This window comes from Mercenaria mercenaria, chromosome 2 (assembly GCF_021730395.1).
Source record: "Mercenaria mercenaria strain notata chromosome 2, MADL_Memer_1, whole genome shotgun sequence".
NCBI classification, from domain to species: domain Eukaryota; kingdom Metazoa; phylum Mollusca; class Bivalvia; order Venerida; family Veneridae; genus Mercenaria; species Mercenaria mercenaria.
This window is the reverse complement of record NC_069362.1, coordinates 113549698-113621786: the sequence shown is the minus strand read 5'-3', so window position 1 is coordinate 113621786 and position 72089 is coordinate 113549698. Positions and strand designations below refer to the sequence as shown.

Here is a 72089-nt window from a genome sequence, read left to right as displayed (position 1 = left end):
TTGATTCAGTAGGTTCAATGTGGACCGCGGCATGAACATATCTGCGTATGATTCTGAATTGTATTAAGCACTTTTTGGAACATGTGTGAATGTTGAGTTGCTCAACCTGGGCCTAGAGGGCACGGGCACGGGCAGTAGCTTGCATAATGAAACTGGGTTAATCAAACCGGGTCTTAACATTTTTATATATGTCGTACTGGGCAATCAGTGATTTTACACTTTCTCATGTAGTAAACTGGACCTACTGGAAAATAGGCGTCGGAGCAAGGCTGGTTGGTGCAAAAAACTGACTCTTCTTATTAATAACGGTAGGAAATGGAAAAAAAGCCACTTTCTGATGCGATATATTTTCAGTAAGGGTGAAAGAACGGTTTCTTTAGCCAGTTTGGAAGACGTGTTCATTTTTGATACATGTAAATGAAAAGGGTTTTCATCTCAGTGTTGTTATATTTTCTGGTCCTTCGGGATCATTGATTTCAACTCATTTAGATTTGAAGATTGAATACTGCTTAAGCCGGTGCTAGGGGGCGTGGGCAGTGTTGAATTTTCCATTACTGCTCATGAACAGACTCAAGCAAACCGAGTTTGCAATTTTCACTGTTTGCATTGTTCTCGGTGCTTCCGAGGGATCTACTTTCCAGATTTTATTTAATAGTTTTGGTACAGGGTCACTCAAAATACATGTCGAAGTAAACATCCTCAACCAAGGAACATTTCTGTGAAATAGTATTTTTACAAATCAGAATATCACTCTCGAGTAAGTATTAACACGCTTCCGATAAAAAGAGTTTTAATGTTTCTGCTTTATACATACAGGAAAATGTGTCTTCACCCTCTGATGGCCTCGTTTTCACAACTAGTCCGACTAATTTGAGCACCGGGATCATCTGAGTGATATTGTTTTTAAAAAGTTGTATGTATTTGATACTTTAAACATTAACAGTTGTAGGCAGTTTACCAGTGTTTCTTGATTCTTTACCAATACTAGCCTGTTCTACCCAAGTAACCCGCTTCTACACATAAATTTGTGCAGACAAACTGAATTCAGAAACATTGTTTTTATTATCGTTATGGGGAATATACCTCTTGTCCGGGATCGAACTCATGCATTTTCTCTACTGAGATGATTTACTCTAAAGAAAAGTGACTACCACTCCTGGCGGCCATAGGTTTTGACAAATCTGAATGTAATCAATCTTGAAAGAAAGTCAGAAAAGGAGCATTCCTTCGAAATTATTTTGAAATCAGTTTATTTTTTTTCTATTTAAGCTCTGGCAGCCATGTTTCATTAATTTGATTACTATCTTACCAGGCGTGACTAATGTGGAGAGGTTGGCAACTGGTTATTACTGGTACAGAATCCAGTTAACGTTCCTTAAACCAAAACAAAGGCATATAAGTGGCCTCCGTGGCCGAGTGGTTAAGGTCGCTGACTTCAAATTACTTGCCCCTCATCGATGTGGATTAAAGCTGGAAAGTCGCCATATGACTTGTCATGTGTCGGTGCGACGTTAAATCCAAAAAAAAACAAAAAAACAAAAAAAAAACGTTCTTTTTGACGGATCGGGGTAAGCTGAACAGGCTTGGCAGAGTCACGCAAAGGATTTGTGTTAAAATTGTTTTGAAAATAGAAAAGTGTAAAACCACTGGTCGCCCAACACGACATAAATGTACATGTCGCATGAGTGAGTGAGTTGGATTTTACGGCGAATCATACATCGCCAAGAAGAAATTGTATTGAGAACTTGTAAAACATCTCGCGAAATATACATGTAAACACATGTAAATGGTTAGAAATATCAGTGGCAAACAATAATATTGCAAAATAAGTGACTCAAATATTTAGTGTTCAGAGTTTGTGATAAATGCATATCTGCCAATTGAAACTTTTTCAGACAACTCTTTCAAAGCTTTCACGTCATAGTATGTACTGCGCAGTGAAGCAAAGTCAGTAAGCGGTGTTTAACATTGTGTGGTTGTTAGCAAAAATGTTAGGAATAAAATGCTTCAAAGCATTTAAGAGCTAAGAAATAAAATAGAACAAGTGGAAAACCTCAGGTCGCCCAACACGACATAAACGAAAATGTCGCAGGCTCGATATGAGCAAACTACTTTTGCTTAAATTTTAATAGTGACATTGACCTACAAGCATAGATCATGTACGCGACACGGAAACGTTTGTGTACAGCGCTTAAGATAATCCATCAATGCATATAAAAGTTATGGAGCGGAGACAATTTTACTTGATCTTCAATAGTGAGCTTGGCCTATGACATACAAGTATAAGTCACGTACGTGTATAATCTACATATTACCCTCTATTCAAATGCCAAGTTTAATTAACCTAGCTTGAACGCTTTTGAGAAATTGCAGGACGCACAGGCGGAGGACATTCCTATAACCCCCAAAACATCGAAATATAACAGTATATCTTGGTAGAGAGTCCACCAAAGCTCATTTAAACGAAATTATTTCAAAATCTGACAAGAGGTCTTTTGACAGTGATTTCGCCCTCTGGCAGCGTGGTTTATGATGAATCGTAATAACTTGAAGCTTTTTAGTAGAGATCCAAGACAGGAACAGTTCTTGATTTATTTTTAACTTTGCAGAGCACTATCCAATGGGCCAACTTCGACTATATTTTGATTGCCCAGACAGAACGAGATTTTGAGCGACTGTGTATTATAGAAAACTAAGAGATGTTAAGAAAATCAATTATGATTGCGAACTAATGTCACATAGTGTAAATAGATGCAAACAAGACGCATATTTATTGTACTTCTGTTTCTTTTTTAATGCATCGAATAAAAGTTTTAATCATGGTGCTGGCCTCATGGATCTTTTACTATCAACCAGTGAGCTTTGGATAATCCACATTTCATCTTATGCCTTGACTGAGTCCTCCAATACCACTCTATGCGCTCTACTGATGAACATCCTCTCTCAAAGCATGCTTAGCCGAGAGGAATTATCAATGTTGAGATTTGTGAACCTGTCCTAGTATTGGGAGAAGACCAATTTAAGCAGGTGAGATGGCTTTAGCATTTGGTGGTTCTTACTAAAACAAACCTTAAAGTATAGTAACTGATCTAGAACAAATGCAGAATTGCATCAAATAGAGGCCAGTACATGGCTGTATTGGTTTGTCAGTAATTTGACTTGCGGTTCTTCAAGGGAACCCCTATCCTCTGGCCAGTGGCTGAGGTCAAATTCAAGACTCAAGAGCCAAACCTGTTACGATGTACTGATTACAGGACTCGGATATGGACTATTTTAGAAACTTGTTTTCGTCTGTCTGATGATTCACTTGGAAATGTCATTGAAGCTATCGTCAGAACGAAATGTCATCAAGAAGTTTTTTAATGTTTATCAAGGCCTTTGTCGTATTGCAGTAAGAAACAAAAAAGCTGGTTCAGTGGTACCTTTGGCTTTGTTGTGCATGACCCTGTTTTTTCTTTCTTTCTAAAATGCAAGACTAGCATTAGACACGACATTATATAATGTCATGCATGAAATACACACTTCTATTTCTCCATTTTTTGTTAAGATTCCTTTCCCTTCCGGCCATTTCCATGATTTCCCGAGTTTGTTGCTGCATGATTTTTTCATATGTATATGCAGAAGTTGGAATTTCTTCAAGAAGGCACCTAGAGCTCGCTGATTATGAGGAAACTATCTTAATACCTGTAATAGTGTGTTTTTCATGATTCTCTTACTTTAATGTTTTTATTTACATTGTCCTATGACTGGTATATGGTAGGGGCAAGAGTGCGGTAAGGAGAGGACCACAAATTCGTTTAATATCCCCTTTGCTGGTTTTGCCACTGACCCTTCCAAGGCGCTGTCTCATTGGGTTCCTTCATTTATTTATTCGTTGAAATTGCCCTTGTGTTTGCTTTGTCTTTGTCTGTACGTGTGTTTGTCTATGTGTGCTAGTCTTGTGCATGACCCTGTCTACTTTTTAAACCCACCTAACCTTTAACATCTATTGTTTCTGTACATATCAAGAAATCTCATTCTCGGTCATTCATTTAAGAATTCAAACAATAATAAAATAAACATATCATAACAAATGTAACAATTCAAACAAACAGATTGCATAAAAGATCAGCTGATGCACTGACCTAATAAAAGAACTGCAATAAACTGTTTAAAACTGGCGCAAACAAATAACAGCAGGTAGTGAAATATAAAAAAAATCTAATTCATTAATAAAAACAAAACGATGAATTCACATTTGACTTTCACCTGCAGAATGTATATCAGAGCCATGTCGCACCTTAATGTATGTACCATTTTGTCAACTAGACTTAAAATTAAAAGTTAAAACAAGGAACAGTAACATCTCAAACACGTCGGCAAATTTTGCTTTGATCAATGTTAAAAGTGAACTGTTATATTCAACAGCCTACTTTAAGAGCTTGTGTCTTAACTTAGATTTCGGTCCAACATTTATGCATTCTTAAGATCTTAAATTTGCTTTCCCAGTTTGATACATACGTTACCATAAACAATGTAATTTGTCTTGCAATAAAAAATAATCGGCCAAGTTTTTTATTCAAAAGGAATGATTAATGATTTTGAGTGACATACTGAAAACAAAAGGACAAAAACACCACGAGAGAATTTAATAAAATTAAATACCTAATTTCATGAAAACTTCTGGTGAAAATATGATAAATTATCTTGTGTTCCCACATGGTTCCTTAAATAACAATGCTTGTCAGTTCGATTCGAATGTAATGTTAGACATGTTATTTTCCTGACTAGGTGTAAATTGGAGTATGCTGGTGGGGGTGGGGGTAACTGTTTCGGCAGTAATAATTCCCATTCAACATACAACTAGTGATGATAAATACAAATAAACGTGATAAGTCTTTTTTTGCGTATATATATATATATATATTTGTCTTGCCGTACATTCAATCAGGGCTTAAATATTTCGAGCTTCTCAGATCGTTCAGCACGACTTTTATGTTGTGTTATTGGTACTGTTTAGTTTGTCAGCTTGAACATTTCGGCCTGGGTGGTTCCAATGCTCCCACTTTCATAGCTTTATAGCATAGATATTATATAATCCCCGCTAGGATATTATTAGCTGAATTCATAATAGCTAGAACCTTAATATTTAGATAAACCTAACTCTTTACTTATATTATTACGTTATAGAAAAACACACGTAAAGCCTTTTTACACAGGTGAGCGCTTAAGGGTCAACCCTCTTGTATAGGTTTAAAATTTCACTGTTTACTCATACATACATCTCGCCTTGTTCCAGAAATATTTTGTGGTGGCACCAATTTCGAACGAAGATGTCACCGGCGAGGCACATAGCGCCGAGTGGTGTAGGTATCGTAGTGGTCCTTCCTCTCGTGTTAGGGAGGGTCAGGAGGTCTCCCACGGAAATATTTGAAATATAGGTATGAAATGGTGGCCTCTGGGGCATCTTTTGCTCTAAATTGTAAAGTACAATGGGTTGTCAGGAGGATCTTTCCCTGGAAATTTTTGAAATATAGTTATGAAATGGTGACCTCTGGTGCACTTTTGGGTCTAAATTTTGAGAAAATATTATTTCTTTGCCAAAATAATTGGGTGCCACTTTGATGAGTATAGGCCACTTCTCAGCCAACTGGGCGAGGGAGAGGGGTGGGGAGAGATCCGGAACAGGCCCTGTACATTGATGTAGAGTTTTGTTTTGAGAAGCTGCATTCTTACAACGTAGCTATTTGTATTTGAACTTGTCCGATTTCATGGATTAGCACTTTGAGCTTTATTTATCTGCATACGTTAAAGATGGAATCAATATTTCATGATACTTGCTAGTCGGAATAATTTTGATGGCTTTAATTATTTCTAATTACAACACCATTTTTTTTTTGTTTCATTGAAGACAAAGATCATTGCCCGATAATGTGACGAAATAATTACGTGTGTTAGAGACCAGATCAGTCAAGTTCAGGAAACTAATTAGGTAAAATACAATTAGCATGTCTGCACGTATCAGTAAAATCTTCGAAAAGCTACAAAAATGGATGTTATTATTCTAGGTCGAGGTCACAAACATATACCAATGGCTTCTGCAGACGTGAATCCACAAAATAAACGTATATTAACGCTATTCTTGCATAAAAAACATGACACGAAGACTAAATGACTTGTATTGTTTCCATATCGATGGTTGAGCGCAATACTGTCGTAACTCCTTCTTTATTTAATAGGAGTTACGGCAGTCTAGCGCTCAACCCTCGACATGTGATTCCAGTACAATTTTTATTTCCCATTCTGTTGTTCTTGGAAACGGTTAAAGTGTATTAGATATCCATAACCGGGTCCACAAATCAACAAAACAACCAAAAGCATGTATTTGGATTTTTTAAACGATCTCGATATCACAAACATAACATTATCCATAATTTTGCAGATTACTTAAATCTTCGGTAAATAGGAACATAACTTCAAGAATTTCTAATTTCATATTCGAGTTATTTTGAGTACGAACACTTATTTAGAGTACGGATTGATACGACAAACTGTAAAGATTTACATGAATTCTGTGAGAAATTAATTTAAAACATACCGATTGGTACTTCCTTAAAGCATTGCTATGATTCCTATAAACAAGCAATCGCACAAGTTACACGCTATTATTCACGGTTATCGAAAATAATTGAACCGACGTTCAGTTCAAATTGGAATATACAAAAGGAGACGCTGGTAAGCACACTGTTGACTCTGCAGGGGAGAGGTTAGTAACTAGTACAGCAAAACATACCATGAATTAGACTGTATCTTTCATGTTATCAAAAGGTTATTATGGAAGAAATATGACGCATATACACAAATGTACCAGATGTCAATTCGTCATGGTCTAAGCAGTAATACATATACGTCCCTGGCAAAGTATTTCAGAAATAATACACATGTATTAACAGCACGTGAATTTCCTTGTTTGTACACGATTTTCTCCCATTGCTTCATTGGCGGATCCAGTGACCAAAAAATATTTCATGCAAAAATGCATAGTTGCTGTATAATACTGGCAGACAGGGTACAATTACCTTAGTTAGAAAACACAGCGAAAGAAATAAAATGTCCAGATACTATAGTTGGAGAAGTGGTAAACGCGCAGTTAACTGTTTAAGGTTAGCATCTGACCATTCAAAGGAGGTACCTTTGTTCCTTTGTTTTTCCATGTCTCTTAGTTCATGAGTGCAAGCGTATGCGCACATTTGTGGATTGCAGTTTGAAGAGGCTGCACTTTTCCTGTTGGATATTCATCCCTGATTCTGTTTTCCTTGTCCTAATCAGTCTTCCATTCGGAATGGTTGACCATTGAAAGGGGCTTCGTTCATCTGTCCAACATCGTGTCCGGTCCATACGTCTGCCATCAATTAAGGGATTTTTCAGTTACATGGCACCAGTGTTCCATACAATGGGGTGATGTGTCGCATGAATGACCCCGGCCCCTATCCGAAACTGTCAAGGCACACTTAAAAGAGGTCATTGATAATAGGTCAATTTTTGCCCGGTCAGTAAATACTTTTCATAAATATTCAAGGGGCTTGGCACAGGCAGCTGCCGTCATGTGTCGCATGGGGAACGAAGATTGATACTATTAATGCTATTAACAACTGTATATTTCTGGAATGCAAACTCTGGCATAAGTTATTATTTATTGTTTATATAGTTAAATGTAGCATTATTAAGAGTCTAATTCGCAGTCCAGCTATACGCACCAGCCTACACTTGTATTAACTTTCACTAACGTGTGATTTAAAGAAATCGTTAGTACAGTATAAATGTTTTCCCCCATCCCTAAGTCATGAAATTCAATTGTATATTAATAACTTTCTATTAATATGATAGATATGTCATCACATTTTTCCAGCTTCTTACCAGTTTTAAAATTAAATGGCATACATATATACTAAGCAAAACTTCCAACTAGAAACTTGAAGAATATAGATATCTTTATTTTTTTATTTTAAAAGGTAAGCTAATGATTTTTAAACATTGTTTTTTTTTTACATTAATGCCTACCCAAATATAGATTAAATAATATTTACTTCTGCGAAAATGCCGTGCTTGGCTGTGCACGTGCAAATCGTGACAATGCTTACCTGACGTCGTGACATTAGCTGAAATTGAGAAAATTGACAACTTCTCTGCTTAGTATGTAGATAATTTTCAGTGTCAGAAGTAATTTGCTGCGACTCACCTTTGTGATAGTTTGTCACTCTTGTTTAAGTTAAGCTAACATATTACATTTGTAATCATACTTCTTTTCTAATAACTAAATAATCGCATTGTTTTAGTTAGGAAATAACATGGCGAAGTGTTGATAGCTAAAAGATAAATCGAATTAGCAGTGCCTGAAGTAGACAGAAAAGTCAGTCGTCTATCATTTAAGGCAGAAGTAAAGTAATCATAGCGCACACCTTGACAAAAAAGATGCGACTAGTAGTATAAAGTAGATCTTCATTGAGGTTAAGGATGTACGAGCGTTTTTTTTTTCGGGATAATCGCCATTTTGAAAAATGTTTCTTCGAATATTGCTTTCCTATAAAAGTGTTGCCGAAAAATAATGATACATAATTAAAATGTGGTTAAAAATGTACCATTTGACCAAATAGATTCTACTTTTTGCGAAAACAAAATGTTCACCCTTATTTTTGGCTGGCATTTGCCTAAAACTGACGTAAGATTTACAATGGGGTAGAGGTAGGTGATTTCAAATATCTATTAAAGTAGATCAGGTCTGGTTTTGATATTTTTCTGACTGATACATATAATAATAAGCTACAATTGAGAAAAAGGTTTTCAAGATAGCACTTTTTATTATCTAGAAAATATAAATTAAAACAAAAAGAACAAAAAATATCGAAATTCACCAGTTTTTAACGGTTTTTTCTTAATAAGTCTCTTAGATGCACGGTGATCCCAACTTTTTTTCTTTCCAATATGAAGCAATTTTGTGTGTCATTAAAGCTGCAAAATATTTTGAAAATCTTAGCTTCAGAATTTTCTTTTTTGTAGATCTAAAAACGTTCTGTTCCATTGAAAATAAAGTGGGTGGAGAAATTATGTCAACATGTAAAAATGAAAGAGATTTATTAGTGACATTTTTGCTTATATAATACTGATATCACCTTGTTTTCATATTAACCTGTAAGACCCGAAATCCCTATAACATTAAGTGGGATATTATATGTTTTATAAAGTACCACCATTTTTTCAGTTTTACAATATCTCAGAAATGCTTAAACAGTGGGTGAAGGAAATGCCCTATAAAATTAGAACGAGTTCCGTGACCTATGTTTTTTCTTCTCTGTTTGACTTGGAAACTTACGTTCTTCAAGCTCACAGAGTATGAAACAATTCTTAACGTGAGAAAAAAAAGTTCGCACCTACATCCTTAGATGAGGCTCCAAGAGGTCCATTAAGCCAGCAAAGAGGGTGATATGAGAAGCCTCAGCACGACTTTTTTTATTATATAACAGAGGACGATATTCGACTTATTCACAATTACAAAATTGCTTCTTTACAGTTACAAAACGGCTAATTTCGTTCCTATTTCCACATACCGGATTTCAGGTTTTATCCTCTGACTTCCTTGACTCGTCCAAAAATGCTTATTCTACTATACAGCAAAGAAGAAGAAATGATACCGGGCCGATGCCGTAATATTCTGTACCGCACCAAAGTACCACACGGCTAAGATAGTAGTATCGGTACCACTTTTTGTTTTGTATAGAATAATTTCTACTCGTCTCGAGGTTACCCTTTTTATTTTGAGGGACAGTAAGTCAAAGGTCAAAGTCTCTGACTTTTAGACTGAAAATGGTTTCTAATCAATAGCTGGAGAATACTTAGGTCCAAGACTAAACAATGTTATAGTTTGATTTTATCTGCGATCAGAGATAGACCAAGGTCACAGTGATCGTAAAACTTAAAATGGCTTCCGACCCAGAACTCTTAACGTGAAAACAGGATGTCATTTCCGTGTAAGAGTTTTCCATATAACACAATATATTACTGTAACACTTTCTACTCTGTCGGTGGTTAAAGGCTCATTGTTTTCCCACTCTTCGCCCGTCAGTATTTCGCGATTTATTTCGAATGAAAAATTGACTTGAATCTTGGTACATAGGTAGAGGATGAAATATGCGCTCCTTTTATTTTGTCACTGCATGAAAAACTATTAGCGGTATTAAATTGTGACAAAAATTATCCCGTTTCTTCCTGCGAACTTACTAAACATTTGATTTTCTTCTTTTAACTGAACGCATCATCTGGTTTGAGACCGCAGCTATCCACTCATGGGCATTGTGGCACATAACTTAATTTACTCAAGCGGGGCTGGAAAACACAAAAACAATAAACCTTTCGGGCGCGGCGCCCAGGGTATTTGCAATATTATTTTACTGTGTATATTAACTACTGCTTTAAATAAGACAAAAGCTACATTAAAAGAAACTCGTACATTTTTAATTTCAAATAAACGCATGTTGTTAGTGTCATAAAAACATTCTCCCTGTTAAGTCTTCATCAGCTGTTACATTAATAAGTCATTGGATAAAACACACTTCAGCCGCGATTTCAGGGTTTTGTTTCAGTTAACGTAATAATTTATCATCAAATATATATGTAGTCATTGCTACTTTCAAGTTCAGATAAACATGTTTTATGTTTAATCATTATCGTATGGCGCATAAAACCCTTATCGCCTACTCACTATAAAAATGTTTGTAATTGTTTAGGCGTGAAGACCTTTGTACTTAGTGCATCGCGTGATTATCACATGGTCGTGACCGGGTTTACTATTTGTTTCCTTGTCAAAACTATTTTTTCGTCACATCTTTTTATTTAGTCTTGCGAGAAAGGGCATGGAATATATCTAATCAAACAGACCTTTCAATAGGCAGAAAAATTTAACTTCTGTTCACATACTTTAAAGGTGGTTAATCAGACTTTGGTCAACTTTCAGATTTTTTTAAAACTTTACCAACTGATAATTTACACTTATTTGTGTTTATCAAGTTCTTAATACACATCAGATTTTCACTGGAAGAATTTTTAAACTATGATTTTCCTATCCTGGATGCCCAACCAAGATAGCGTTATTTTAGCATAAGTATAAATTTAATAAACATACATTGCCTAAGGAATGTTACGAATATAAGCACTACTGTATTAGAGTTGTAAAAGATTCGCATTGACAAGAGCATATTTTGCCAAATTCATTAGAAATGCAAGTTTATAAAATTATTATTACCTCCCTTTGTCTATCTTGGTTGCGCAACCCAGATAGATTTAAAATAAATCAATTCCAAAGCTATACTTTGTTTTAAAACCTGCCTTTTGTTTCAGGTAGTTGTAATATTCCAATATATATCAAATGCAAATGTAAAACTAGAAATTATATTGAAATTAAAAGAAATAATCCACTTTTTAAACACGTTTGTATTAAAGGGAGATAGTTACAAAATTTCTTAAGAAGTAATAAATCATTTATTTCCAATAGGTATCTAACTTTATGTAATGGGTCTTTTTGTTCCTTAAATAAATCTCTAACAGAATATATAAATACTGAAACATGTCAGAAAATGTTCCTCAAATGTGATTGATCACCTTTAACCGGATGTAGTGGAAAGAAATTGGTTAGCCAGAACACAAGTCTTTATTCACAATTTGAACATTTCTTAATGATATACACAATGTATATTCCGGAAGAAATATTCATTCCAAGGACAAACAAAGTCAGATTTAGTTTTTTAAACAAATGAACTACTCATTGAAATTAGTGTACACACCACAAGCAGGAAATATATACTCAATGGTTTTAGAAACGCCTCATCCTTAACATGGCAATTATTTCATTTAACTTTGACCCTAAATGATAGTTTCCTTTGTAATAACTGAGGCGTGGCCGTTGTCACCTGTGCACATGTAGCTCGAGCTATTATTCAAGTCATTCTAAATTCACAACACACACTTACAAAAAATAATTGTTATTTCATGTTACGTCATGTAGTCATTTGACGTCATAACTGACGTCAGAACGCTCTCAAACCAGTTTGCGAGTCAACCGTTGTTTATCGCAGAATATACAGAGCTTGACTATTGGCAGTCATATCGAGCCATGTTAAAATTATCTTTTAAAGTTGGAACGTTTTAAACGGATTTTCGATATTTTATTCAGACGACGACAAAATCTCTATAATATCCGTCTAAAACTCCTTCGAATATGAGTTTCGTGAGTGGCAGTAAAGCACATTAATAACCTTACTTGTTATTCATATTTCATACGAAAATCTTTTCAGATCAAATTTTCCAAAAGCAAAGGTGGACGTTTTTAAAGTCCTGGAGTGTATTAACGAAACCAGGTTCAGCGTCCAAGTATGTCATAGCATGTTCTAAATTAAGTACAACTTTATCGTCAACAATTGGAAAATAAACATGTATAGTACAAGTGACCCATTGTTTATAAACTGGTATAAAATAACCTTGCTTATAGTTTCAAATATCAGTATAATCATAAGTGCTTAAACGCTGATAAGTATTGAGGCGAACTGCTTTGATCCCGCTATATGTTTAAGACATGAAATTTGTTACGTGCATTTCGATATTTCTGATTCTATTACCATGTTTAGGTGGCTCATGTTTGTTAAACCCGTGGAAACGGAAGGTATCAGATGATCCGGAGATACACATGAACACAGTAAGTTAATTATGTCATGATTTCTTATTGTTGTTGTTGTGTGTGTGTGTGTGTGTGTGTGTTTCAGATACATGTGTATAATGTAAACTTTTCCTTTAATTTTAATCGTTTTTTTTTTCGTTATTAATTCAAAACATTTATTGCACATCTTCGCGGATGTAAGTGCTACAACGGAGGAACAGCTGAAGAAAAACTATTTTACACACTAAATCTATAATTGCATATGTTTAGTAACTGATTTAAAGGTAGATGACCTCATAGTAGAGTCTTTGTTACCCTACAACAGTACAGAATGTTTCATTTAATTCATCGTTGGATAGAACAGGTTGTCTTACTTGGGGGAAGTTCGAATGCCTAACAAAAACTTCCTGAAAAAAAAAATAGGTTAACCTCCGATTTTCTCGTCCCTTCTAGGAAAAACTAGCTCTGTAATTGTTTGTAAATTCATTCTCAACGCTTAGCCTTACGTTTGGAGAAAGGAATATCAAACAACACCAAATCATAGAAAGAAAGAGTTGCTTCACATGAAAATTGAACAGCTTGTAAAACATGTACAAATGTATATTACTCTACGAAACAAGTGCCAGTATACTGATATAAACATTGAATTCCGGAAAAGAATTGCCTAAAGGGGCCCCACTTTTGGACAATTAAACGCCTTTAAAAACTCACCATATTCAAAGAACTGTTACACATGTTCGTTTTGATGCATTTGCAATAGCATACGAGTGTTGAAATTTCACATAACTAGGTGGAACACAGTTTTCAGCAATTGTTTAGTTTTATTTCTTTACAAATGGCATTCATTTTCAAGGGGGACTACTTTTTCAAAATATTTAAAGTATCCGTCATACGGAACAGTACGGCAGAATAGGTAATGGTCAGGTAAAATATTGGTAAAAATGTTGTTCGTTTATCGAATATATTTCTACATGTGTTTTGATGACATACTCTTAAACCTTAAGGTACTTCTGCACGTTTGGATCGACATTTTTTCTACAACGTAGAACTTGATTAAACACTGACTTTTTCAAAACTTCAAAATATATTTAGAAAATTCAGCACATAAAACAGATAGGATCGTATGTTTAATTTTTTGCTAGACTGATTTGAAAAATTTTGACCTCACACAATTTTTCATAATGGGAGTTTATGGGAAAATCACAACTTTCATAACATTTTCGCAAATAGATTTTTTTCTACTATGTAGATTTTAATGAAACTTCTCACAGTCGTATTTTTTAGCTATTTTACCATGATTAAATGATTAAAGCGAACCACACATTTCAAGCTTATTTTAAGACATTATTTTGAATTATTAACATGTCAGATGTTTTAATATCGTATTTTTTATTAAGAAAGATAGTAACAGTGTCTTTGTAATAAATTTGCTCACGGGTTGCCATTAATTCATAAAATGATTTTCATTTCCGTACGCCGAATCCAGACTTTATTCTACATTTTCCGGTTAAATGACGTTACGCCATCACTTCCGGTTCATCAGACTTGCAGAACTACCTTAATTTGATAAAATTATAATTGTCTTGACCTTTTAGTTAGCTACGGTTACTAACAAAATAGAAACTCATGGGGTCGCCTAACACAATAAAAATGAAAATAATGCAGGTTTGGTTTGATTGAGCTAGTCCATGGAAATGCATGCTACCATCCATGTTCTTTAGCGGAATAATACTGTGCTCCGCGCAATATTTCCGCTACAGAACTCGAGGAAAGATAATAACCTGTAAGTATATATGATCACAATATCATAAATGGTCAAAATTGCGTCGTTTAAATTATCATGATTATAAGTGTCACTTGCTAATTTTGGATCATCCCTTTTATCTGAGTCAGTATCTAGCTCAATGTTGACAGTACATATAAATCTTTGTTTAGATCAAAAACAATATCAAAAGGCAGTCAAACAGGGAAGTACTCTTATGTAGATAGAGATAAACGAGCGGTTTAACAATGCATCACTGATATTACAGTTACCGGTTAGTGAGATAAAATTGGCGTGTAGATAACCTCGCCGCATTCAATCCCTTAAATTTAAGTTTGCCTTCAATCAGAATTATTCAAACCTTACAAATATTGAAAATGTTATCAAAATCGGTGAGTGTTTAATGTATTTACAATGACACTGGAAGATTTGTTTACAAAATATTGCTGTCAAAATGATTGGGAAATTCCGTTTCCGGTGCACATGCGCAACCGGATGTCTTGTGAGGCGCAGTAAATATGAGATCAGTGTATATAAAAGTTTCTAAATAAGATTTTATATGTACTGTTGCATAAAAAAAAACTACTTTTTTCATTAGATCCGCCCATGTATTAACGGGAAAATCGTGTGCAAACAAGGCAATTTAAGCGCTGTTAATACATGATTTTTATTTTTGAAATGCTTGGCCAGGGACGTATATATGTATTTCTCGCAGACTGACATCTGCCATCTGCGTCTTGTTTCTTCAACCTCTTTTTGTAGCATAAAAGTTACCATCTATTCCATAGTATATTTTGCTGTATCAGTAATTACTAACCCCAAAAGCATTGCCTCAAACCCCTTGTTTACTCCCTTTTTAGCTTACCTATGCACGAATTGCTCATGAGTGAGCTATTGTGGTCAGTGATTGCCCGTCGTCCGTCAACAGTTTTCTTTAAACTACATGTCCTTCTTAACCACTAGGACAATTTAGATGAAACTTCACGGGGATGTTCCTCGGGCTGTTTTCTTTAAAATTGTTCAAAGAATTGAATTCCGTTCAGAACTCTGGTTGACTTGGCAACCGAAAGGAAAAACTTAAAAAAAAATCTTCTTGTCCAAAACCACAGGTTCTAGGGCTTTGATATCTAGTATGTAGTATTATCTAGTGTTCATCTACCAATATTATTCAAATTACCCCCTAGGGTCAAATATGGCCCCGCCCTTGGGATCATATGGTGATATAGACTTATATAGGGAAAACATTGAAAATATTCTTGTTCAAAATCACAGGGCCTAGGGCTTTGATATTTTGTATTTAGCATCGTGAAATGGTCCTTTACCAAGATTGTTCAATAACCCCTAGGGTCAAATATGGCCCGCCCTGGCAGGTCACATGGTTTACATAAACTTATATTGGGAAAATTTTCTTGTACAAAACCACATGACCTAGGGTTTTGATATTTGGTAAGAAGCATGGTACAGGTATCCTTTACCAGGACTGTCCACATTATCCCACTGGGGTTTAAAACGGCCGCGCCCCCGGGGGAAGCACGTGGTTTAAATAGACTTGTACAGGAAAATAATTAAAAAATCTTGTCTAAAACTGCAAGGCCCAATTTAGATATTTAGTTTGTAGGATTGTCTAGTGGTCCTCTACCAACTTTGTTCGACTTCTGCCCCTGGGGTCAAAATGACCCTGTCTCAGGGCTGGGGTCATCCCAGTGTTGATTGCAAAGAAAAATTCCGTGTCCCGAATTCGGGTAAAAACCGTTATTTTCTATGAACATATGTATATAATTATGTATAAGAAATGTCCGTTTTGGCACTATATTTAGCGTACTGCTGCTCCCCAATTCAATGTGTCATTATAGCTTTCTATCATATTTCTGCCGATCACAAGACCCAGGAGAACTCTATGCGTGTATAGGTATTATATTGAATTTAAAAGGAAATAACAGGAGCACCGAGACAGTGGCTTCATATTGTCATGTCGTAATTTAAAACCCAGGAGATCGAATTAGGGCTAATGTGGTCCTCTTGTTTGTGATACGGTGGGTATTCAAAGAACGTATTGTTCTTGGAATAAAGAGTTTGCATACTGGGTGTGACATCGCGGGATCAAATATATTAGAATCCTTATGGGTATGATATTATTATTATAAATTTCAATAAGATAATACTACACAATATTATGACTGAGAGAGAGAGAGAGCGAGGGGGTGGGGGGGGGGGGGGAAACTGCGATTTTCAAGGGATTGCCAGTTAAGTTCATTAAGGTGATACTACTTGTTTGATTATAGTTGTTGCATACGTGTACGCTTTGTATATACAAGGATTTACGCATAAGACACACAATGGTGTTATATGCAAATAATCTTCAGTAACTGTTACTTTTAATGGAGTCGGTATATAGTTAAGGTAAATCAGGAAGAGACAGAGGCCTATTGCTGAGCCTTGAGGAATTGCAGCGAGAACAGGTAGAGTGATGAGGGAAAGCCGTCCACAAGGACACTTTGGGATCGGTCCTAGAGTCATGACTTTGTGCTCTCTGATGCTAATGGATGGACTCCCAGTGGAGTTAATGTATTATTTTATGGTGGTCAGCCTTGTCCAAAGCGTTAGCAAAGTGCATTACCATGATTGTCATTTCACAGGCAATGCATTTCAGGATATAGGCCTATAGTTGCTAGCCTCGGATTTTTGGCCTTCCTTGTATACTGGGTTGAAGCGACTGCATTCTTCCATCTACTGGGACTTGGCCAGTTTTAAGCGATAGTTTGAATATATCTTTTTATGACTAGAGCTGTCCTTTGGTGAATCTCTTTGAGTAGCCATGCAGAGGCTTTATTAGGATTTCACCCCTATGCTAGTTCCTACTATTGTTCCTTAAAAGGGGATTACGCACTTCGTTGTACCTAACTTCATGAGATGAAAATTGACCTATGATAGAGAAAAAACCCGGGGGATGGGTCTTAATATTGTTATATCGCAATGTAAGTAACCCGTTGGTCTTTTAGGACCATCCCAGTGTTGATTGCAAAGAAAAATTCCGTGTCCCGAATTCGGGTAAAAACCGTTATTTTCTATGCACATATGTATATAATTATGTATAAGAAATGTCCGTTTCGGCACTATATTAAGCGTACTGCTGGTCCCAATTCAGTGTTTCATTTTAAAAGTCTTAGTATCGGTGCAAAGTGTATGTGCCCAGCTACAATATGATAGCTTTCTATCATATTTCTGCCAGTCACAATGACCCAGATTCAAACCTGACCTAGAGATCATCAAGACAAACATTCTGACCAAATTTCATAAAGATTGAGTCTCAATTGTGGCCTCTTGAGTGTTCACAAGCTTTTCGTTTGATCTGGATTACTGACCTAGTTTTTGACCCCATATGACCCAGTTTCAAATTTTTCGTAGAAATTGTCAAGATAAACATTTTGGCCAAGTTTTATAAAGATTGGGTCATAACTGTGGCCTCTAGAGTGTTCCCAAGTTTTTCCTTTGATTTTATCGGGTGACCTAGTTTTTGTCCCCACACGACCTAGATTTAAACTTAACCTAAAGGTTATCAAGACAAACATTCTGATTAATTCTCATAGGTTTCAAACTTAGATTGTGGTCTCTAGAGTGTTGACAAAATTTTCCTTTGATCTGGCCTAGTGACCTAGTTTTTGACCCCACATGACCCAGTTTCAAACTTGACCTAGAAATCATCAAGACAAAATTCTGACCAAGTTTCATAAAGATTGAGTAAAAATTGTGGCCTCTAAAGTGTTCAAAGCTTTTCCTTTGATTTGACCGGGTGACCTAATTTTTGACCCCACGTGACCCAGGTTCGAACTTGACCTAGAATTTATCAAGACAATCATTCTGACTAAGTTTCTTAAATATTGGTCAAAACTGTGGCCTCTAGTGTTCACAAGCTTTTTCTTTTATATGGCCTACAGACCTAGTTTTTGACCCCACATAACCCAGTTTCATATTTGACCTAGAAATCATCAAGACAAACATTCTGACCATGTTTCATAAAGATTGAGTCAAAATTGTGGCCTCTAAAATGTTCAAAAGCTTTTCCTTTGATTTGACGGGGTGACCTAGTTTTTGACCCGATATGACCCAGATTCGAACTTGACCTATAGATCATCAAGACAATCATTCTGACAAAGTTTAATAAATATTGGGTCACAACTGTTGCTTCTAGAGTGTCCACAAGATTTTCTTTTGATCTGGCCTACTGACCTAGTTTTTGATCCCACATGACTCAGTTTCAAATTTGACTTAGAGATCATCAAGACTAACATTCTGACCAAGTTTCATAAAGATTGGATCACAAATGTGGCCTCTAGAGTGTTCACAAATGTTGACGGACGACGCACGACGGACCCTTTGTGCTCTGGTGAGCTATAAATAGGAGCACCCGAGACAGTGGCTTCGTATTGTCATGTCGTATTTCAATACCCAGGTGATCGAATTAGGTCAACCTTAGTAATGAGTATTTGCTCTCTGATGCCAATGGATATACTCCCAGTGGAGTTTATGTATTATTTTATGGTGGTCAGCCTTGTCCAAAGCATTAGCAAAGTGCATTGCCAAGATTGTCAGTTTGCTGACCATTCTCTAGATTCTCGAAAACTTCTTGTATGGAATTATACTAAAATATGTTCCATCATTTCACAGTCAATGCATGTTAAGGATATAGGCCTATAGTTGCTATATGTATGCACAACAACAATATAATGATGTTTGAAAACAAAATATTTATTATATAAATGCAGTAATTATTGAGTGGAACTGAGGAAAGGGATATAAAGGTGATAATAATACTGAGAACATTGCTATGTATAAGTTAGTAAGTAAGTAAATAATTTATTAAAGTGACATGTGTTTTACAGTATAGTAAATCTAGATCATAACGTAATATAATACCCGGCCAGTGGGCCTATAAGTCACCCAGAGTGTACAGTAAAATTTCACATAATATAAAATACCGTCGAACAAGTATTATCCGCAAACGATATTAAATATACTGAAATACAGTAAAGTTTATTAAGAAAAGTTGAAATGTCAATGTGATTTGCAGTTTTTTACACACAAATGATCATATAAAATGTTTACATTTAAAGTCTTCGTTTACGTTTCAGAAAGACACTGTTCACAAATTAGCACATTTCTGGGGAAATTTATTAACAAAAGCCAGCAAAGTTCGAATCATTCAGTGTGTCTCTAAACATTTCTGATCTAATATCATAATAGTTCAACACAACAAGTATTTCATCTTCCACCTGTCTAATATCACATAAAGTACAAAGTCTTTCTTCAATTTTTTCATTACCAAAGCGACCTGTTTCCATTTTTAAAGGTAGAATACCACAGAGTAGATCTCTCGCTTCTTTTCAAATTCAAACATACTTATTCTTCCGTCTGAAATCTTTACTTAAAAGTGACATATGTTCTTAATTTTCTGACCGTTCTCACATTTTCTGTCCGTATACCTGAATAGAAATCAGCAGTTTTTTCCATTAATAATGTTATCACTAATGGAACACTTATTTGAAAAACAATCCTGTAAGTCTAATCTTGTCATTATATCTTTAGTTATTTAAGCAATTAGCGTAGTCAATTTCAAACACTTGTCTTGTTAATCTGTTATCATCAAATTTAAGCAGTCAATATCAATATCGTAGCATTGTCGGCCATCTTCTGTATGTGGGTAGAATCCAACCAATATCCCCAGTCATAGCATAGAGCGGTGCCAGACGATGCACACCAAGAAAATACCTCATTGCTCAATTTTGCAAAATTTCTAAACTTTGATAACGTTTATAACCCCATAATCCATGATTGGGTTGACGCACGTATATGCAAGTTTTTCATAAGTTTTAAAACCAAATTCTTTCATGCTATGGAGTTTTGAAATTGTATATATATATGTGTGTATATGTACTGAAACAACTACTGCATTAAGCATCTAGAGCCGTTTAAAGATTCAATGCGTCCATCACTGCCAACTGTTACCTTTCTTAAAATAATCCAAATGAATTGTTTCTAATCCGTCTCAACAAAAACTATGAAAAACAAACGTGCTCGAAAGGATTTTTGCTACAAAGAGAAAATTGTATCGCATATTTTTTTTTTTAATTTTCAATGATTATAAAGAATATTTTAAACTTATGCAAACATTTTTATCTGTTGTTGTTATAACTGCTCATAATTACAACACTAAACGATATCTAGTATTAAATATGTATATATATATTTGACATTGTATAATATTGTAACAGAGGAATAACACTGGCTCAAGTTTTTTAATTTATGAAATAAACTATTCTTCTTAGTCTTTCTGAAAACAAACCTGAAATTAAAAAGTGAACCCTTCCGAATATACGGTAGAATCAACCTATCAAAAACATCTCTGGTGCATTGTCAAAGACAGAGTGTCCTTTACAAGTTTATTTACACCTTAGCCAAAATTAATATCAGATGTACCATAACTTAATGAAGATAATGAATCCGTAATAATAAATATAAATGAGCCGTGCCATGTAAAAAAGCAACATAGTGGCTTTGCGACCAGCATGGATCCAGACCAGCCTGCGCATCCGCGCAGTCTGGTCAGGATCCATGCTGTTTGCTTTCAAAGCCTATTGCAATTAGAGAAACCGTAAGCGAACAGCATGGATCCTGATCAGACTGCGCGGATGCGCATGCTTGTCTGGATCTATGCTGGTCGCAAAGCCACTATGTTGGTTTTCTCATGGCACGGCTCATATAACATTCTTTCATTTTGTAAAAACCGTAAATATTTCTGCCAAATTCTCACTAGTAAAACATGTTTACTGTGCAGTTTATGTATCATGTGACATCAACCACGTTTATCTAAATCAGTAAATATTTCAGCGGCAATTTATATCAAGAAACACAACATGACAATCCTGAAAATGCAATATATTAACTGACTGGTTGAAACGATCTAATGAATTATGTAGGATGCTGAAGTCGATTAAACAAACATGATATTAGTATTACCATTAAATCTGAACAAAAGATGTGAACAAACCTTGTGTAGAAAGAGCAGAATCGAACATTTTAAGTCGCGCGATTCATGTAAGACTAAGTCGACCGCAACTTCTTGTCAATAAGCAAAACTTAATCTGGTACCAGCTATGCGAAGTTTGAACAAAATCTGATGAAAGATTGAAGAAGTATCCGGAAAGGAAGAAAATATCCAGAAAACTATCATTTTGCAGAGAATATCTTTAATTTTTGCAAAACTTGATGTGACTGAAATTATTTTTGATTTTGTGTTAACCATCCTGGAAGATTCGGACAGATGATGTTCAAGCTAAAACAATACGTTTCCCGCCGCGAAGGGAAGCGGATACACGAATGATATAGTACTGCAGTTTTACTTATCTTATGATTTCCTTTTTTAGACACAACTGATCACAAGTAAAGGTTACCCGTGCGAGGATTATGACGTACACACTGACGATGGGTATATACTAGATGTTCAAAGAATACCTCATGGTAGGAACCAAAACAGATCTGGTTAGTAGCAAAATTGCCACGGAATATATGTATATATGACGTTTCGTATATATTTTCAAACAGGATTTATTTTGTAAGTATCATTTGAAGTATTGTTTTATATATGACATATATATATATTTATTTCTGATAGAAAGGTTGGAATGATATCCGTTTTTTTTCACTGTTATGAACGTTTCTACTGTATACAGCACTTAACCATTCAGCTGGTGTTGCAATATATGTCGACACCGCCCTGAGGACTTCGATATGTTACGTCACTTCGTTCATTAAGGAGGGCGCAGATCTACGGATCGCGGTGCCGTGGGTTCGATCCCTTGGTGAGGCGTATGTTTTCCGTGACGTTTTGATAGAGTACATTGTGTCTGAAGTCATTTCGTCCTCCACTTCTGATTCATGTGGAGAAATTGGCAGATACATGCTGCGAATAGGTTAATTAGGTACAGAATCCAGAAACACTGGTTAGGTTAATAGCCTGTCGCTACTGTAATACAATCAAAAAGTAAACATGTTCAGTGACAATAAACGAAAAAGCAAAATGATGACATAAATAATGAAATACCTAGTATCTGATACAAAAAAAAATTGTGGTTAAGGGGCGGTAATTATATTTACACAACACGGGGTGTTAAAAGAATGTTACATTGCAACAGTAGTCGCTGATAAATCCTTCTGTAAGATCTTTGCTCCGTACATTAATCATAACTGATATACATGTAGGATGTCTCAGAACATGCCTAAATTTGAGTCCATTCGAGAGCAATCGGAAAATAGAAACTGTAATTCATTTTTAACGGAGTGCTATAATTTGTTTGGAGATGAAGTACGTTTTAAAGTTCATTGGTATCTGTAAGCCTACTTATATCAGATCTAGGTCGAACTTGTTAGGCGCGTGTGTGAAACTCGTTGCGGCACCGTCATATGTCGCAACCGCCATTAAATGTCGCAAGGTTGACGTTAAATGTTGAACCCACTGCTAAATGTCGCAAAATCATCTGCCGCTTTAAGTCGCACCTTTAATGCTAAATGTCGCAAGAATTTGTCGAGCGTTATATGTCGCAATATGGTCCCATTTTTTTAATTCTACCTGTTTTTGATAATTTTGCCCGGGGTATAACTTTGAAGTTACTGAGAATCCTTCAATCAACATGTTTGGGAATATATTTCTTGCTTGCTTTGATAGCGCACTTCCCTTTTTCAAAAATTAACAAAGCTGTAGCAGCCGTCGTCAAAAGGCGTATTAACGTGTCGATCGCTCAATTAGATGTCCTGGGCTTGAAGCCCCGCTTTAAGTCATGACCAAAAATCATACTACACCAATAGCTTTTTTTTTTCAGGAAGTAGATATTTATGATTAGTCATAAAGCAAGATCAAATAAATTAGTAAAAATACACTACAGAATTTGATATCCAGTTTCAGGTAAACCAGTTGTGCTTTTAATGCACGGACTACTTTCTTGCTCAGCATGCTGGGTAGAGAATCTTGTGAACGAGAGCCTTGGTTTTATTTTGGCTGACGCTGGTTTTGACGTCTGGCTTGGCAATTGCCGAGGAAATACGTATGGATTGAGACATGAGAAACTGAATCCTGACCAGAAAGAATTCTGGGAGTTTAGGTAATTGAAGATTAAATGCAAAGGCTTTTGTTGCCAGTTTTATAGCAACGGTGACATTTCTAACAAATAACTTTGTAATTATTATGTAATGTTCTCTGACTGACCGTTTTTTGACTTTTATTATCCCTATTAGCATTAAACTCCAAAATAGCAATTTTATGGAAGCACGGAGAGAAAATATCTGTTTCGTATGCAAAGAGGGTACCGTAAATTTGACGCTTGACAAAATAAAATGAAAGGAGAAATCGATACAAATTTGTGAAAAGCAAATATTTCTATGCTTTAACTTCCTTTTATAAAGGTGGACAAAAATCACAACCGTTATAGCTTTTCAAATCAGGTGGTTCCAACCACTGGCACCAGACCAGAAAGAAAATGCCACTGTACATGTTATACCCTTTTTGCGTACAATTAACCACTCAAACCACGTTTAAACCAACCGTTGGAAATCTGATAAAGATATGGCCACTGGGTAAATTGGTCGCAAAATAAGAAATATTTGTCTTTTATATTATTTCTTTAAACAGCAGTTGGTCATGAAAAGGTGATCGCGAGATCCTAGGTACATTTTTCTGGTGCGCAAAATTAACAGAATTTTCTATCCGTGATTTGTCTAGCCTGACAATGACGCCTTATCAGTGTATTTCAGGCATGACATTTTGTTCTCTATAAACGTGTGAAATATTTAAGGATTTTTTCTCTTTAAGTCTGAACATTACGCCAGGGAATTATTTTATCAAAACTTAGGGATATCAGATATTATACTAATCGGAACATTTAACGCCCCCTTGGATTTTTCTGTAATATTTTTGTACTACAGCTAGTACATAATATGAAATTGTATATACGTTTAAGCAAACCTATCGTTAATAGCATACAGAAATTTGAACAAAATCTAATCGAGAAACCACATCATTTCTTTCATATTACAATTGCAACCAATTTTTTAAATGTCACAGAACACACCTGCTTGTTTGCTTTTTAATGAACGTGTAAGTAATTATAATTTATAAGGATATTGCGTGGGAGATATAGAATCATTTCTAATATATGGTCAAACATAAAAAACAAAGACAAATATCAAACAGGGAATGCCACGTACCGAAAACGCAGCCTCCGCAAGACGAAACCCACAGCACGCAGACGTGCACACATACACATACACACACACTCACACGCACACACACACACACACACAAAGCCAACACATGAGGACAAAACGAACAAACAAAGGAACACAGTGGGGCACCGCCTTGGAACGGTCAGTGGCAAACACACCGCTGGGGAGCTTAAAACGGTTTATGGTGCGCACCCAACCTCACTCTTATCCCCACCATGTTCCAAAGACACGGGACAGTGTAAAATAAAACCACAATTAATAAGGAAGGATAAAGAAGTAATTTTTGCTTAGTTTGTTCATGATTTTTCTGCGTAAATTATAATGAAATTTGTTTTGTATTATTGACCTTTCCCTGGAATCTGGAGTTTTGTGACCTTTTTTATTGGATTGGGGTTTTAAAATGTATGAAAAGGTATAGCACATTTTTATCAATTTGAAATTTGAAGATATTATTTATAACATATTAAAGAGAAACTTCATAAATATACTGTTTGTAATATAAATGATATTGCGAAAATATCAAAAGAGCAACAGAGTTTTCTTTGAGTGTATTTTCTGGTTTTTTTTTTCTCTCTAGCTGTATGGTACAACACCTGTGTGTTCTATTTCAGTTGGGATGAGATGGCAAAGTACGATCTTCCTGCAACTGTTAACAAGATGTTGGCTATTACGGGAGCTGAGCAGGTATATTTTGTTGGACATTCCCAGGGAGGAGGCGTAGGTTACGCTGCGATGTCAACAGATCCAGACTTCGCAAAGAAAATAAAGATGTTTGTGCCGCTCGCTCCTGCCGTCTACCTTGACGCACTGACTGGTCCACTGCGACTATTAGCTCCTTTCTCAAAGGACCTAGATGTAAGTTACATTTGTATTAACATGGCCGACTAACATTTACAATTATATGTTAGATGATATTAAATGCACCGCTATAATTATCTATGTAAAAATAATTTATCAGCATTTCTATTGCTATTGCACAATAATGTTTACATTAAAAGAAAAAAGCAATTAAGGAACAGAAGGAACCAGAAAGAATTGTGGTCTGTCGGCACCTCACGGCACCTTCACGTTGTGTAAAGACAGCTAGTTTTCATTGTTTACCAATTATATGAAAGAAAGGAGGAGTCACACCCATTTACATCATATTAATAAGAAATTCCCATGAGAAATGCCATGCTGATAAATATCCACTCGACCTGTATAGAATATGCACAGTTACCTTAGCCCAGGAAATCCAGAAACAAAACAATAGTCCAAAACTACGTTATACGGTCGGCTTCGATCAGCTGAATAGTTTTGCATTTTCGATATTTCCAGCACTTTTGATGTGTTTCATGCATGAATAGCGGTAGCACACGTTTGTTTCATGTAACAGTAAAATGGTCCTCTAAAGACTATTCTAGCATAAAACTGCTGTTATTGTCACTTTTTGGGGATGTTTTAACAGGAGAGAAAACGTGTGTTAACAGAGAGATTCTCGCGCTCACGTGCTGTTATAACACCCTTTTATATATGCGCGTTCCGTGGCAGAGCGTAAATGTATTACGGCCCTAAAACGGATAATTCAAATGGAAATGACGTCAACGTGAAAAAACAACTCGGATATTCCCGCGCATTTCATGGAAATTTAATGATGTTGAGGGATAATGTATTCATTTATTCGTTTTTCGCGTTTTATGCTAGAATAGCGTTAACGCATGTTATTTTCGTGTAATAACATCGTGCAGACGTTATAACACGAAAAAATCATATGTTATCCCTACAATCAAAACAAAATTGAGAGGAATGCTTCTTTTTTTTGTGTGTTTTTCTTTTTTTTTTTTTTTTTTTTTTTTTGTTTTTTTTTTTTTTTTTTGTTTTGTTTTGGGTTTAACGCCATTTTGCAACAGTATTTCAGTTATATAACGGCTGGCAGTTATTATATAATAACCTAACCAGTGTTCCTGGATTCTGAACCGGTACAAACCTGTTCTCCGCAAGTAACTCCAACTTCCCCACATTAATCACAGGTGGAAGACAAATGATTTCAAACACAATGCCTTTCATCAAATTGTCTCTAGACAAAATGTTCATGTTCTCTATTTTTACACGTTTTGTGATAGAATGGTATTAAGGCATATTTATTACCCGTTATAGCATTTGCATATTTTCCCAAGATTCAGAAGATGCTCTCTTACACGAAACAGATGCTTTTTTGAGAAAAAACATTAGCAAGCGTGTATAGTATTATAAGGCATTCATAACGAGATACACAAAATAGACCGCTATCATAAGATCGTTTACAGTCTTCAAACATCAAAACTTAAATCTCTATTGCCTATTTATTTCTTAACTCAACTTAGAAAATTTTACACTATGCCCCTTCATAAATACAAATATTTGAATTTTTTAAAATCGATACAATCAAAAATGTTATTTATATACTCAAACATGGTTGGTTGGTGACATCTACAAATAAACTGAAAAATATCAGATACCTCTTGTTTATCTATAAGCTTAAAGTTTTCAGCTCATACCCTTTCAGCTTCGCCATGTTTGTTTAACATTACACATGAGTACCGAAAAAATATGGCACACGAATATTTGTGAAAATCACTTTATTCCTTGAAATATGATTGAAAGTCACACATACCTTACTCTGTCTTTGGAGACTGTAGAGACAATATAACACATAATTTTGTTACATTGTGTAAAGTTTTATTGCTACAGATTCCGTGAATCAAACAGTTTATCAATGTGTGTCTTGATTTTATTTTTCAGTTTATTGCCGACCTGTTTGGAGATGGAGAAATTTTACCCAATGACAAGATTTTCAAGTGGTTAGCGAAAGATATTTGCACAAAGGAAATACCAGCGTTTCTCTGCAAAAACTTCCTGTTTGTGCTTTGTGGTTTTGATGAACAGCAAATGAACCAGGTACGCCTATAGTTTTCATAATATACGAGGATCTTTACTAGATGGTATTGCCTCTCTCTTTATTTCAGTGATTGCTTTCCGGTAATATAATGATGAATTTCTAAGGGAAACACTGTACTGTTTGCTTGCACTAAAATAATGTGTGATGAAATGTAATTTTAGCAAGAATTACTTAAAGTTACTGTCCACAGCTGGAAGTAAATTGTATATTTGACACTTGGGGAGAATATGAAGTTGTTGAATATTCGTTTATCGCATTCTGGATTGAAAATCAGTTCAAAGCCATCAATTATGAGAAGATTATCACTCGAATTCGGAAGACATACGCATCTGAGGGAAACCATAAATAATGTATTACAAAATTAATGTAAAATAAATTGCAATATGAATAAGACATGAATGACAAAAGTCATATAAATTGCAATATAAATAAAACACTTGCTTCATCTGCATTTTCTTACCGTCTCATCTGTAGACTTGTCTGCGACTTTTTGCTGTTTTGCACTGTTTTAGGATTTTTGTAATTATTTTCACTCTTTACGTTACTCGGCATCTAAATAAAATGTTTCAAACATGTTTTATTGTGGTCTGCATAATATACCATTTTCTTCCTGTCTTGCCCATAAATAAGCATGGACGTGGACTTGAAATACATATATCAAATCAACTCAAATATTTGAACAATCAGGGGTGGTATAGTACGTCATCAACAGGTGCGCGCAACACTTCCCGATGCGGCTTTTTTTATGTCAAAACATATCGATTCGGTGAGTAAACTTGCAATTATTTCATTGGTAACGAACAGATTTGGAAATGACATATAGTCTAAAGTACCCGCATGCGCCTCTAGTTTATCACTGGCTTTTGCATTTTTCAAGAAAGTCTTACAGCTCAGTGTTACGTGTGACCACTACCGTACAATATTTAGCCATGTACAGCTTTTTAGATGGAATTTAATGTGATTTTGCGTGACTTCAAGCAATTGTGATTTTTTATTGAAACATGTTTTGTTTTGTTTTGTCTGTCTGTGTTGAAGTCACAGAGTCTTGTCAGTGCCTCTCCTTTCTTCTAAATAACATTTGACAGATTTTGATGAAAGGCAACATCAGTATTAAACCATGTATGAAATGTAATTGACACTAATGCTCATAACGGGTAAAACACAACAATGTAAATATTCTTGTTATCTTTATGTTTCGGTCAATGAACCTTCACAGATTATACTACATTGCCACTTTATCAATTTTTGTGTTTCTGTGATATAATTAGTGTAGTTGCGCAAAAACTCAACATTTTCCAGTTTAATGGTTTCAAGAGTTATTATATTCTGATTTTTGTTGATTTTGAAGTTTAGGCAGTGCATCTCCACTTATGTCTTTCTGTCGTGTCTGAATATTTCCAATTGTTAAGAATATGTGACATAGAGATGTACACTACTTCTTGATCGAAGAAAATTAAAGCATACAATGTCAAAGAATTTGTCAGATATGCGATCTTAATGAAACTTAAGGTGAGTTTCATTTTTTTAAATGTTGAGTTATAAAGAATTACATCCAAAGTTAATGAAACGTTACCAATATACTTGTATAAATGTGTATAAAATTTAGAATTGCTACATTCAAGTAATAAATCTACTTTCGTTGATTTGTGTAAATATATAACATTAGCTTATAAAAAGGAAGATGTGGCTATGTCTTGAAAGTGTATGTCCGTATGTTTATGTCACAACGGCTTCCACTGTGTAAGGGTTTATACAAAAAATTAGTAAAATTTCCTATTTCAAATAATCTTTTATACAACAACATTTTCAACAACTAAACAGTTTAAGAAAAGCAAAATAATTTACATTGCAAGTAAAATTGTTCTACCACTGTTAAAGCACACTTCAAGATTTAACATGTAATTGGGTGCACTACGAGTTGCAAGCAAAATCTGAACATATGTCAAATGTTAAATCCTGAACCGCTTTCTAGTGTAGATTCAATCGATGTCCCATTCTACTACGTGGTTATTATAATTCGGTTGCAGTCACTCTTGGTCATTCCCTGCGCACATCTAAAACTCCTTAATAAGAACTTTTCGTTGGCGCGATACAGTAGTTTCTCATTTTTCCCGAGCAATTGTGATGATCACGGGGCCCTGAAACGTTAAACAAAATTAAATAGTAGCATATTATTAAAAACTAAACTGAATTGGTGCGACTTTATACCTTTAAAATATATTAAAAGGTTGCTCCTTTAAAAACAGCACATATTCTTATTTGTCTCATCGAGTCTTGCCTTAAACTCAAGTTCGAAATCAAAGCCATCATACTCGACTATTTTCGATGACACGCCATATATACATGTACTTATCATGCAAAAATAATTAGAGTAACAAGTTAACTAATGGTTTCCAAAATACTTTCTATTTATAATATCATGTGTCGAAGTGCCTATCTAACTTTACCACTTATTAAGGTTTATCTACTGTAACATTATTGAAATTAAATCAGTCATTTATATCCATACCTTGAAACAGCAACCGACATAGTCGTGACAAAGTTTGGTACGAAGACCTAGTTGAGCGTTGAAATCCTTGTCTGGGGTCGTTAGAGGATGTTCTCCATTTCTCAAATATTAAGTCGTACAGCTTCTGGAAAATATAATACGTCAATTACGTCTTGCATGCCGGTCACTCAGCAATCCTTTTTAACATATATTGACAATTCCATTGATGCAGACTAGAAGTTTTGTTTCCTTTTTCATCTTTCATGTACCTAAAATAACAAACATAAGGACATGATAGAACATAATTATATCATACATATGCACGTTTATAGTATACAACATATGTTCAAGATATGCCTCGTTCTTTCAATATTATCTTCAAATGCTTAATGAAGTTTACGGACCATCTAGTGAAAGCACTCTAACAATTAGTTATTCGAGTTAATAGAACTTCCAGGCAAGCGTGATCACATTTATATGAGCACCAGTCCGGTGTAAGTCATGCTGGAAATTGGTGAGCAGGGAAGGACATCAATTCAGTTGGTGAACCGGGATGGCGAAATTTTAGTTTACTGATTTTTCGGAAAGTTTAGATTCCAATGACTAATCAAGGTATCACTGACATGTGTTTACCATAAAAGAAAACCCGTCAATGCTTGGATTTATCAGAAATGCATGTAAACTCTTGTTATGCGACATAATATGGTGTGGTGAATAGGGAAGTGTTTCCATGAAGTGCATTGTGCACGAATGTTCTCTTAAACGGAAGACTTTCTTGAAAAATGCAAACGTAAATGATAAACTAGACGCATGTGCGGGTACTTTCGACTATATGTCATTTCCGAATCTATTAGTTATCAATGTAATAATCGCAAGTTTACTCACCGAATCGAGATGTTTTGACACAAAAAAGCCGCATCGGGAAGTGTTGCGCGCACTTGTTGATGACGTACTATACCACCCCTGACAATTAACAAAACGCAATGCCATACACTCTTTGAAAGGTAGAAAGTGATCCTAATTTCCTGTTAAACTAAGTTATGTATTTGAGTTTCGCTTCGGTCTCATATTTAAGTCGAACATTGACGTTATGGTTTTTATCTCTTAATCATCAGATGACTGGCTAAACAGCAAACTCAACTAACTTAACCTCATGTTAGTTTTTAGTGTGAACACTGTATTTGTCAAATAATATGTTTGTGTCTTTAAATTGTCGTACATATACGCTTACAGACAGTATTGTAGACTAAGATCTTTTTTAAAAAGGAACTGTATTCAAACTTATTGTAATGTCTAACAACTATTTCTAAATCCCATCCTTCCTGTTTTAAAAAACCATTGATAAAGTGTGTATGGATTTGATTGTTTTTCTGTTTCAGTCACGTGTCCCAGTATATATTGGCCAACATCCGGCGGGAACTTCCGTCCAGAATATAAATCATTTTGCACAGGTATGGTTATTCAACACAACATGGTTTAATTGACGAAAACAATGTCTTCAGACGGACAGTTCACTTCGTATCACTAAAAGTCAATAAGTTAACATTTTAGCAGTATTTTTAACCATTAAAATGGTCAGATTTCAAATGTCAGTATTACGGTTTGCCGTTACGTTAAAATGAGACATAAACAAGAGCTGTTTGTAACACACGTATGCCACCATAATGGTCTGTCCCATTTTCTGTCCCCAGATCACTATGATCTTGACCTTTAACTTACTGATCCCCAGTTTAATACCGTAACGGGCGATCTCATGCCATAGGAAATCATCATGTGAAGTTTGAAAGCAGTAGGTCATATGGTCTAAAATTACTGAACGATAACCATTTTCAGTCCCGAGGTCACTGGACCTTGACCTAGTGACCTCCATAAGAAAAGGGAAATATACTAATCACAGGGAAATCATCGTATGAAGTTGGATGACTGTAGACAATTACTAGTTATTGAGCGAAAACTGTTTCCTGTCCCGATGTCACTGCCACATTGACCTTTGACCTAATGATCCCAACAAAGGGTTCATCTACCATCATATGTAGTTGACGAATCTAGGCCAAATGAGCGGAAACCGTTCTAAATCTCGAGGTCACTGTGACCTTTGACCTGCTTACACACACATACTACGGTTCATACACTGAAAACAGTGTCTTGAGAAGTTTGACGACTGTATGCCTCAGCGTTGTTCAGTTAATGAGCAGAAACAGTTTTCAGTCTCAAGGTCATTGTGACCTTGACGTTTGTCTTATAGGTTCCATAACAACATGGGTTATCTATTGACCACAGGAAGTCATCCTGTGAAGTTTGACTAATATGAGTCTAAGCATTCTCTAGTTATTGGTCGGAAACTAAATGTTCTACTAACAGAACGACCAATCAACAGACAATGACAAAAGAATATAGTTCCTCGAAGAGGGACATAATGATTGTATTAACTTCAATACAATAAATAACATCGAGGTTTGATCTGTTGTAATGTCTTCTTTAATAAGTATTAGTTACGACATACTTGCGCTCAACCGTCGACCCTCAGCATGTATATTTCATTGATTTAGTACAATGAATTTAAGCAGAGGATGTTTTATTTGTAGATGGTCCTCACAGGCAAGTTTCAGATGTATGATTTTGGAGCAAAGGATAATATGCTTAAGTATAATCAGGTATTGTTTTGATTTTTTCGATATTCAACTGATTATCCATTGACTTATTTTTTAAACAGCATACATTTGCTGTGGTCTGGGAATATGATATTTATACGACATTTATTCTTGATAAAAAAAGGCAAAGAAAAGTTAATAGTTTTTCGTAATTGCTACCAAGGTACATTTATAATTCTTTGGAAATTAAAAAAAAATCATAATCACTTTATTATAATGTCGTTTTAAATATTATATGACGTTTCAACTCAACTGTTACAGTACGATGTAGGTCACGTGCCTTCACGCAAAAAGAAATATGTTCTTTTAAGTTTCGTCTCTGTGTTATAGAAAGATAAATTCGGCCTTTTGATGCAATCAGAATAAAAAACGGTTTATGGACGTCTTTTAATAATTTTTTATTTGAACAAAGACAAAAACGAAGAATCTGCATCCATTCGCCTGTTGATCAAGAAAGCAATGCTAATGATACTTCAGCTTGTGGAGAATATGAAAAATAAAAATAAGATGAATATAGCTTGTATGTGCCTTCTAGTCATAATATGGCACACCTAGTTTCAAAATGGCCCTCCGGCATTATTATGACACAAGATGTGCCATTATGGCAAAAAGGCACAGCCAAGCCGTATATAAACCTTTTAATAAATACTATTTTCTTTTTTCTCAGACAAGATGTAGGATTAAACACAATATACATTATTTCTTGGCAAAGGTAAAAGCCGGAACGAAATTCTTTACAGAGGTGTCGGTCTTAGCTCTTTTGTTCGTTTTTTTTTTTCAAGGACCTCCGTAGCGGAGAGGTTACGGTCGCTGACTTCGAATCACTTGACATTCATCGATGTTGGTTCGAGCCTCACTCGTGGCGTTGAATTCTTCATATGAGGAAGCCATTCAGTTGGCTTACGGAAGGTCAGTGGTTCTACCCAGGTGTCCGCCCGTGGGGAAATAATACAAGGAGGGACACTGGGGTCATCCTCCACCATCAAAGCTTGATAGTCGCCATATGACCTATAAACCCCCAAAAAAAAGTCTTAGTTTTTTTATTTGAATAAGAGGTTGATATATGGCTTGGTTGTGCCGTCTTATCATAGTGGCTAACATAGTGTCATAATTGCACAAGGGCCATTATGAATATGGCCAGAAGGCATACATAAGCCGTTTATTGACCTCTTTATGTACCTTAGCTTCATATTTATCTTGGTGTTTTTATTTATCATATTTTCCACAAATTAATAGCGAGCGCGTAGCTCGCGAGCAATTGCACGAAGCGCAATTGCGAGCGCGTAGCTCGCCTTACGGCAATGTGTAGGCGAATATAACAAAGGTGTGCTGAATGGGGCAAAGTGATGTAGCTGAAAAATTTTCCTCTCGTCTGGGCGCCGCCATTTTGGGTGCCGCCATTTTGTTCTACTTCCGTCAAAGTCGAGAAAATTGTTTTTTTTTAATTTTATATTTGAGTTACAATCTCTATGTTCATTAGGTGTCTTTATTTTTAAAAAAGTTATGTTATGGAAATAATTTCAATTTTGCTTTTATTTTACAAAGTGCGTGTCCCTAGAGGACAGGTGCTCACAGGAAATGCTTTGTTGGCAGTGAATACAGAACTTCATTTGATTGCTGAATATTATCCATCACTCAAAAATAATGCAAGAAAGATTTCCAGTTGGTAGAAAAAAATATGATTTTCTTTTAAAAGATCAAGCATTGGGATAAAATATCATAAATAAGCATAAAGCCATAAGAACGCCACAAACAGGTAATGACGTCACCGTGACACCGGCTTTCCATAAATTTTGCAACGTATCATATTCGCTGTTACAGGTATAATGACACTAAATTTTTGTTTCTTTTCAAGTGAATAGGTTCTCGGAATTGTTTTAAGCAGTGAATAGTTTATTTGCCGTTTAAGCTACGCTCGCTCAGAGGCTTTGCCTTTTTCATATTAAGCATCATTTGTATTGCTTTTTCATCGATAATGCCATCATTATTTGACAATTGATCTGAAATTGATTCAGCACCCTTTTATCCGCCATAATGACGTTGCTTCATGACGTCAACGTCAGAATGTGCTAACGTTCCGGTTACCCGGGGTCATTATGATTATGGCGCAGAAGCACACTGCGCCGTTATGGATCCGTCTATGGTGGTCGTAATTTATGGCCGTTTTTAACGGTATTTTTGTTACTATTTACAGTAAAGTATATAATAATATATGATAGTATTTCTATAATTCTATCTTGCGTGCTTTTTATCAGACGACGCCACCAGTGTACGATCCGAGCAAGGTCACCGTACCTACAGCGATGTTTTCCGGAACTCATGATTGGCTGGTTGCTCCTAGTGACGTCACGAAGCTTCTCAATATATCCAAAACGGTGATTTTCAAGAAAGTAATCAGTGCCTGGGAACATCTTGATTTCATTTGGGCAATGGATGCTCCGAAACTATGTTATAATGATATTATAAACTTATTTAACAAGTATTGAGAATCAAAAAAAAATATATCATCAAAAAGTAAAACACCAACTGAACTAGTTTTAGCAAGTTTTAGACCGTTCTTTGCTTGTTCTCACAAAGTCATTTAACATACATGTGCGCTGTTGTTGTTGTTTTTTTTCAACCGTATTTTAGTTTTTCACGTTTGTTTCTTCGTATTATATTCCAGTACATGTTTGAATGGCCAGAAAATCCATGAAAAGTTTAAATGATATGATATGTACTTAAGTCACACGATATTTTCTGTGATTTACGTTCTTGTAGATAGTCACAGAAGTTCTTTAGTAATGTAAGTGATATTATGATATATGACGTTTTTTTGTTATGATGCATTTTAACACTATAAAATATTGTGATTTTATTGCAACAATGTGAGTATTATATCCACCTGAAGGGCACGTTGAGCTTTTATTTTACTTATTTAAAGCATAATATATATTCTACAAATTATCAAAATGTCTTATCGCAAGCAATAAAATATTGAATAAATATATCATTTTGTTTAGCATTGGTGTAATTTAATTCCAGGGCTGAGCGCGGAACTGTTGTATCTTGTTCTTTATTTATAAATATTTACAATAGTTTCGCACTCAGCCCTCGAATCGCGTTATCGTAGACAAAGCGTGGTGGTAGTCTGGACTGCAGTCAGCATAATTCCAGACTGTTAGTGTAAAATATGTGAAAAGATACTTTGGAAGTAGAGAACTCAATCAAGCAACGTAATAGCAGACCTGGTTTGACCAAGTCTGCTCATGAGAGGTAATAAAATGCTCAACGCCCCTGACATCCCTTAGCACCAACTTAAGTGGAATTTACTATTATAGTAAAATTGAATGTTCTCAATGATGCAAAAGTACCAGAAAATATAACACCACTGCGTACTAAGTATGGGGAAACTTTTTACAGCCGCCATATGGCAGACACTTTAAGACTGCTGTTTTGATAGTTTATAAAATCGGTCGATGAAAACATCCTTTGAAAGAAGAACATTATAGAAGACTCGGTTTGATCTGGAACGACGTATTAGACCTTCCAGGTTTGATAAAGTCTGTTCGTGGGAGATAATGAAATGTTCAAGTCACTTATTCCATCTTTTTTTAGAGCATCCTAATTCTAAAAGAAGCAAAAATGGCAAAAGGGACTTATTAATTTTAATTTTTAGGCAAAAAAAAATATATTATGGATTTGAAAATTCCAGTGCAACTGAAAACATTTTCATGCACACTTTTGTGATACATGTCCATTCATACCATATTCCTTTCGCCCTTACTAAGATATCATGAATTTCTATTGAAGGAATTAAAATCAGCTTTAGTAATAAAAACTACCAGTATTAGATTTTTATAATAACTCAAAATGAGTCAATGTCTACACGTTTTTTTTTCTCAAAAGGTACATACACTACTTCCTTAGCATTGTTATTTATCAAGATTTTTTTCTAAACTTCCTGTTACAATAAACCAAACACTACAGCAATACTGCTTATAACATTAATTGCAGTAAATTGATCGAAATAGATCCTATTTTGTTTTTATTTTTAGTGCATTTGTGCGGAGACAAAGAAGAACGTATTCCACCCATGGAATCTATTTCAAACAAAATAAGGCATTCTCCATGTTTGTAAATCGCATTTTTTTCGATTTGTTTACTAGTGTTTACTCTTCGGTTCTGTTTCTGAAATACAGTTGTTGGAGAATACCGTTCCTACACTGCATGATATTAAACACTTTTTTTGTTTTAGATCTTTTAAGTAAATATATCATCGTGATCATGAAGCTAGAAACCTAGAGGGATACTTTTACTTGAGAAAATAGTTCACTGTTAACAAAAACTTGAGATTTTCAAAGCACTGTAAGGTTAGTATCCAATTACGACAGGGCGCCTAGCTATACTGTCGGACTGGCATATTACACCGCCAATGTCACATTCACAAAATGAATGCTTCATTGATAGCTTATATATGTTACAGGCATTTTCTAACTTTAGGCATTTTGTATAATGCCTGAAACTTTTAGGCATTTTGTGAAATGACTGTGAGTTTTAGTCATTTTACAAAATGACTGAATTTTCAAGGCATTTTACAGAATGCCAGAAAATATATGTAGGCATTTTGTAAATTACCTAATTGAGATAAAATAAAATTAACACAGCTTATTAAACAACAGTGTTTTTTTACACACATTTCTCGACCTTTGGATACTGTGCTTTTAAAGAGTCACTTATTTTTACATGACAAATTAGGATGACACTTGCTATTACAAAGCTGTCCTGACTTCCGACATAAACACCGTTTAGTGTTTATCCCAAGACTTTATATTTGTACTACATCCACATTTAGCAAAGCCCTGTCCATCGCATAATGAACCGGACTTAACAGCCTGTCTCAGAGAAATTTCATTGTGCATATTCACAGATGTAGGCGTCAAAAACATATTATCAGCGACATCAAATTGATTCCTAGTATACTTTCCAATCAAATGACCTTCTTTCGTACCAAGTTTATAACTGTTTCAAATTTTGACAGAATTATAGCCATCACGTGCACATTCTTTGGATCACCCTTACCGCGATCGACTGAAGGTATTGGAATTAGAACATCTGTACCAATTTCAACGTCTGATGAGAGTTTTTCTGACATTTTAAGCATTCTATTAAACTGATGTTAAGTGAAATTGCAGCTACTGATCTTTCAGATAAAATAATTTGCTCGGCAGCGCAAAGTTGACAAACAACTGAAGAATCGTAACCTTCGTCACCGTTAATTGTTCGACAAAAAGCATGAACATGTAAGGGGAAATCTGCCCTGAAAACATCTCACTCAATGACCAGCAGGTATACAAAGGTCATTAACGAGGATTAAAATCTTATAATCGATATGAAAATGGTCATACATATACTATCAATACCAATTAATAAGCCTTACTGTAATGATAGTCAATCTAACAAAATTTAACAAATTGCCGGAGTATTATCAGGCAATATCTTAAATTGGTCATTGATTTTCTAGGCATTATACAAAATACCTTAATATTTTAAGGCAATTTACATAATGACCAACAACTTTAGTCATTTTGTAAAATGCCTTAAATTTTATTTAGACATTATACAAAATATCTAAATTTAGAAAATGCCTGTAACATATATACCGGTACAAACAGTACAACACATTGGGGCTGGTATATTTTTATCATATTATTATTTCATTATCTCTGTTCATATCTTAGAATAGTGGCTTTACCAAGCCTTTCCAACTGACCCGGTCTCTGTTTATGTCTCAGAATACAGAAGTGGCTTTACCAAGCCTTTCCAACTGACCCGGTCTCTGTTCATGTCTCAGAAAAGTGGCTTTACCAAGCCTTACCAACTGACCCAGTCTCTGTTTATGTCTCTGAATACAGAAGTGGCTTTAGCAAGCCTTTCCAACTGACCCGGTCTCTGTTCATGTCACAGAATACAGAAGTGGCTTTACCAAGCCTTTCCAACTGACCCGGTCTCTGTTTATGTCTCAGAATACAGAAGTGGCTTTACCAAGCCTCTCCAACTGACCCGGTCTGTGTTCATGTCTCAGAATAGTGGATTTACCAAGCCTTTCCAACTGACTCGGTCTCTGTTTATGTCTCCGAATACAGAAGTGGCTTTACCAAGCCTTTCCAACTGACCCAGTCTCTGTTTATGTCTCAGAATAAAGAAGTGGCTTTACCAAGCCTTTCCAACTGACCCGGTCTCTGTTTATGTCTCAGATTACAGAAGTGGCTTTACCAAGCCTTTCCAACTGACCCGGTCTCTGTTCATGTCTCAGAATACAGCAGTGGCTTTACCAAGCCTTTCCAACTGGCCCGGTCTCTGTTCATGTCTCAGAATAGTGAATTTACCAAGCCTTCCCAACTGACCCGGTCGCTGTTTATGTCTCAGAATACAGCAGTGGCTTTAACAAGCCTTTCCAATTGACCCGGTCTCTGTTCATGTCTCAGAATACAGCAGTGGCTTTACCAAGCCTTTCCAACTGGCCCGGTCTCTGTTCATGTCTCAGAATAGTGAATTTACCAAGCCTTCCCAACTGACCCGGTCTCTGTTTATGTCTCAGAACACAGAAGTGGCTTTACCAAGCCTTTCCAATTGACCCGGTCTGTGTTCATATCTCAGAATAGTGGATTTACCAAGCCTTTCCAACTGACCCGGTCTCTGTTCATGTCTCAGAATACAGAAGTGGCTTTACCAAGCCTTTTCAACTGACCCGGTCTCTGTTCATGTCTCAGAATACAACAGTGGCTTTAACAAGCCTTTTCAATTGATCCGTTCAATAAAATAATAAGATTGAAATCTTCAATTAACACTATTAAGTTATTTTAACATTGTGCTGAACAATGCGGCGATATAAACGAGAATAAACGAGATGTTCTGTTCTGTTCTGTTCTGATAGCCATAAAAACTCGCTTGGCCAATAAAAGGCAAATCCAATATGTTTTTGTTGTTTGTTTGTTTGTTTGTTTGTTTGTTTTGTTGTTGTTTTATTTGTTTTGGTTTTTTATTGGCACGAGTCTAGATGTATCCCGTAATTAAATTATTTTTCTTGCAATGCAAACGGACACGATTTCATCTATAAAATATATATTTACAAAATGCGTATACGAAACATGGCGTCAAACATTCAGTTGGCTTTTAACGTTTTGTGACGACTGGTTGGTACAGGTGCAATTCGCTGATTGGAAGCAAAAACTTAGGTATAAAATAAATATACTTCTGCAACGGTAATACAATATGCTCGTATTGTTATGTACGAATCTCATTGCATTTTTCCTTCAATTATTAATTTTATGATATACGCATATGACGTGCTGTAGATTCTCCTAACGAACAACACCTGTCATATTTTGTGGTGTGATATTTACAAAGGTGTGGGCTTATGCAGTTGTTGGCTATGAATTTATGGGGTATAACACTAATCATAGCTTAGGATAAACTATCACAGCAATAACTTGTAATGCGTTTACACCCCGTGTACGCAAGTAATACGACAGTGGTTGGATAAGGTAATTGACGGTTGACGGCAAGAGCGATAGACATCGGGGTAGGTAATAAATTACATATTTTAAAATATATAATGAATCGTAAGATGTGAAACTTAGAACCAGTTTTATGATACCAACCTGTGACCTCACATTGGCGTCTTTATTTTTGTAAAATTACCACGTTTGACAAAGTTATATGGATTTTGACTCAGGGACTAGACAACTTGCTTGTAATTTGTCGATATATTTTAAATCTGAGAACACTTTTGGCGTTCTGTTCACAAAAGGAGACCAGTTCCATATGAATTAATCATTACACTACCCATGGAAGCTGTATTTGACTACCGTTAATGAAGTATGAACCTTATATCACCTTATTTTTGTAATATTACCACGTTTGACAAAGATATATGGATTGCAGATGAAAACACTAATGTTATTCTACGAAAACAGTTTATCAAATTATGAATAAAAATATATTCTCGATGCAGATCTACACGTATTTGTTAAGAATTCCTTAATTTTTATTTCAAACAAAGGTGTTTCAGGTTTCCCGACGTACACTAAATATTTGCCCCGACCCTTAGTTTAAAAAAATAGGGGGTTTCGATAAAAAATATTGCGGTCAGTTGTTTGTTCTTTTTGGTAAATAGTTTTGTGGTAGTTTCGCCCATCCGTAATGCTGCCATCAGTTTGATCCAAACAAAAATGGATGTACTTCTTTGAGCAATATTTATTATTCTTAGCCACCTACATGCATGTAAGTGGGTGACTAAAACATCCAAACAATATGTTATCCTTTTTTTCGGGGACACACATGCATGCACATTTCTCATCTGTAATAACTAGTAAAAATGCATTACAAAATAAAAAGGAAATGAGACAATGTCTTGCTGTCCAATCATAACTTTGATTCCGAGTTATGATCAACACGACACGAACCCGGAAAAAGTCCTTTAAACACTTTAATAACCGGTCATAACTGGTCGTACCGATTAGAATTGCTTTGTATAGTGATTACAAGTATATTGTAAAAGGCTGCCAAGCTTTCCAGATTGAAGAACCCGTCTGTGTCAATGTGTAAAAAGTGCAAAAACCTGAAACCTTAAGACCCTAAGCTGCGATATCTACATGTACACTTGTACTGTTTTACAGAAGCGGTTTTATAGTTGCACAGATTAGACACGTGTATTTTTTAAGAATTAAAAAGGTCCTTATTGAACTGTATTGCTTTCCTAGTAAGTATTTCAAAATACTAACTTTACAGACAAATAAATCAAGAAATTACTGGTACAAAATACCACTATGTTGAAACTTGCCTTAAGAGTAAGAAATTCAATTAAAACAGAGTACATTATCAAAAGGGAAAGTACACAAATTCCCAAATAAATGACCATTTTCCTCAAAATTACCATGTAAATATGTACCCATATTTTCATACATGTTGAACAAAACTTCACAAAAACAAGATGTGTTTCATGGTTTTTATTTCAAATGAACATAAAATGCATCAAATATATGCCTGTTAGGCCAGCCTAACAAATAAATACATAAATATGAAAGCTGAATATTTGATAAAACATAAAAGAAGACACACTGTGTTAGGCTGACCGAACAAAATTTTGAACAGTCTGAAAAACAATTTAAAACCGTTCGGTCAGCCTAACAATTCATATACAGACCATTTAGGCCGCCCTTACAAAATTTCAAAATAATTTGAAAAAAGGAGATTAACTGTTCGGCCAGCCTAACAAATAAATACATAAATATGAAAGCTGAATATTTGATAAAACATAAATGATACAGATCTTCACAGAAGAAACACCGTGTTAGGCTGACCGAACAAAATTTTGAACAGTCTGAAAAACAATTTAAAACCGTTCGGTCAGCCTAACAATTCATATACAGACCATTTAGGCCGCCTTACAAAATTTCAAAATGTTTTGAAAAAAGGAGATTAACTGTTCGGCCAGCCTAACAAATAAATACATAAATATGAAAGCTGAATATTTGATAAAACATAAATGATATAATTCTTCACAGAAGAAACACTGTGTTAGGCTGACCGAACAAAATTTTGAACAGTCTGAAAAACAATTTAAAACTGGCCAGCCTAACAAATAAATACATAAATATGAAAGCTGAATATTTGATAAAACATAAATGAAATAGATCTTCACAGAAGAAACACTGTGTTAGGCTGACCGAACAAAATTTTTAAAACCGTTCGGTCAGCCTAACAATTCATATACAGACCATTCAGGCCGACCTTACAAAATTTCAAAATGATTTGAAATAATGAGTTTCAAAACTGTTCGGCCGGCCCAACAAAAATACATGAAAGACTGTTCAAAATCAGTCATACTTCTATACAACTTTGTGTTAGGTTGGCCGAACAGACTTTTGAAATTATTTGGAAAAAAAATAGGTTTCAAATTGTTTGGCCAGTGTAACAAAAATACAAGAGAGACTGTTCAATATCACATATAAGTATTGTGTTAGGTCGGCCGAACAGACTTTTGAAATTATTAACAAAAATGTTTCAAAACTGTTAGGCCAGCCTAACAAAAATACAAGAAAGTATTTGATATCACATATCTACATACAACTTTTCGCTACAACAGCCAAACACACTTTCGAAATGGTTTGAAAAACTGAGTTTCTACATTGTTCGGCCAGCCTAACAAAAATAAAATAGGCCAGCCGAACAGGCTTTTGAAATAATTTCAAAAAAAAATTGAAACTGTTTGACCAGCCTAACAAAAATACAAGAAAGACTTTCAATATCACACATCTCCAGAAAACTGTGTTAGGCCAGCGAACACTTTTGAAATAAGTTGACAAATGAATTTTAAAATTGTTCGACCAGCCTCACAAAAATACAAGAGAGATTGTTCAATATCACATATTTCATACAAATATTATGATAGGCTAGCGAAACAAACTTTCGAAATGGCCTGAAACAGTAAGTTTCAAAATTGTTCGGTCAACCTAACAGAAATTATCAAATACAAGAGAGACTCAATATGACATATCTTATACAAATACCACAGCTAGACTGGCCTAACATACGTTCGAAATGATTTGAAACAGTAAGTTTCAAAATTGTTCGGCCAGCCTAACAAATAAACAAAATATAAGAGACTGTTCAATATCACACATCTCATACAAATATTATGATAGGCGGACAGAACAGACTTTTGAAATAATTTGAAAAAAAAAAAATGAGTTTTGAAATTGTTCGACCAGCTAGCGTTACAAAAATACAAGAAAGACTGCTCATATCCACATATCTGCATACAGCCTTGTGTTAGGACACACGAACAAATTTTCGAAATAATTTGAAATCATTAAGTTTCGAAACTGTTTCTGCCAGCCTAACAAAATACAAGAAAGATTTTAATATCACATATATCTGTACAACTTTGTGTTAGGCCGGCCGAACAATGTTCGAAATGATTTGAAAAAAACGGTTTCAAAAATGTTTGGCCAGCCTAACAAAAACACAAGAGACTGTTCAACATCACCTATCATATCAAAAATCATGATAGGCTGGCCCAACACACGTTTGAAATTATTTAAAAAAAATAATTTTGAAATTGTTCGACCAGCCTAACAAAAGTACAAGACTGTTCAATATCATATATCTCCATACAACCTAGTGTTTGGCCACACAAACAAACACGCTGCTGAAATGATTTGAAAGTTTCAAAAGTGTTTGGCTAGCCTAACAAAAATACAAGAAAGACTTAACTTTGTGTTAGGCTTGCCGAACAAATTTTCAAAATGATTTGAAAAAAATGTGTTACAAAATTGCCCAGTCTATCAAAAATACAAAAAACACTTTTCAATGTCAAATATCTACATAAAACTATATGTTAGACATGCCAAAAAGACTTTTGAAACATATAGGTTCAAAATTGTTCAGCCTGCCTCACAAAAATATATGAAAGACTTAAATATCACATATTTCCATACAACTTTGTGTTAGGCCAGCCAAACAAACTTTTTAAATGATTTGAAACATGTAGGTTCAAAATTGTTCAGCCTGCCTCACAAAAATATATGAAAGACTTAAATATCACATATTTCCATACAACTTTGTGTTAGGCCAGCCAAACAAACTTTTAAAATGATTTGAAACATGTAGGTTCAAAACTGTTCAGCCTGCCTCACAAAAATATATGAGCTAAGCTAAAGCTAAGAAAGCATATCCCTTCAAACCAGGTTTGAGAAGAACAGATTAGCAACTTAAAAGTTACCGGGCAGATACGTAACAAACTTAACATGACCTTGGACTCCTAAGTGTGCCCTTGACTTTAAGTGAACCATCCAAAACTGTGTTCTGCATGTTTTCTTAGTGAGGTGAATAACTGTGTCAAGTTTCTTCAAAATCTTCCAAGGGATTCAAGAGTAACAGAGTGGACACAAACAGACAGACTGTTAGACAGGGGACAAACAATTGAATAAAGGCTAAAGAAATATGTACGTAATATGTAATATAAATTTATTAAGGACCATAAATTTTGTCTTCCAGAACTAATCAAAATAAAACTTGCAGGGCTACAGGCAATTATACCAGTTTTTTTTTTTAATTTAAGATAATACTCTACACAGACAGATATTGGAACAAGAGCGCCATGATGGCCCTATATCACTCACCTGTTGTCATTGCACTCAAGGACAAACAGGTTCTCAGAAAAAATATCCAAGTCCATTTAAATTCATAAATGAAGCTGCTATTGTGCAGACAAGGTCAAAGCAGCTAAGTTTGGCCATTTCAGGGGCCATAACTGTGGAACCCATTATGGGATCTGGCCGGTTCAAGAAAGGAACCAAGACCTTATGGGAACACAAGTTGTGTGCAAGTTTGGTTAAATTCAAATCATAACTGAAGCTGCTATTGTGCAGACAAAGTCAAAATAGCTAATTCTGGCCCTATCAGGGGCCATCACTCTGGGACCCATGATGGAATCTCGGCAGTTCCAAGAAAGGAACCAAGACCTATGGTGATACAAGTTTTGTGCAAGTTTGGTTAAAATAAAATCATAAATGAAACCACTATCATGTAGACAAGGTCAAAATACCTAATTTTGGCCCTTTCCGGGGCCATAACTCTGGAACCCATAATGAGATCTGGCCAGTTCAAAAAAAGAACCAAGATCTTATGGTGATACAAGTTATGTGCAAGTTTGGTTAAAATAAAATCATAAATGAAACCACTATCATGCAGACAAGAAATTTTTGACGCAGACGGACAATGGGTGATCACAAAAGCTCACCTTGTCACTATGTGACAGGTAAGCTAAAAAAAACACTACTATAGAGAATGGGAGGTAAAGGTTTCCGAGTTTCTAACCACAGCTCCTTCATAGCCTATACAACTGAGCTATTAATATGTTTCTACATACTGGAATGGAATTGCAGCATGAAAGCTCATCCTTTTAATCTGGTGTGTGCATGCATGTATAATTTGGTGTGTGCATGCATGTAAAGTTCCAATGTGCATATTAATTGTCTGCAGCCATATATCATGTATATACAGTAACACTGCTAATACTGAACACAAACACTTTAATAACATCATCACAAGCAAAATGAGAATTGAAACAGCTATGTTCATCATAAAAATAAAAATCCAAAGCCAAATATATCTTTTCACTTCATCAATTACAGGAATGATGACAGTTTTGGTGACAGTCACAACCCTTCTTTTACCTGAAAAAGTTATAATAAGCACTGTAAATGGACACATTTTTTACATTTCCTTGCATATAAAAAAGTGCAACGTTTAATGAAATATTTGGCAATTTTTAAACTTATTAAAGAATCCACTTTAATTTATTGAGTGGTGGATGAGGGAACACCATTATGCTCACTGGTAAAAAAAGACTGAACACAAGACATTTTCCTTTCTGTTTGATTATATTTTTGTATTGCAACTAACAGAAACATAAAACTATATAAAATGTATGGCAATAATATACAGAATGTGTCTAATCAGTACCAATCATTCTCATTTAAGAATGTCACTGTCCTACTTACGAGACTTTCAACTATGAACTAGGGATGAAATTAGCTAATGGACCTTGATTAAGACATATCATACACCCACACGTGATTTTTTATTCAAATTTTGGAAGTGTTTTTGAAGTAGGTTAACTTTGAAATGTCTATTTACCATTTGGTTTTCCTTGTTTTGATCGATTAACACTGGCCTGTTTCTTTCTTTTAACTGTCTGTTTCCTCTTAGCTGTTTGTTGTTTAGACTGAGATGTTATTTTTCTTCTAACAACCACCTGAAAATTTACAAATAGCTGACTTAAAACAATATATAAACTGAATGAGGACATGATGATCCCATTGTGCTCATTTATGTATCACAGCTCAAATAACTAGACTATTGCCCAGTAAATAAAGTTCCCTTTGGCAATTAAGTGCCAACTGAACTAAATGATAGTTTACTTTTACAGAAGGTCTCTTTATCAAATATGATGCTTTCACAATTCAAACACAACATGTAAAGAAATGCAGACTGTCTTTAAAAAGCTGTCAGTCATCAAGAGTTAAACCGCTTTGATTAGTTACTGTGCAAACAAATCACATTATTCTTGGCAAAGCATAGTTATTGAGGAAAAGTAACATCAAAGTGTTGATTTTGTCATCCTATATTAGATGTCCTTTGTACGTTTTTGACTTTAATGTTGGGATACGGACCATAATACTTTGAGTATAATGCACCTGGCTGCCACTTCATGGAAGCCCAGTCTGGCTCAAACCTAAAATGCCTGCCTGATAAATGCCGATGTTTTCCTAGCCCCAAGTACAACGGGATAAATCTCTGGCTAGAAATTGGTTTTCTATTTAACGGAAACCATGTCTCATACAAGCAGGCATGCGAGGTCCTTATATTCTTCATATTATCTTCAGTATATGTTTCATAAAATTCTTTTTATTTTTAAAGTAATGGCAGAATCCAAAATTCTTAGACTAATATGACAGACTAATAAAATAGCATGCATTATCTCTACAATCACTTCACCATTTTAGTATCTATCTGTGTGTCAACTTTTTTAAACTCTGGTACTTCATGAGCTTGCTTTAAACTGAAAAAGCAACAGACAGGCGGATGGACCAAACCACTGAACAATTAACATAAAATCAAAAAGTATCTTCCTCAAATGGTACCTCATTATTGTGTTATTTAAAAAAAAATCAACTGGAACCTTAAAGGGGCCAGTCATTGTGTAAATTTACAAAACTCAGTGTATGGAAACTATTACATTTAAGTCATAAAAAGCATTACACAGTTCATGTGGACACTAGCAAGAATAACACTATACGATTTATGATACATCCTGGGTTTTCAAAACTGCCTAATACAAGGAAAAATTAAAAAAAAAAACATACCTGAGGTACTGTTGTCTCTTTGGAGATTATATCTTTCAAGTGACTAGGTATATTTGTCTCTTCTATAGTAGGAATATCTCCTTGCCTGGGTAATTCGTCTAAGATCCAACTTGACTCGGGTATTTGTCTGGTATTGTCTTTGATGGCTTTATAAAATTGATTCCAAAAATCAAATGAATTCTCATTCTTAAATAACTGTTTCAATTGTTCTACTTGTTTTATATTTCTATCAACATTTATTCTGGTATAGTCCGGTGTTAAATTCATGGGTTTCCCAGGTGGTTTCCTTGGTAAAATACTATCCTCCATCTGTATCCAATCATTGTAGTGTGGGCCTTTATAGAATATATTCACTTTGTCTTGATTTCTTTCAAATTTATAATGCAATGGAAAAGATATTTTTTCTAAACTGGACAGGTATGGCTGCATCCATTGTTTTACATCATACACCTTGCCTATAGGTTCTGGTTCGGGTAATATGTCAAAAAGTTCTGGTAATGTCTCAACATCCACACACTTTAGTTTTTGCGAAACCTTACTAAAAGCTGCATCTACATCTTCATGTGTGTGGCCTACGTAAAGAAATGACAGGTGAATCTGAAAAAAGCATGAATCAGCATTAATTTCGTATTACTGACGTAGAGATTCTTTTTCAACAAAAGCTCGAAGAACATGAAATGCACTCCCCCCCCCTCACCTTTATGCATTTAGAAATAACACAAGGAACAGAAATTATTTGGTCAGAGTGCACAATAGTTTCACTGTTCATGAACTATAAATCAAGAGTAACAATTTCACAGAAAATCACTGAATCTAAACATTTTATTGATAACAAGGTACTTGACCTAGAATTCATAGAGACAAATTTTGTACAAAGTTTGGTGAAGATAAAAAAGAAAATTTGACATAACTGTGGCTTATAGAATTGTAAAAAGCTTTTCCTTGGATTTGAGTGGGAGACCTAGCTTCTTACTCCTCATGACCTAGCTTCAAGCTTTGCTGGGACTCATCAAGATCAACATTCTGACCAAGTTTCATGAAGATAGGGTAATAAATGTGGCCTCTTTAGTGTAAAGAAGCTATTCCCTTGATTTGACCAGGTGACCTAGTTTTTAACCCCAATTGACCCAGATTCAACATTGACCAACATTTAAGGTTCTTTCTTTATTTAGATCTAGCACCATCCAAAATAAGTGACCACTGTATACCAAACATGCATACAGCAGATCAACGAAATTGTTCATGAAATTTCCATACTTTCTGCATTTAGTAGTTATTTAAAAACTAGAAATGTGTCCATGGGACACAGATGCCCCCCACTACATGACATTAAAATGACAATTTTTTCTCAGGTCAGGGGCCAGAACTCCTACAATACTGAATGAATCCGGATGCGAAACCCCAGGTGCACAACTGCACATGCTGACCAACATTCCTGTAAACTTTGGTGACTCTAGGTCAAATACTTTTGGAGCTACGCACGACACAACATTAAAATGACCTATTTTTAACTAAGTCAGTGGCTATAACTCCTACACGACTGAATGAATCCGGACACAAAACCCCAGGTGCACATCTGCATATGCTGACCAACATTCCTGTAAAGTTTAGTGACTCTAGGTCAAATACTTTTGGAGCTATGCGCAACACAACATTAAAATGACCAATTTTTTACTAAGTCAGGAGCCATAACTCCTACACGACTGGATGAATCTGGATGCAAAACCCCAGGTGCACAACTGCACATGCTGACCAACATTCCTGTAAACTTTGGTGACTCTAGGTCAAATACTTTTGGAGCTATGCACGACACAACATTAAAATGACCAATTTTTTACTAAGTCAGGGGCCATAACTCCTACACGACTGGATGAATCTGGATGCAAAACCCCAGGTGCACAACTGCACATGCTGACCAACATTCCTGTAAACTTTGGTGACTCTAGGTCAAATACTTTTGGAGCTATGCGCGACACAACATTAAAATGACCAATTTTTTACTAGGTCAGGGGCCATAACTCCTACACGACTGGATGAATCTGGATGCAAAACCCCAGGTGCACAACTGCACATGCTGACCAACATTCCTGTAAACTTTGGTGACTCTAGGTCAAATACTTTTGGAGCTATGCACGACACAACATTATGACCAATTTTTTACTAAGTCAGGGGCCATAACTCCTACATGACTGGATGAATCTGGATGCAAAACCCCAGGTGCACAACTGCACATGCTGACCAACATTCCTGTAAACTTTGGTGACTCTAGGTCAAATACTTTTGGAGCTATGCGCGACACAACATTAAAATGACCAATTTTTTACTAGGTCAGGGGCCATAACTCCTACATGACTGGATGAATCCGGAGGCGAAACCCCAGGTGCACAACTACACATGCTGACCAACATGCCTGTAAAGTTTTGTGACTCTAGGTCATATACTTTTGGAGCTAGGCGCGACACAAAACTAAAATGACCAATTTTTACAAAGTCAGGGGCCATAACTTCTACATGACTGAATGAATCCGGACGCGAAACCCCAGGTGCACAACTACACATGCTGACCAACATTCCTGTAAAGTTTAGTGACTCTACGTCAAATACTTTCAGAGCTACGCGCGACACAACATTTTCGGAAGGACGGAAGGCCGGACAAGAGCAAATCTATATGCCCCCCCGCCCCACCAAACTTGACAGGACTACACAAAGGTGCTTTTGATAGTGGTGATCATACATCAAGGCAGATGCTGTTTTCATTTTTTACTGTTGTCTGCTAAGGCAGTTTTTCAGTGCTGCACAACTGCCGACAGAATTTGACATAACTAGATATCACATAAATTTATGATTTATTATTCCTTGTACAGTTTAACCTGTACCTTAACTGTCGAGGGGTTAAATATAAAAGAACGGCTTATAATTAAATTCCGATATTACATTTAAAAAAACTATATTCACTTACTTCACGGAAAATATTTTCTGCAACCAATAACTCTAAAAACGCCAACACATATTTATTTTTATTTTCTCTACCACAATTGTCAGCTTGGATATAAAGTGTTGGTGGTAGCACATTCTCCTGCAAATATGACAAAACATGATTCAGTTCAAATCCTACACTGAAATGCATAATATAATAAAATCAATGGTTATTTTCATTATCTGTATAGGAGTACCAATACTTAAAAATGGTTGAAGATGAATAATGGCACAAAGAAATAGCAAAGGTAAACTAAAAACTAATGGTAAACAAGAGGGTCATGATGACCCTTGATCGCTCACCTGAGTAATATGTGCTATGTGTTTCAAATGTTAAACTGATGATTTTAGAATTTTTTTGGAAGATTTTTCAATGTACAATCAAGTAACCCCTGGGGCGGGACCAACTTTACCCTGGGGGTCATGACTTGAACAAAGTTTGTAGAAGTCTACTAGGCAATGTTACATATCAAGTATCTAAGCCTTCCGGTTTATTTTAGCAAATTTATGAAGATTTTCCTATGTACAATCAAGTAACCCCTGGGGCTGGGTCAATTTGACCCTAAGGGGTAAAGATTTGAACAACTTTTGTAGAGGTCCACCAGGCAATGCTACATGTCAAATATCTAAGCTCTAGCCATTCTGGTTTATTTTTAGAGAATTTTGAAGATTTTTCTATGTACAATCAAGTAACCCCATGGGACGGGGTCAATTTGACCCTGGGAGTCATGATTTGAACAAATTTTGTAGAAGTCTACTAGTCTAGGCAATGCTACATGTCAAATATATAAGATCTAGGCCTTCTGGTTTATTTTTAGAAAATTTTTGAAGATTTTCCTAAGTAAAATCAAGTGATCCCTGGGGCGGGGTCAATTTTGACCCCGGAGATCATGATTTGAATAAATTTTGTAGAGGTCAACTAGGCAATGCTACACATGAAATATCTAAGCTCTATGCCTTCTGGTTTATTTTTAGAAATTTTTTGAAGATTTTCCTATGTAAAATCAAGTGACCCCTGGGGCGGGGTCAATTTTGACCCATGGGGTCATGATTTGAACAGATTTTGCAGAGGTCCACTAGGAAATGCTACATGAGAAATATCCAAGCTCTAGGCCTTCTGGTTTATTTTTAGAAAATTTTTGAAAATTTTCCTTTGTAAAATAAAGTGACCCCTGGGGCGGGGTCAATTTTTTCCCCTGGGTCATGATTTGAACAAATTTGGTAGAGGTCCTCTAGGCAATGCTTCACACCGAATATCTAAACTCTAGGGCTTCTAGTTTTTGAGGAGAAGATTTTTAAAGTATTTATAATAAGAAAATTAGGTAGTTCTTATTATTTTTCAGCACGTTTGATCATAAACTGGTTTACTGGATTATTTTTATAGGATAGCTGACGTGAAGAGCATGTTAATATAGCCATATAGAGTCCTGCAACCATCAAACTGATCAAAACTGCACTTGAACATTATAAAATGTGAACCGCTGACGTACTTATCAACTCCTTTTAACATTTGCTTTCGTACTTATCACTGACCGCCGAAGTCTTATCCATGCCCCGCTCTCAGAAAGTACGCGATATAGGGTTCATACTTCATTAACGGTAGTCAAATACAGCTGCCATGGATAAGGTAATGATTAATTCATATGGAACTGGTCTTCTTTTGTGAACTGATCGCCACAAGTGTTCTCAGATTTAAAATATATCGAAAAATTACGAGCAAGTAGTCTAATCCCGGAGTCAAAATCCATACAACTTTGTCAAACGTGGTGATATTACAAAAATAAAGACTCAAATGTGAGGTCACGGGTTGGTATCATAAAACTGGTTCTAAGTTTCTCATCTTACCATTCATTAAATATTTTAAAATATGTAATTTATTACCTATCCCGATTCTATCGCTTTTGCCGTCAACCGTCGATTATCTCATCCAACCGCTGTCGTATTACTTGCGTACACGGGGTGGTTTATCATTAATATATTCTCAAACAATGCAACGGTCTTTTCTGTTCATAAACATCATTTATAGTGTGTTTGTCTATTGGAATATTTATTGGATGTAATGTCTGAACGGCGGAGCCATGTTATTACCATTCTCGTCCATCAGGGTTTAGTCATAGTCGAGAGACCATCCATCGTACACCAGGTTTGTAAAGATTATTCTTCTTAATGCCTCGGTCACAAAACCGTACGATGTCCGTACGGTTTTAAAAACTCGTACGAGTCCACCAATTTTAGAATCCTTACGGTCTCTGTATAATCGTTGCGTCTGGTCACAGTACATGCGGGCCCCGTACGATCTTTAGAGGATGCAATCGTAAGATATCCGTACGCAAATCACAGACAAGTCGTGCTGAGCTCGCGAGGAGCCTGGTCGTACCTCGTATGGTGCTCGTGAGTTCATACGGTGTCCGTAAATATTGTGTTTTTATTCCACCTCGAATCACTAAGAAGTCGTACGTTGACCGTGCGAGTCCCCTGCGATAGTCGTGCGAGCATCGACAAGCCTCGCAGTTTTCCAAATCCGCACGGACATCGTGCGACGCCCGTACGAGCCCCACCAGGGCCCGTGCGGTTCCCGTACGGGGCTCTTGCGAGCCTCTCCCGACTTCGAAAATCTCTACCAGCTCATAGAGAACTCGGTAGCTCAGTGAAACACTTTCACCGAGTTCCTGAGTCCCCTACGAGTTCAAAAAATCCGTACGACGCTCGTACGAGTCAACGATGTCCGTATGAACGCCGTACGAGTTTGCCAGAATTCGACTGAAAACCTACTCGTATGGAGTACCACGACCTTACCATATTTTACATATTTCTAAAATAAGTGGACCATTTAAATCCAAAATATCTTTGACTTGTAAAGATTTTAGAGGTGTTTGCGACCAGTCTAACTGTAAATCCGGACATTTTATCGATGACTGACTCAATGCCCCTGTCCAAAATGCTGGTGTCTTTTCAAAGTTTATTTTCAATTCTGAAATTTTATAAAATAAGACAAGTGTGTTTAAACAATGACGTAGAGATTGTACAGTTCCGCCAAGGAATAGTTGCGTATCGTCTGCATATTGACACATTTTATGTTCTTTGTTATTAATGGTTATACCTAGAATATTATTGTTCCTTTTCATTATGAATCCAAGTAGTTTTATACACAGAATGAAAAGATACGGAAAAGTCTTCTTGTCTGCAGCCTCTTTCTAAACGATGAATTATGACAAATGTCCATTTTGTAAAGTACAAGTTTCGCTTCCTTACTGAAACAATATTATGCATTTTCTAAAGAAAGATCCAAAATTGAAGTATTCTAATGTTTTGTGAACAAAATCACATGAAATAGAATCAAAAGCTTGTTTGAACTAAACACAGAACTTAAAAGTGTCATAACTTATAACTTTAACTGTTCCACAAAGCAAACTTATGCACGTGCTTAATAGTGGTTATTTAAGACATAACTGATGACTTGTCTTATCAGTTGTAAGCTAAAAACCTATAGTCGCGTTTTTCTCGAATTTCTTCCAAATTATGTTAAACCAAAAAATGATGTTAAATGTCATGGGGATGGGTTTACCCGCTACCAAAGTTAAAGTCTACTTTCGACAATCATTGATTCTCTATTTTATTCCTAATCACATCACAAAGATGTTCATGCACTACACAAAATAGTTCCATTCATGAACATGGGACAAAATTATCAATGATCAATCAGTCCTTATTTAAACTGTTTAAATTGATACCATTGATCTATCAATGGTAATTATTCCAGCCAACGGTAGCATTGTTGTACCTAATCTAGATATGCACAATCGCAAGATTGAGCAGGTACAATTTAGGGATCCTCAGTTACCGTGCGCAGTCTCGAGATTGCTCAACAGATAAGACCCTGTTTAGGTAGATAATCATGCTGGCATCTCTATCAATACATGACTATTACTTTGAGATTATTGGCCCTGGATTGAGTGATGCATTTTCAAGTTCCAGCGCATTTACAATGAATAAACTGACTTCAAAAGCAAGTTTCACACTCGTTCAGAAATAACAATCAAATATTTTTAAAACATACATACAAACTTCGTATCTTTAAAGTTTCATTCAAATATTGAATTGATTTCATACTTAGGTTTTAATTTAAAGTCTGCAATTTAAACAGAATGTAAGTAAAATGTTATGAAACCACAAGTGATATTAGTACCATTTCATGCTAAAAGTGAAATACGTATTTCTGAAAGCTATGGATATTTTTTCTCCACTTAGTACGATTAAGGCATATTCAGGTGTACATTCCTTGTTATAATTTATTTAGGAATGTTATTAAGACTTGTTCCGAGCTAATAATTAAAAAAGCTAATTAACAGGTATGAGATTTTAAAAACATTTTTGCTAGCATTTTATCAATATCGCAGTAACGTACTCGGAAATGTACAGCTCATCAATTTCTTTGCCCCTAGTGATTTGAATTAATCGGTGATTACGACTACATCATAATTATTGGAAGCCGCCTCCAGTAGGTACGCTTGAAAATTTCTGATATGGGGATTACGTCATTAATTTAGGATCAGCTGTTGTATTACCTATTGTGTTTAGATTACAAAAATTGTATAGAAGACGAACTGATTTAATAAAACTTGAAGGTAAAAAATTAAATTGTTTTTTTTTTTCTTATTAAATCATTCAATTTCTTTTTAATGCAGGTACATAATCATAATTATAAAAATAAATTGTCGGCAACAATTGTAAAAGAACTTTCCCCCATTTTTGTCAAGGGTCTTGTACTTGAACACTTTATTCGATTTATTTGACAGTTATTTCTGTGAATTTCACATATTTTTATATCATAAATTGACTTAAGTGAAAAATGTAGAAATATTTATAAGGTAGTAGAATATTTAAAATGATATTCTTCGCGCAAAATTAGCGATTGAAAATTTTTCTCTCTAAAAAAATACGTGTAGGAATGCAAGTCCATACAGATTGGTTTTCGAATTTATCTGCTCCACTACTCTACGAACAATTAATACCTCAGAACCATGACAAGTGACGCTTTTAAAAAGCCAGTGAAAGTAAAGCATTTCTTCACGGGATAAAAAGTACGCCGAATCAAAGCCGCCATTTTGTAAGTAAGCATGCGCACTTCAGCAAGAAAAAACGGTAAGAGGTATTTTGGGGAATTTCCACCAGGTTTCAGAATGTTTTCGGCCATTTAATGGAATGTAGTGTACTGCAATCTTTGATTGCATTGTTAGCTCTTTTCAAGTTTGGAAATGAACCTATTTTGAACATTTCTTCAACTGATGTTGACAACATTTTGATCGAAGGGAATGATTTGTACGCACAAATTGTGCAATCAATTCAAGAAGTCCGGTACCTTTCACATATTGATTTACCAAATATTGCGAGTTTTCATAATGAGTAATACAATATTCAGTATACCACTAACACATATAACGGGTTTGTTGGTCAGGTTACAGTGTTGCATTTAGGACAAACTGCATTTAATGATGCGATTTCACAGGCTGTTCTCCTCTCGCATTATCAGTTATTGACACTAAATGGATTGATAATAGCATTGTTTATAAATCAGGATAGAAAGCGCTACAATTTGTTTGATTCACATGAACAAAATCTCCATGACCTTCATAGTAATAATGGATTATCAGTCATTTTGTCATTTGGTTCTTTTGGTGAACTTTTTAATTTCCCGTTTGAAGTCCGCTGTAAATATCGGCATAAAATGGTTTATTCAAACACTCAAAAGTCAAAACTGTTCATCGATCCATGACATACTTGAAAAAGATCCTTCTATCCCAGAGCATTGAAACAATTGAAAATTTGTCTTTGTGTTTTAAAACAAAGGAGAGTGAGTGCTCAGGATGCTGCATTTAGGATGGGTTCATTGCAACTACTTTATGCATCAAGACAGTTTGTATACTTGAATACATGGCCCATTCGTAAGCGCCTTAAAATACCAGAACCATCGCATTGATGATGAGGATACAAATATATTCCAACATAACATAATTGATTACTATCGTGACAGGCCTGAATCATTGGAAAACTACAGTTTATTTAGGTTTGCTTCTTGGTTTGTCAAGCTATCTGAACCTAGAGAGAAGTCTGATAAATATTTGTGTCCTACTTACAATGTTTGGTTCCGCAAAAAAACAAGTTCAGTGTGGTGCGTGTTCTCGGTTCCCATTTAATTCGGAGGATTATTTTTACAGCATACTCCTCTTGCTTTTACCACACAGACATGAAAATAATCATATGCAAGGGTTTGAATCTGCACGGGATGCATTTGAAGCAAACAAGAGTACTTTGATCAAAGTATTAACTTCATTTACATTACTCCGACAAACGAAATAGAAAATGCTATTCGAAGATTCAGAATGTGTGAAGCTGAGTTGACAATCGTTGAAGATAACTCTGACCATGCTCTAATTGAAAATGAGTTACCTGCGTTGCCTTTAAATGCACAATTTGAACAATAAGACTCTGGAAAATCTGTGGACACCCCTGAGCAAGCAGATAAGGTGTCATTGCATTGTTGTTCTTTGTCTTCAAAAGATGTTTGCAGTCGGTACAACAAATTAACCAAAGTCAAAAAAAAACAGTTTTAGATTATGTAAAAGCTTGTGTTAGATCTGCTTCACCCTTTCATTTCTTCATAACTGGTGCATGGTGCTGGAACAGGCAAATCGTATGTTTTAGAAATGATTATCGCATACCTCCAACTATTGACCAGTTCTCAGTTTGGCACAAGTTCTGTTGTTGTTTGTGTATCTACAGGAACAGCAGCCAGAAATGTTCATGGGACAACTATTCATAGTTTGCTACAAATTCCAGTAACAGAATACATTGAATATATACCTCTTTCTGACTATGCCCTTTCGAAACTTCAACGTAAATTTAAATATGTGAAAACAATTGTAATCGATGAAATAAGTATAGTTAGTAATATTATGCTCATATATATAAGTAGAAGGCTGTTTGACATTAAGAGCAATAACTATGCTTTTGGTAGCCAGGGTTGAATGTAATTGTTGTTGGTGACTTTTTCAGTTAAGGCCAATATATGGAAAGTTTCGTTTTGTAATAAACTTCTCTGGAATTTATTCAAACCTATATTTTTGCAGCAAAATATGAGACAGTCAAATGATACTGATTATGCTCAGTTATTAAATAGAGCTAGAGTTGGATTATTATCGGACAGTGATATTTTGATGTTCTTATCTCGGTTAAATTCCTCAGGTATTTTGCATGCATTCCCATTGCGTATGGACGTACACATGTATAATTTACAAAGCTTAACAGTTTAACATATTCCAAGTTTACTCTTTCGTCTGTCCATTACTTTGGAAGAAACGGCTGTGATTCCGGAACAGAAGTCCCAGAACATCTAATACCAGGCGATGATCAGACTGCTTGGGGACTTCCAAGCACGTTGGAATTGTGTGTAAATGCAGGTGTCATGCTTCTTCGCGATGTGTACACTCCTGGTGAACTTGTAAATTGAGCTAATGGAACAGTACATTCTTTTCAGTTTAGCAATAACGGTACTGTCACAACTGTTAATATTCGTTTTGACAATAACAGCATCGGCCAAAGTTTACAACTGCAAGAAAGTAACGCTCATTGATCATACTATTGTGTACCGTGGAAGAATGATTGTCCGTTCACAATTTCCTTTGGCATTGCCATGGGCATATACAATTCATAAAGTTCAAGGCCTTTTACTTGATAAAGTTTGTATTGATATAGGCATCTCAAATTTTGAAAAAGGGATGGCATATGTAGCCCTCAGTAGAGTTAAGTTATTATCAGGCCTTACCTTACTTAAATTAAATCCAGCAATGATACAGCCACCAGACGGTGTGCTGGAAGAATATGACAGGCTACGTAAACTAAAGTAAAATACTTGTGTGGTGTATATTTTCTAAATGTCCTTTATATTGTTTTTATTTGTTTGAAACAGTTTTCATACTTGCAAAGAAGAACAATTCTCTTATTTATGTTCAAAGCCTACAGTGCAACTATATAGATGTGTCAGTGGTAATGAATTCCACTCATTCAAGCTTTATAAGTCTTGTTGCTGTGATCAGTCAAAAATAGATACAATTTCTATTACATACTTCTCTTTATATTTTGATGAGCAGTTTTCATGTCCATATATGTTATACATCATTTGAAAAATAGTTCAACATTTAAACCCTTTTCCTACATATACGCAAAAAGCAATTTACAATTCACAATATCCTGGTGGAAATCCTCATTTACTCTTCCTATAGAGTTCACAAGGCAAACCTGAAAACGAAAGAAAAACTAGAAGTTAAAGTACTAAGAAAGTTGAACGAGCTCTAAGGATATAAGAAACAAGGTCAAACAACTCTGCAGTTTTTAATGTAATTGGAGCGAATGGAACCACAATCTACAGATTTAAGGTGTACCAGGTACACAAATTCACGATGGTCCGCATAGGAATGAGTTGCAAATATAGAAAAACCAGATGCGCTATGGGATGTGTCTGGATCAAGTATGGGTTATATCAAACAAGTAACAGTTGATCCAGACTTGCATATACCAGCTCTACCAGAAGAACAGCCATCAACTGGTTCTTAGAGAACGCTTGCCCAGGCATTGAGGTTAAAGGTTAACATGGTCTGTTTCTTGTCGATGAAGGGATTTAAAATTACTTTGAATAAATGCTCAGGGGAATTTGTCACTAATATTGACAGCTCTTGTTGAACATGTTTTTGTTGGTCCCTCTTATAGAAGCGAAGGCATAGTCGACCAAATGGATGTTCTGTTCATTGAATGTGCGTCCGTCTTTTTTTATTTGTCTGGACCATAACTTTGACATGTATAGAGCAATCTTGTTTATATTCGTAATGAAAGTTAGATTATCCTGGACAAACCCCAGATTCCTATCTCAAAGGTTAAGGTAATAGTTGGAGGTCAGATCTTGTCCGGGCTGTAACATTGCCATGCATAATACAATCGTTTTTACATGGCATAAACGTTTGCCTCAATGAGACAGTGTCGCGTGCAACTCCCAGACCCACATCTCAAAGGTCAAGGTCATACTTAGAGGTCAATGGTCAAAACTTGGTGCTGTTCCTGGTGAGCTTGGCATGTTGCCATAGGGCATCTAGTTTGAATGTAAAAACAAGTTTGAAGATATTGCCTTTGGTTCCTTGTATGGCATAAATGCATATTGAAGCATGCAGAAGGATAACTGGCTGATATTATCACCCGCCATGAATAAATAAAGTATTAATCTGAAGATTTGCACTGATCATAATTTTACATGGTCCAATCTTCTAATCATTTATTCTGCTAATCATTATGCTTCATAGACACCTTTCTTATTTCTATGTCTAAGACATTCTAAGGAACAAAGAAATTGTGGCTTCTTTGATGCCATGCATCAAAATATCGTCTTGTTACTGTTACTTTTAAAGGCGTACGCTGGAATATTTCCCCAATAATAGAATTTCTGCAAACTTTGGATATTGAAGGACAATTATCTAAAAATGGCGTTTTCAAGAGCAGATAACTTTTTCAATACCGGTGACATATGACTTTTATTGCATATTCTTGTTTCTTAGATGATTGTCCTTCAATATCCAAAGTTTGAAGAAATTCTATTATTAGGAAAAATTTTGCCCCGAATTCTAGTGTACGCCATTAATTAGCACCACGGTGCCCTATCATTATCAGGTTGTTATAAGCGGTTAAACATTGAACAGAACCGTGTTTTCCAAACATTATACTAAGATAATGTTGTTGTTTTTTTCAGTATTATACCGGTGTATAAAATACAATATGCATCTAATTCCGAACACAATAATGAATTCAAGAGGGCCAAAGTACCCTACACACTGAAGCATGTACGGTAACAACTATGTTCAGTATAACTAGAGGACTTTTAAGTAGTGTTCTTAACTTTGAAGCCATTAAATCCGGATTTCGAGATTAATCCGGAATTTTTTCATCACTGCATGACGATAATGCTATCAAATGTCCAACTAAGACATGTAATGTGATTTCAGTAAGGGGACAGCAAAAACTGGTGAAGACTATTTGAATCTGCCATTATGCGAGTTTCCACTTTTTTCGCGCCATTGCCATATTTAATGTCTACATAGCTTTATTGCAAAGGCTAACGTATTAAAATGCAGATTTACTGCTAATAATAAACAAATACATATGTACACCAATAAAGTCTTGGTGAGACTCTTTTATGAAACATATTTTGTATCCTCTCACAACTCTGACAGTAATCCATCGATTATCACGAGATATAGTAAATGTTGCTTTGTAGTTTTGTAATTGTCTTACTATTGTTTTTACAAACATGAGTTTTGATAAGACGCTCTCAGACTATCAAGCAGATTTCTTTAAAGTTTACGATATTTGAAAATATGGCTAAGTATTTAATAAAAAATTGCTATACATTTAGGCAAAATTTTGCATTTTTATTGAAAATACTAGACATCATTTCCGGTCAAAAACGGGTATGCATATAAATGCATCACAACAGTACCGTCGATTATCACCTAATCATTTCAATGGTAATGACTGCAGCTGATTAGCGATTATATGTGGTGATTTACGCAAGCTATTTAAGCGGCTCAATTAGCACATTATGATAGAAAGATAATTATCATTAAGTTCCTTACCACAACAGCAAAGCATAAGATTTTATGTACTTCAATGTGACCGCCCATAAGGCAATAATTCTATACAGGATGCCACAAGGTCAGTCAAAGTAATTGCAAACACATACCCATTCTGAACAAAAATGCTCTAAACTAACCTAATAGCGCTGTCTCGTATGTAAGGATCTGTGACGTCACCGACAATGTTTGCTATCTAAAATGTCTCAATGTGCGGACAAACAATCTGTGCTTTCCCTGTACATTAGCATCAGTAAATCACAGATTTTGCATTTATTTCCTTATGTATTTTCAAGTTGATGCATATCAAACGAATGTGTTTCTCATAGCTTTCAATTTCTATATACTAGGCTTAAATACTGAACAGTTCTTCCAATGCAAAGAAATTCTTAAAGATGTTGACAACACAGTTTTGAATTTTTTAAATCAATGTCAGTAATAACACATCAAATTGTCATCAGTATATAAAAGGATGATGTTCTATTATTTTTTTACACATTCCAGTTACGGTCATTTATCAATATAATTATATCTATTTGCTATTTACCTCATTCGCAAGTGTTCAAAATTTATCACTATTATCCGTATTTTGCAAAATGTTAATATATGATATCACGTGATCACGTCCTAGTAATCCTATTGAAATTTCGAAATGTCATGAACAATATGTATAAATGAAAGTCAGCAATATTTCATAATTAGATCTAGTTCTTCATTAAAACAATTAACATCTCTGTGAAATGCATCTGTAATGATATGTTACAAATGACACCTTAGTGTGGCATGTAGATATTTGACTTCTAGCAATGATATTTAGATGTGATCTGATAAAACATGGTGCTAATTTAATGCAACACCATACAGTTCTACCTACGTCCTGTCATATATTTTTTTCAATTAGGCAGTATTTAATGGACCAAGCACCTCATTGAGGCTCAGCGCGGTGTTGTGTGAACCAAATGTATGAAAAGAAGTACATGTATTAATGATTCTGCTGATATACTTTGAAAATCATGAATCAAAATTATAATCTTGCACTTACCTTTTCTTTATTGATGTTATTTGCAGAATATTGAGTAATTTGTATGCAATGTACTGTACTTTTTAAAAGATTTTTTATTTGAACACATCTTTTGAATGGCCCCGGTCTAATGAAACGCTGAAATATCTATATATTTCCTACGTTCATTTCAATATATATGCTTATTGATTCCCCTATTTAGCAGGTTTTTCAAGGAAATTTATGCAGGCAAAGTGAAATTTTCCGTATTTTACTTTTTTAAATTCTCTTCGAAGTTTACTGAAAGGTTAATGTAAAAATTTAGTATACATGCGTTATATATAAACAACGCTCCCTTGTCCGCAATTCGCGCGTTGCATTGTGGTATATCTGCGGTGTGTTCTATTTATAGAATGCGGGAGAGCGCTATTAATAGTTATAAGCTTGAAAACCTGCTTATTTGAGCCTAAAACATTTTTTTTTCAAGAAAATTATAGGCTTAGCGAAACCAGTTGTCAGGGTCCAAACGACCGGCAAGTCATTAAATAGTATGCTTTTGCATGACAGCTGAAACTAATCTTAAATTTTCACTCAGGTTTTGTCTTTAGCGCAGCAAACCTGTGTTAAACTGTAAACCGGTCAGTATCACAAACTATTATTAGGGGATGTATATAGTCATGTGTTGCGCAAAGGGAACATATATATATATATATTCTAATTATTTATGAAAAAGTTTTTATATAGCAAATGCGAACATTCAGGTTGTTGGCATAATTTACTAACTATGTTGTATGTTTTGAGCAATACTGTGAAATATTTTCATACACATGCTATTTTATGTATAGTTTCAATATTGTGTAAGAGCCAAAGTTCGATAATTGTGAGCATAAACACATTTCCTACTTATTTGTTTACTGTATATTCCAGTTCTGTCTGAACATGTAATTGTTTTCTACGTAGTCTCCTTAAATAAGCGTACGCTTTTAACATAACAGACACAATTTTATCGATATGTAAAAACCTTATTCCAAATAAAACTGTTACTGTACGTCCTAGAGATGTCCCATGGATGACAAGCGCAATACGACGGTGTATTCGGAGGCGTAAACGTGCATATAAAAAAGCAAAACTGTCGGGATCTGTCGAGCACTGGTCTAAATTTCGAAGGATCCGTAATGACACTATACGTTCCATCAAGCAGGCCAAATCCACGTACTACATTAATCTCGTAGACAAACTTAAAACCTGCACATCTTCTTCAAAAGACTGGTGGAATACATTGAAGCTTTTCATAACTAAAGATTCTTCTGTTTCTATCCCACCCCTTATCGATCCTGTCACTAATATGCCAACCACAAGTGATGCAGAAAAGGCTGACCTTTTCAATACGTACTTTGCAAATCAGACTCAACTAAATGATGTCGGTAAAATTCCACCGAATCCAACCGTCCTTCCAGTTGAACGCCAGCTATCATCTGTGACTCTTATCCAGAATGAAGTTGAGGATGTTCTCAGAAACTTGCAAATAGGGAAGGCTTCTGGTCCCGACGGAATTAGTAACCGTATACTACGCGAGGCTTCTCGGCAACTTTCCGGCCCTCTCTGTTCTTTATTCAACTATTCTCTGCACTCAGCAAACGTTCCTCTGTCCTGGAAAGATGCAAACGTGTGTGCTGTTTTTTAAGAAAGGCGACTCCTCTCTCCCAAACAACTATCGGCCTATATCCCTTCTCAGCTGTGTAGAAAAAGCATTTGAAAAAGTTTTATTTAAACATATTTACAATCACCTTCATGACACAAATTTTCTAACCCCGGTGCAGTCTGGTTTCTTACCTGGTCACTCCACTGTCAGTCAGTTGACCCTTCTCTACAATACATTTTGCAAAGCTCTTGATGAAGGGCTTGAGGTTAGGGCTGTCTTTTTTGACATCAGCAAAGCTTTTGACAAGGTTTGGCACAAAGGTCTTCTTGTAAAACTACAAAATGCAGGTATGACTGGATCTTTACTTGAATGGTTTTCTAACTATCTTTTCAATAGACGCCAACGGGTTATCCTTCCTGGAACCTCTTCTACTTGGAAAGGTATCGGTGCTGGTGTTCCCCAAGGATCTATTCTTGGGCCTCTTCTGTTCTTGATTTTTATTAATGACATTGTAGTTGACATTGGCAGTGAAATCAGCTTGTTTGCTGATGATACTAGCCTTTATATTATTGTTGACCAACCTGAACAGGCAACTCAGTTACTACAGACGGACATCCAGAAAATATCCAGATGGGCCGATACATGGTTAGTACAGTTCAACCCTGCAAAATCTGAATCTTTATTGTTTTCTCGCAAAGCAAATCAACATTTACATCTACCCCTCTTTATGGCAGGACTCCAGATTCCTGAGGTTTCCTATCATCAACATCTTGGTGTCACTCTGTCAAACGATTGTAAATGGCATCATCATATCAACTACATAACAAGCAAGGCTTGGAAAAGGGTTCATGTTATGCGCAAGCTGAAAATTGTCTTAGATCGAAGATCTCTTGAAACGATATACCTTTCCTTTATACGACCGATTTTGGAATATGCAGATGTAATCTGGAACAACTGCACAGCATATGAAAAGGAACAACTTGACAAAATTGAAAATGAGTGTGCCAGAATCGTAACTGGAGCCACCAAGCTAGTATCACTGCATGACTTAAGACTAGAGGTGAATTGGAGGACGCTTGAAGATAGAAGGCGCGATCACAGAATTATCATGTTTTTTCAAATGTGCAGAGGCACTTCTCCTTCGTATCTGATCAGTCTCGTCCCGCCAGTCGTTAATTCAGTTTCCAACTACAGCCTTCGCAATTCCGGTGATCTCCGCTCGGTGGCTTCTCGCACTTCACAATACTTCAATTCCTTTCTTCCTTTGACTGTGCGCGAATGGAACGATCTTTCGGATGACATCAAAAATGCACCGTCGCTTAGTGTGTTAAAGAGGCGTCTTAAGGCCGACCAGCGTCAAACTCCCTCTTATTATTACTGTGGAAGTAGAAAAGCACAAATTCTTCATGCTAGACTTCGTATGAAATGCAGTGGTCTTAATTATCATTTGTTCTTACGTAATATTGTTAACTCTCCGCTTTGTCATTGCGGACAACCCGAGACCAGCTCACATGTTTTGCTTGAATATAGACTGTATTACCTTCCTCGGCATGTAATGTTAATTTCTGTTGGTAATTTCACCCACTGCAGTTTATCACTGTTAACACCTTACTTTATGGTGATACTTCTCTGTCTGATACTGACAACAGACAAATCTTCACAGCTGTCCAACAATTTATCCTTGGAAGCCATAGGTTCGCTTGACTTGTGATCTGACCCCTATACTGTTTCACACTGTCATTATCTCTAGACAACAAGACTGTTAAGTATATAAAGCTAGGAGTGGTTTAGGGCAGCTGAACATTTTCTCTACATATTTTCTTCCTTCCCTTTTCATTCTAGAGAATATAGTTCTTCTATGTACTATTTCATACTTTAACCATTATGGTTACCTAATTTTGCTAAAATATTCTAAATACTAAAAAGGCGATGTACTAATACTTTTATTTCATTTTTACCTTCCATTTCTGAACATTTTGTTGTTTTCCCTTTTTCTTTTTGGTTTTTCATTTTGCTTTTTTTCCTTTTCATGAATAACTAAGAGTGTGTTACACATTAGTTTAACAGCCATCCATAGTATTGTAAATATTATCTTTCCGGAGGTTGACTCGATAAGTATTTCAATACTTCCGTCAATATCCTATTGCTTGTGTTGTTATGTCTGTCTGTATGTGTATGAATGTATCTTGTGTAACATTTGCAATAAAATATTCTTAAACTAAATAATTTTGAGGATCGGACCTAACTATAAACGGAGATATAATGATATTAAAGAAAGCCGATATCAAAATTTATAATTATATAGGAAGAAATCATTACGCTGAAAGCATTTTAAAGCATTATAAATATTATAAAATTATTGTTCTGATTAAAGGTCCGTAATGCTTTAATTTTTTATCTTAAAAACAGATGAAACAGTTTTCCAAATAGATGTTATGCGTACTTATATGGTTAGAAAAGCGCGACTTTTAATGTTGCACATGAGCTGTTATAGTTAGAGCATTAAAGGGGGGTAATTAAAAACAATAGATTCAATAAAACATACTAGTATATTCAGAAATATTCAAACCCTTGACAAATGTTAAAGAAAGCAATTATCAGAAATAGGATTAAACAAGAAATTAGTGTATTTTATGTTCATACCGGAAAATATGGCAGCCACATCTAAAACAAAGGCATTATGAGCCTTTAAATAAACGGCTTTGTAACTATTTTAATCTAAAAAAAAAGCATGTATGTGAGATACCAAACGAACAGCTATAATTTTGAACAGTTTTGAATATGCTTTAGAACGTTGTGTCAGTGGTTCATCTTAAGAAGTAGTGTTCATTTTCTTTGTAGACAGATGTGCTGAATGTCTTTGGGAACTAAATATTCACAGAACCTTGTGAATATGGTAATTTTCATTACACATATTCAAGTGAGATCGATCTGTGCTAATTCTTAAAAATAGAAACGACAAAAATAAATTCTCCTCTTTAGGAATTAAAATCAAAATTTGGAATGAACAAGTACACTAAGCCAATATTAGCGGGGTGGGGATGCATGGGGGAGAATGTAGAAAATGTCTATAACAGTGAAAAAGGTGTAACTGATTATAAGTGAAATTTGATTTACTTGTAATGCTGATCAATGTATATTTTCTTTCTTTCTTTCTTTCTTTCTTTCTTCCCTCCTTCCTTCCTTTTTTATTGTTGGTTGTTTTTTTCTAGAATAGAGATTGATTTGAAATGAGTGGAGTAAATACGAGGGCTGACCCAGAAGTAATGTCACTCCGTTCATTGCACATTTATTCAGCATTGTATTATTATAGAAATTATATCAAGATGTAAGCTAATTCAATTATTTTTACATATATATATTCAAATGTCACGCATGACGTCATTTCGCAGCACGCAAAAGTAGCGTTTTTTTCTTCAACTGTAAAAAACAACCAACTTGACAAAGACAATCACCAACTGACATCAAACAACACACCTACTCACATGTAATAACAGTGATGTGTAGTTTCGTTTTTAGCAGTCAATCGTGAAATCGTGATTATATAGTGCCAAGACTTGTTATTGCTTATTTACAAACATATCAACTTCTGTCGTCAATAACGTCTGTGACGTGGGCGATCTTCGTTACCATGATTTCTGTGTATGATGATATATCGATAAGTAAGCAACAATTTTATATGATATTTAAAAAAATTGCAAATAGATCAAGGCACTTTGGTATGACTTTTTGTTACCTGCTTTTCATTATTCACATTTTATTGCTCCAGTGACATTACTTTTGGATCAAATCCAGTATAAATAAAATTCTTAAATTAATACGTATTTGTTTGGATTACATATACATAGATCTTTTTGAATTGTACATAATGCGTAATGTAATAGTAAAGACACCTGCGCATTTGAAGTGTGGGCGATACCAGTAGGCAATGGAATTTAAAGTAAGGCTAACTGTGGAGAAACAAGACCTTAGTCAATCCAATATTTCAAGGGGAAAAGACAAATGCTCCACCTATTGAACTAACAAGCGACCGGAGCAGTGTTCTTGATTCATTCATGCCCAGATGAATCTAATTTAGTTTGTCAGTTTTTTTACAAATATGGAAGTTTTAATTGTCATCACAATATACAACATGTGTGTGATGTATATTTAATTAAAGTTCCCAACAGGAATAATCAAATAAGAGCATCGCTATTCGTTTAGTAACATACAAATATTATCGAGATTTTTTGTTGTAAGTTAAACAGATTGACTTAAAAGTTACTGACAGTGTCAAAGTCGTAGTGATAGGTGACGAGACTTTCCTAGACCTGATAAATTCATTATTAGCCATGCTGTCATCCTAGAAGAGGTTGCAATTTAATACTTGTACGTGTACCCGTAGATTGTTATTCTTTTTTTCTTTTTTTAAAAGTAAGCATGAACGGTATTAACATTCAGAACTTTCACGTTTCACACCGTTGTTGTGAACATAAAAAAATAGCAAGATAAAATAAAAAGGTAGATAATATATCTGAAGTTTTACATGTAGAGCGCAATTCGATGAATCTATCGAATATATTTTAGCAGCGTTATGTTATTATTATAACTGTAATTATTATCATTATTACTATCATTATTATTATCACCATCATCGTCATTATTATTATTACTATCACGTTTAGAGATTTTCTACGCATTCTGGTACACGTACAAGTCTGTCTATAGGATACATAAGCGGTCGCCATATTTAGATTTATCCTAAGTCATGGCAAGACTTCATCTAAAATTAGGACTTGTCGTTAAGTTTGAACCTAGTTAAAACATCATTTTGCACAGTTAACTCCTAAATTATATCATAATTCAAAAAAGATTACTTTAAAATGGCACACATGTACGAACAAGAACATTCACGCTAAAGAGAGGTGCCGGACACGTCAAAAACATCTCCGTCTTCTCGAAATAAAGTAAAATCAGTGATATTCACACGCTTAGGGAAGCAAGAAGACATAAAAATAACTTAACAATAAACCCATTGACAGAAATATTAACTTTTTTAGTTTACTTCAATAACTTAATAAATGTTGTGAGATGAGTATAAATATGAGAATATATCATTTAAAAAGACCATGTAAAGCTTTAAATCTGTTATTTCCTTCAGAAACCAATGTCACGAAAGTGACTCGGGATCAAAACTAGTCACTTATTTCAAACGCTTAGGGAAGCAAGAAGATCATATTTTATTTTATCAAAAATTATATTTAAAGAAAGTGCAAATATTAATAACTTAATAAATATTGGCAGATAATGCTTTTGATGTCATTTGAGGTGTTAAATATTTTCCCCCTCTATATTTCAATCGGCGTAAATTGACCGATAACGGCTAATCGATACACTTGATAATTTCTCCTATAAGACAGCAAATTGGCTTAGATTTCTGGGTATGGCAAGTAAAAACGGCACAAGGTGTGGCGATTGGCGGGGATTGGAAAGTGCACTGTCTTGTATCTAGTTGCAACTGTCTGATGCATCAGAATATTCCACAGACTTTCAGCCTGTGGCGCATCTGTATAGTGCTCCAACAGCAATGCGTTTTTAAAATGCTAGGTTTTACTCGCCCAGTATTATTTAGCGTCAAAGTACTACTGAGTGATTAAATCACGTGTTCATAACCTTTAGTTTATAGAACTGTTATTAGTTCAGTCAATTTTAAAGGGAATACAATTTGCGAGAATTATAGCAACTCTGGGAATATCATTCATGAAACTATCACTCAGTTTTCTATAATTCATAATAGACGATTATTAAAGAATAAACCTGGTCCACTAAAAGATCATGTTTAATTAATGAACGTTATTGAAATCGATCTGGCCATTTGACAACTACTCTGAAACTTAAATTGGTAATAACGTAATCAATAAAATGAAATGCCATTTTTGAAATATATTAACTTGACGCTATTAATGTATTATCATTCAAAAAGAATTCAGCGTTTCCGGCTTTTTAATTATTACTGTGAAGTTATTGTTAAACACGAAATTTCTAAAACCAGTGTGGAAAAATGAATTACATTTTATAAATTAATGAGCTAGCGAGGGAAACTAAAAGGTAAAAGTTTTATAATTAGCATTGTAAATGAATAGTTTATTGTTTGCTTATGTCTCTTTAGATACTAACACATTGTTTTCAACCGCTCTCTTTGGAGGAAATAGATATAGTCTCGTGAAAATACATTAGGAGGTAGCCAAAGACTACATAATTAATGAAACATATAACCATGGAATGACTTTTATTTTAAGTCATGAACCGCTATTGTATTTGAAAGGAACATGACTAAAATACGCCATAAAAAACAAGCAGTGTAATTTGTTTATTTATTAACTGAAAATGAAATAAACAAATACGAATATATTTCCATCGTGACAAGAAAATATAGGTCTCTAAGTTAACAATTGCTGCAGGTGAAACTCTATCTTAACAGTTTCGTTTTTACCATTTTTAATTAAAAAGATACGGCATTGCAATGTTATCTCTCTTAAATATTCCCCTTGCGAATTAAACGTTTTATTTTTTTCTAATTTCCAGTGCCGAAAAAAGGCAGTTGATGTTATCATAACATAGAATATGAAATAATATCAGTATTTCATTTATTTTAGGCCTAAATCAATTGTTTTCAACTATTTTATCGTGTGCTGGAGTTAACAAGTTTGGTATACTATGGTTTAAACTCATTAGGAACTTTTTGTTTGGCAAATTATTTTACAATAATATATACGAAGGTACTGAAATGTAAGTATGAGAACTTCCTGTTTGGGAAGTGAATTTGTTTTCTCTACTTTCCGAACGGTATTTTAATGGTATAATACAATTTTAATGGCACCATGAATATTCTTTTTAACAACACAAATGTTCCGAATGGAAATCAATTTAATTCATTTAATATCAATTTTCCCGTTCAAAAGTAAAAAAAATCCAGTTGTTGGCTTTCCAAATGAGGAGTTTTCCCCTTTTGTACTGAAGCAAATATGATATGTTTGATCCTAAAGTTGAACCTGCTTTAGATGCAATCTTTATAAAACAGTCACTTGCCTTAAATAACGTTTTGTTCTAATTTCAGCTTGATCACTCTTAAGCACTCGCCTGCCTTCAGCAACCAGATAATGCCGCTCCCTTGGCTGGCTGATTTATACAGGTTTGACTTAGCGTCCTTTACTTTACATCCAATTTTAATTTAAGTGTTGCAACATCCTCGTTAAAAGTTATAAAGTGTCTAAACAAATGATCTCCTTGTGCTTCGAGCAACGTTCTCTTCCATTTCGTGTCCGTCTGAAGATCCAGTTTTATGCGTAATGCTAAAATACCGGCGTACGAACAAGATCAATTTTGACTTGAACCGTTTGTGAACTAATGCATAAAGCACGGGATTCAACACGGTTGATACCTTTGCAAAGATAACCGGTATAGTTACAACAATAGGCGATATCCAACTGCTGTTTCCAAATAAAGCGATCAATGACACTAAACTGTAAGGCATCCACGAAAAACAAAACACTGTTATAAGAACAATCCCAGCTTTTGCAGTTTTAAGCTCATTTCTCTCCAGTTTTCTGCTTCTGCTCATTCTTCTTAAAGATTCCTGATGTAAGTTACCATTTCCTCGAACAGAAAAGTACCGCCTTTCGTGTTTCTTGACATTTAGATATATTGACACGTAACAAAATATTATGCAAATTATCGGTATTCCGAAGAAAGCAATTTGAATAAAAACATTGTACAAAATATTTTCAGAAGAGCGTGTGAAGTAGTCAAATGTGCAGGACATATTTGAGCCTTCTAGAACATACCTACCAATACCCATGAAAGGCATGGCAGAACATGATATACAAAATAACCATATGACAGTTAGAATGAAACAAGTCACAGACTTCTCTGCTGGATGAGTCGCTGGCATACATCTCCGTATGACAATGCAACGATCAAATGCCAAAGCCACAAGTGACCAAATAGAAACGAACCCCGTCAGCGCGGCTACAGAAGCATCTATGTTACACACTGAAATAAATGACATCAAGTTTACTTTAGCTGACACAATAGCAAAGGCCATATTCTCATTTCTATCAAGTTTAAATGAAAAGT

General features: G+C 35.2%; 2 protein-coding genes across 2 annotated transcripts; one reads left to right on the top strand and one right to left on the bottom strand.

Moving 5' to 3' along the window:
* The first annotated feature begins 12495 nt into the window (after positions 1 to 12495).
* LOC123564940 (lysosomal acid lipase/cholesteryl ester hydrolase-like) lies at positions 12496 to 35761 on the top strand. The gene is made up of 8 exons (XM_045358870.2): positions 12496 to 12721; positions 21866 to 21980; positions 23395 to 23596; positions 25328 to 25571; positions 27477 to 27632; positions 31501 to 31572; positions 32707 to 32775; positions 35028 to 35761. Exons 1-8 carry the CDS (start codon positions 12602 to 12604, stop codon positions 35256 to 35258), a joined length of 1209 nt encoding a protein of 402 aa, XP_045214805.2. The 5' UTR covers positions 12496 to 12601; the 3' UTR covers positions 35259 to 35761.
* Positions 35762 to 44135: 8374 nt separating this feature from the next.
* LOC123560545 (uncharacterized) lies at positions 44136 to 51818 on the bottom strand. The gene is made up of 4 exons (XM_045352713.2): positions 50646 to 51818; positions 47688 to 48284; positions 46459 to 46576; positions 44136 to 45995 (listed from the first exon to the last, which is right to left on the bottom strand). Exons 1-4 carry the CDS (start codon positions 50811 to 50813, stop codon positions 45670 to 45672), a joined length of 1209 nt encoding a protein of 402 aa, XP_045208648.1. The 5' UTR covers positions 50814 to 51818; the 3' UTR covers positions 44136 to 45669.
* Between the last annotated feature and the right edge of the window lie 20271 nt (positions 51819 to 72089).

What these genes read in the sequence shown, in the direction of transcription:
- LOC123560545 (XM_045352713.2), bottom strand. Translation starts at nt 50,813, where the DNA reads ATGCATTTCAGTGTAGGATTTGAACTGAATCATGTTTTGTCATATTTG. An exon ending in CAGAAAATATTTTCCGTGAA is followed by an intron (nt 48,285 to 50,645) that starts GTAAGTGAATAT and finishes TGCTTTTTTCAG; the next exon opens with ATTCACCTGTCATTTCTTTA. An exon ending in AAGAGACAACAGTACCTCAG is followed by an intron (nt 46,577 to 47,687) that starts GTATGTTTTTTT and finishes GTAAATTTTCAG; the next exon opens with GTGGTTGTTAGAAGAAAAAT.
- LOC123564940 (XM_045358870.2), top strand. Translation starts at nt 12,602, where the DNA reads ATGAAATTTGTTACGTGCATTTCGATATTTCTGATTCTATTACCATGT. An exon ending in CGGAGATACACATGAACACA is followed by an intron (nt 12,722 to 21,865) that starts GTAAGTTAATTA and finishes TTCCTTTTTTAG; the next exon opens with ACACAACTGATCACAAGTAA. An exon ending in ATGAACAGCAAATGAACCAG is followed by an intron (nt 27,633 to 31,500) that starts GTACGCCTATAG and finishes TTTCTGTTTCAG; the next exon opens with TCACGTGTCCCAGTATATAT.